Consider the following 71,553-nt stretch of genomic DNA (forward strand, 5'->3'; position numbering starts at 1 on the left):
TCCCTGTGGAATTGGCTGCAGCAAAAAAGCAATTTAAAAATGTTGATGACGTTGGACAGAAGCAGAGACAGTGTGTTTGTGTGTGTGTTGTATGTTGTGAGTGAGTGTGTGTGTGTGTGTGTGTTGTATGTTGTGAGTGTGTGTGTGTGTGTGTGTGTGCGTGTATGTTGTGTGTGTGTGTTTGTGTGTGTGTGTGTGTGTGTGTTGTATGTTGTGAGTGAGTGTGTGTATGTGTGTATGTTGTGTGTGTGTGTGTGTGTGTGTGTGCGTGTATGTTGTGTGTGTGTGTTTGTGTGTGTGTGTGTGTTGTATGTTGTGAGTGAGTGTGTGTGTGTGTGTGTGTGTGTATGTTGTGTGTGAGTGTGTCGTGTGTGAGTGTGTTGTGTGTGTGTGTTGTGTGTATTGTGTGTGTGCGTGTGTGCGTGTGTGCGTGTATGTTGTGTGTGAGTGTGTCGTGTGTGTGTGTTGTGTGTTGTGTGTATTGTGTCCTGACCTGCAGGTCCAGTTGGGCTCCTGCCTGGATCAGGACCTGGACCAGAGCCTCGTCTCCAGCTGCAGCAGCAAACATCAGAGCGCTCATGCCCTGGACACATGCAGGTGGTTCAGAACCTGCCTTTGTGGACAAGTCTCTCCTTCGCTCTTCCTCTCCATCGCTCTTCCTCTCCATCGCTCTTCCTCTCCTTCGCTCTTCCTCTCCATCGCTCTTCCTCTCCATCGCTCTTCCTCTCCATCTCTCTTCCTCTCCACCACTCTTCCTCTCCACCTCTCCATCTCTCTTCCTCTCCATCTCTCTTCCTCTCCACCACTCTTCCTCTCCACCTCTCCATCTCTCTTCCTCTCCATCTCTCTTCCTCTCCACCTCTCTTTCTCTCCATCGCTCTTCCTCTCCATCGCTCTTCCTCTCCATCGCTCTTCCTCTCCATCGCTCTTCCTCTCCATCTCTCTTCCTCTCCACCACTCTTCCTCTCCACCTCTCCATCTCTCTTCCTCTCCATCTCTCTTCCTCTCCACCACTCTTCCTCTCCACCTCTCCATCTCTCTTCCTCTCCATCGCTCTTCCTCTCCATCGCTCTTCCTCTCCATCGCTCTTCCTCTCCATCTCTCTTCCTCTCCACCACTCTTCCTCTCCACCTCTCCATCTCTCTTCCTCTCCATCTCTCTTCCTCTCCACCACTCTTCCTCTCCACCTCTCCATCTCTCTTCCTCTCCATCTCTCTTCCTCTCCACCTCTCTTTCTCTCCATCTCTCTCCCTCTCCATCACTCTTCCTCTCCATCGCTCTTCCTCTCCATCTCTCTCCCTCTCCATCTGTCTTCCTCTCCATCTCTCTCCCTCTCCCTCCCTCTCCTTCGCTCTTCCTCTCCATCTCTTTTCCTCTCCATCGCTCTTCCTCTCCATCTCTCTTCCCTCTTCCTCTCCATCGCTCTTCCTCTCCATCGCTCTTCCTCTCCATCTCTCTCCATCTCTCTTCCTCTCCATCTCTCTTCCTCTCCATCGCTCTTTCTCTCCATCTCTCTTCCCTCTTCCTCTCCATCGCTCTTCCTCTCCATCTCTCTTCATCTCCATCTCTCTTCCTCTCCTTCTCTCTCTCTGTCTCACCCGTTCATCCATGGTGTCCAGGCCTTTCTCCCCGAGCAGTGTTGAAGCCTCTTGCAGCAGATCGGCTCGACCGGAGCAGAGCATCCTGAAGCCCAAGTCGGACTTGAACCGTCCCAAAGCCGAGCCGGGGTCGAGCGAGCGCCACGACGGGACGCCGGAGTCGGACCTGAGTGAGGGAGACGAGTGAGGGAGAGGGAGACGAGTGAGGGAGAGGGAGACGAGTGAGGGAGATGTGAATTATTCCCTGTTCACTACACAAATTCAACAAACAATGGACAAAATGGGACTCTTACTTTATGCCATAGTATGCGTTTTTTGTATTTATTTATTTCCTTCTGTCCCTTTTTCTTTGCATAGGTCAGTGTGCTTAATGTATGTCTAAAAAAAATAGCAATATATATATAATTATTCACTTTAGCATATTGTTTTTGATGACTTAATTTCCACCCTTTTCTTGAACCACCTCAACTTTAAACTTTTCAAAAACAAAACAAAAACAGCTCAAACAAGACAGACTTAATCAGTCATTTAACACAAAAAAGCCAATTGTCTTTCTCCAAAGTCCAAACACTGCCAAAACAACAACAACAACAACAACAACAATCCCCACAATCGGCCTCAGATCTGCTTGTCCTGGAACAGAGGGGGACGTCCTGCTCCTGCTCTTGTTTTTTTAGGCCTCATTAGACAGGAGAGGACAGGGTGAAATGGGGAGCGAGAGAGAGGGGAGGACATGCAGTTAATCGTCAAGTCAGGATTCGAACTCATGACACTTGGAGCCTGGCATACGTGTGCTGTGACTTAACCACTAAACCACCAGGCAGCAGCAGATAACTCCATCGTGTGTGTTCTGTGTTGTTTAAGTTACATGTCGTTTACCTGAGCAGTCGGGGTTCACAGTCCTGGTGGAGCAGAACTCTGGAGGCTTGTCTCACATCGTCAGTGTCCACCACAGCACTACGTCTGTGCTCCGAGAACACCAGGGAGACGTGGAGCCAGGAGCCGAGGGGAGGGAGCAGAGGAGCAGGCCTGGAAGAGATGATGGAGATAACCACAGATAAGAGGAGCAGGGGAGCAGAGGAGCAGGGGAGGAGAGGAGCAGGGGAGGAGAGGAGGAGAGGAGGAAAGGAGCAGAGAAGGAGAGGAGCAGAGGAGCAGGCCTGGAAGAGATGATCGAGACAACCACACATCAGAGGAGCAGAGGAGGAGAGGAGGAGAGGAGGAGAGGAGCAGGCCTGGAAGAGATGATCGAGACAACCACACATGAGAGGAGCAGAGGAGGAGAGGAGGAGAGGAGCAGGGGAGGAGAGGAGCAGAGGAGAAGGCCTGGAAGAGATGATCGAGACAACCACACATGAGAGGAGGAGAGGAAGAGAAGAGGAGCAGAGAAGGAGAGGAGCAGAGGAGGGGAGGAGCAGAGGAGGAGAGGTGGAGAGGAGCAGAGGAGCAGAGAAGGAGAGGAGGAGAGGAGCAGAGAAGGAGATGAGGAGAGAAGGAGAGAAGGAGAGGAGCAGAGGAGCAGAGAAGGAGAGGAGGAGAGAAGGAGAGAAGGAGAGGAGCAGAGAAGGAGAGGAGGAGAGGAGGAGAGAAGGAGAGAAGGAGAGAAGGAGAGGAGCAGAGAAGGAGAGGAGGAGAGAAGGAGAGAAGGAGAGAAGGAGAGGAGCAGAGAAGGAGAGGAGGAGAGAAGGAGAGAAGGAGAGAAGGAGAGGAGCAGAGGAGCAGGCCTGGAAGAGATGATCCAGGTCCAGAAGATGAGAAAAAGAGAAGATGCAGATGCAGCAAACGCACTTCTCTCTTGTCAGCGTCATGTTTGGCGACTGTACATTCTCCGCGTGGTCCTTTTGAGGGGCGGAGATAAAGTAATACATCGTGTGCAGAGCGTCTGCGCTCCATGATACTGGCACGTGATTGGCAGAGGGAGCAGAGGGGGCGGGCTGTGGGCGGTACAGGAGGTGCATGGCCCGCGACACCAGGTCACCTACGGGACAGGAGACAGGAACGAGAAACGTGAACTTTATATTTATGGAGACAGTTCTTCAACACACTTTCTCAAACCACTGTCCATTTTGCAGCTCTTATTATTTTATTTAATCGACTTGCACCAAGAGATTTATGGAACAATGTAAATTAGAAATATATATATATTAACACATTAATTAACTATTATTTTGAGGAAACTAGTTCTGTGCAAAAGTCATTTCCCCGCAAACATAAATAAAGATCAGCCCTTTAAAGTTGCTATTCACACCAACCTTTACAATCTTGGACTTAATGAGGCTTAAGAGTATTTTATATTTATTAGGCCCGAGTGCCACAAGCTGGCGAGAGGCCTATTAATCTCGTAAGGCCATGCAAAGCACGGCTGCGAAAGTGCGCGCGTAGTGCGCATGAAATCGAGCGCGAAGCGCTCGCCCACTTCCAAACACTCACTAACGCACTCCTTCACTCATGAACGCCCCGTGCATACTAATTAGTAGTAGGAAAATGGAACATTACCGTTGTAAACGGGCGAAGCCCGTGCAAAAGTGCGCACTAAACGAGCACTTTACATTGGGAGTAAAGCACTCATTTGCGCAAAGTAGCTCACGAATACGTTCCCCATCTCTTGCATGTTCCGTGCATATAAGCATGTAATGCAAAAATTGAACATTATTACTGTATAGAGGGCCAAAAACACAAAGTGGGCGGAGCCCACTCAAAATTAACGAAAGTACCCGTCAGTGACCAGGGACCCACACCATGAGGTAGGAAAGCGCGAGCGCTTTCCGAAAAAGTATAGTTTATGATATTTGAAAAATGGGAAACATTGTTTTCGCATCGGAATATTATTCTTTCTTCTTTCTTCTTCTCGGGACCAACCCCCCTATTTTTCACCCAGTGAACATTGACGAAAAGTCACAAAAATGTTCACACTATTTCCCTTTTCTAAAACAAAAAAAATTGGCGCGTCAGCGCCCCCAAATGTACCAAAAATGCATTGAGAGATGGGAAATGACCCAAAAAAAATCTGATCGTAGAATCATGAAATTTGGCGCCGAGGTAGATGGTGACAAGAGAAGTAAAAAATATTATTACGGCAACGCCGTCCGCCCAACCAAATGTCGGCCATATTGCTTCAAAAATGGCTAAACATGACTTCGGAGTTTTTCCAAACGTCGTACTTTTACGAACTCCTCTCAGGGCGTTGGCCCTAAAAAGCTGAAATTTGGTGAAAATGCTACTGAGGAGTGGGACATCAAAAGTTATCCAAATTACATTGATACCTGTCACGGTCTCTGTGCGGCGAAGCCGCAAACTGTAGCTAGAATTTCAGAAATCTCCCATATTTAAAATTTCTGCCGTTTGCGCAGATAAAGTCCGAATTGCGTCAAATTAGAATCAGTTGTTAAACTCTTTGCCCTAAACCTACTTGAAGTGAAATAAATTCATTTGGCGCCACAGCGCCCCCTACAGATTTTATATGGAGGTTAAATGTTTAGTTTTGCGAAATTATATGAAATTTGACACACAACTCAATTTTGGCATCCCCATCAAAAAAGTCAATGAGACCCATGTCATAATTGTTATGGCGTTGCCGTAACGATGACCGAAACCTTTCATGTTATTCCAATGGGGAAATCGCCAGAACATGTTTACACTTTAGACTTTCACAAACTCCTCCCAGGGCGTTAGACATATTAACCTGAAATTTGGTGAGACTCATCTTCAGGACCATCAAAAGTTATCCACATTTTCATTCAAAGAGTCACGGTGTCTGTGCGGCAAAGCCGCACATTTTGCCAAGAATTCAAAATAAAATAGCTTTTTGATGGTAAAACAAAGGGGAGAAGATGTGACAGCGTCACAGATTCAGCAGTAGGCGTAATAAAAGGACAATTGGGGCGCGTTAGCGCCCCCTCCTCTTGCGGCGTGGCGAGGGCCGATCATTGCCGCTTGCGGCTATATTTATTATTATTTTAGTACTAGTCTAAAAGTCAGTGATTATTTTTTTCAATTAGACGACTAGTCCAATAATGAATGATCAATCAATCAATTATGATTTGATTATCGTTTGTAGATGGTTTATCACGATTAGCTGATTCATCGTTACTGTCCCACAAGAGCGATGAGGCCTGTCCCATGGACCTGTCCCATGGGCCTGTCCCATGAGGCCTGTCCCATGAGGCCTGTCCCATGAGGCCTGTCCCATGAGGCCTGTCCCATGGACCTGTCCCATGGGCCTGTCCCTGTCCCATGGGCCTGTCCCATGGACCTGTCCCCCTCCCAAAGCTCTGGTCACACTCACAGAGCTCAGGGAGACTGCCCACTGTGGCGCCCCCTAGTGCCTGCTCCAGAGACTGCAGCTCCATCTGAACGTACACGTCCTCCCTGCTCTCCGCTGAGTCCTGAGGAGCCCTGGAAGAGACCAGGACGGGGACACACAGCTCCCCTGCAAACACAAAGGATTATGGGTAAGGTCACGATGAGGCTGGACGGAGTCAGGGGGTTCGAAGGTTCTGTAGATCTCAAATCCCACAGTAAAATTAAATTTCATGGTGCGATTAAGGCTGTTTAGTTTATGTCCGCTGGAAGTAATGACACAAACCACTGACTTAAGTATTCACTCGCAACAAACCAGAACAGACTTTGATTTCTTCCCCATTAGCAGTGGCGTACCCCAGGGTAGTGTTACGGACCCAACCCTGTTTATTCTCGTTTTTAACAACTTATTGACTGCTTTGGGAAAACGTATCTTTGTCATTAGCTCAAAGTCTTTAAAGTGCCAAAGTCTTAAAAAAAAAACACTCAAAAACTCATCTAATGTCACCATTTTTTTTATTTGACGAATAAAAATAGATGAGAGCAACTTTATTTTGTTGAATTAAATCTTTGAATAGCTTTTCTCAGCGCTCCTCTGTTTTAAACTAAATGTCATGTTTATTTATGTTATTTCTTTGTGCAGTGGTTTAAATAATGAATGATTTTTTTTTTTTTTTTAAACTTCCTATAAGTTATCTGTCCTTTTCCTCTGTTTCTACCTGCATTGCAACAATGAAAATCCCCAAGTGTGGACAATAAATGATTATCTTCTCTTATCTTAATGCATCTTTTCTCATTCTGTGAAGCACTTTCACTTTCCAACTTTCCTCATCTTGACCGTCCATCAAGACGAGTGTCCTAAAAGAAATTACCCCGGGGAAGATCTAAGACGAGGTGTAATGTCTGAAGTGCTCGAGCAGAGGAACGTCTCAGCATCTTTGACTGATTCAAACCAACAAAACCCTCAAATGAGTCCTACTTCTCTCTGTTTACGCTGCATAACGCTGCAGACTCTCTCACACAGACACGCTTTGTGCTGGACAGACTGTGCTGACTCCGAGTTGGGACACAAAACCAGGATTTAGTCCCCGCACCAGCCCTGGGTCCTGCCCTCGGCCCCTGTGCGACGTTGACTGACTGAATGAAGTCATGTGGTCCGTAAACGTCCCCCCTGAGGACAAAGAGGTGCAGTTTCACAGGTTCGGGCTGAAACACGGAGCTTTGTGTGACACAGAGGTGAAATAATGAGCTCTGATTGGCTCCTGTGTTTACAAACTGAACAGGCTTCTATTCACAGCCCCGCACACTGGACCATAGTGGGGTTTAGTGCCCCCAAAACGCACCTATGACCCGCCCCCACCTCTGTGTCCCCGAAAATGAGCCCTGCTGCTCCAGAATAATGCAGTGATTGTGAGGGCCAGACTTTTGTGAGTCCATGGACAAAAACAAAATATTACTCCATTCCTTCTAGAGAAAATCTAATAAATAAAGTTATTAATAATAGGTGTAAAAGGAGGTATCAATAAGAACCTTCTCCAACATTTATCTGTAAATGTTGCAAAATGAAGCAAGACATTTCAGCTTTTAGATTTATACGTCCCAAATTTGGACAGATTTGGTCATTTTTCCACATAAGACGCCTTATTTAAAGATGAGAAATAGGGCTGCTATGATTAATAAACTAATCGTGACTAATCGACTATAATGTATGAAATAATTGTAATTGTATCTTTGATAATGGTTCTCGTTATCTGGACTGTACTAACTAAAATAACTCTTATAAAAAAGACAATGGAATCATTCAACCTAAACATCTAAAAAGAATAAACAATTTCTGATTTTCATCAAAAATACTTCAATTGTAAATATCCTCTATCTAGAAGCCACAATCACCATATTTCCACCTTTATTTAATTAAAATACTGGAAATAAAAAGGCAATGAATTAATTATTTAATTGATGTAGCATAATTAAATGCCATGACTTAATTCAAATAATTAAATATGCCAATCATTATCTACATACATTATGAAAGTATTAAATGTGTCAATAAAAAAGAACAGAAACACTTCAAGAATCATTTCAGAGATCTATGTATTGATTTCCTTCCGTTCAGACGGTTTTGGGATTTGCAGAGCGGCTCTTCTCAAAACAAAAGCTTCCCGCGCAGTTCCCACCGAGAGGCCCCGTCTAACACAACACTCTGGGGCCCAAACAGAGACCAGGGATGTGGAATAAGAATATCTGGGGCTGTAGTGATAGAAAAGAAAACGAAAACAGGGAATTTTTGTAAAAGGGAAGATTAAACTCATTAAACCCGAATCTTCAGCTCACTCCTCCTTCTCCTTGAAGCTGCTGCCTCGTCTAGATCCTTGTCATCCAAATAAAAGTACTATTTATATCTTTGATCTGAGCATAAATCTGACCCAAACTGTTCTCAAAAGACCAAAACTGCACAGGAGTTCATGCAAAAACAACTACTTCTACAGAAAAGTGTGAGGAAATGTGGAAAATGTGTAAAAAGGCAGATCAAACTCATGATTCACTAACAAGTCTTCAGCTCACTTCATGTCATTTTGTCATTTTAAATCCTTCAACTAAAAAGATAAACACATTTTAGTCGACATAGGTTAGTTAATCTTGCACGTCTGCACGAGGCGACCTGCAGGAGAGTGAGAGGTGTGAAACAGGGACCTCTGTGTCATCTGAAGGTCAAAGGTTAATTAAACATATGAAACGCTGAGAAACAAGAGGAACCATGAACCTACAGAGAAGAGTTCAGTCTCATTAGAACTAATTCAGTTCAATATAGTTTGACTTCAGCTGTTGTTGTTATTGTTTTATGGCAGTTGGCATCCAAGTGTTGCATTACCGCCAGACTTTATTCTTCAGACTTTGTTGTATTCTTTAGAAGTTCAGCTGAACTTTGACTCATGAGATCCATGACGTCATATAAGCTTCAAACTTATCAAAGGACAAACGTGCACGCGCACATGTACTGACCGTGCGCGTTCCTGCCGCTCAGCAGTGGCGCGTGCACCTGCAGGGGGGCCCACAGGTCCGGGTCCAGGTCCACGGTGTAGTCCAGGCGCGCGGCGCTCACGGGTCCGGGCTCGTGGTTCTCTCTGGCCCCGTGGAGCGCGCGCCCCACGACCTCCTCTGCGAGCCGCTCCGTGCACGCGCACAGGTACACGGCAGCAAACTCACGCACGCGCACAGACACGCGGGTGTCCACCATCCACCTGAAGAAGCGGCCCACGGAGAGCGCGAGCCCGCAGCAGGAGGACCTGCTCCGCGTGCGCGTGTCGCCTCTCATACAGTGGAGCGTCACCGCGCGCACCGCTGCCGCGACGCACCGCTCCGCGAGACCTCTGCCCAGAACGATCCGCATCGCGCTCTGCGCCTCCAGGCGCGTGCACCGCCGGTGGACCGCGCTCAGTCTCTGCGCTTCGCGCGCAATCCGCATCAGCGGGTTTCTGAGCATCACGGACAGCCGCCGCACCGCGTCTCCGGTAAACGCATCCCAGCCGCACACGCGCCGCACCACCTCACGCAGCTCGTTCGCGCTCCAGGGAAACTCCTCGAGCTCCGGCAGCCGCGGCAGAGACTGGAGCAGGTCCTCGTGGAACCAACTGCCGCTCCGCGCGTCCCAACTGCCGCCGCCGCTGCTGCTGACGGAGCCGCGGCTCGCGCTCCTGCGCACGTGGCCCGGCTCCAGGATGCTCATGGTCCAGATCTGGACTCCAGACTGAGCTCCAGGACCAGGTCCCATGGTCCACAGAGCAAAGCACGCCCCCCGGGGCCCCCGGAAGTCCCGCGCTGATGTCAGAGATCTAGAGTCACAACTAACTCACTGTTCATCAAATACACTACGAAACGTCTGAGGAATAAAGTCTGGCGGTAATGCAACACTCGGATGCCAACCGCCATAAAACAACAACAACAACAACAACAACAAATACACAAGTAATCACACTTTTACAACTTTGACAAGTTATTTATTTAAATGCTGTAACTATGAACAAGTGTAAACAGGAGTCACTTTTACAGATTCAAACTTTAATGAAGCTCAGATCAGAGACTGTAGAAAGTTTATTTATGCGCTTCACAGCCTGACCACTAGAGGTCAGCCTTACACTAATGTCCTAACAGACAGAATAACTCAAGTCTGTGCTCTAGTTATTAAATGAGTTAAATAAATAGCAGAGACATCAGCAGTGAGCCAGCTCACACAAACGGACTGTTACAAAAGATAAAAGCTGCTCCAGCGGGAAACGGTTTACAAAAGCTCAACTGCAGCTGTACAAAAACTGAGAGGAGCAGAACTCGACCTGAGCTGTCATTGTTCTGAGCACTGTCTATGAAACATTATTAACACCAAATAAAACGGACAATGTTCTACGTCAGTTGATGGTTCAAGTTTGTTCTCACATGGCACATTTGACAGGTCCATATTATGTATTATTTACAGCTTCTGAGCTACTTTGACACCTTATACACAACAACCTTATGTGATAATGCTGCATTATGTGATAATTAAACAAAATGTAATCAAATCGTCACTTCATTAAGTCATCAAACCCCATTTTGTAATAACCTGCCACATTATGCAATAAACCAGTCTTGTTTACATATTATTACCAGAACAATACCAACGATTGTTCCTGGAGCTTCACTGGGTTAGAGATAGTGAGTATTAATTATGAAGCCAGAAGATAACCCTGTTATTGATTAGCATGGGATTTCCATCCTATTAACATGTTATTACTGTAATGTCATTCATATCAGTCATTACAAAGTCTTCACTGATCAGGATCAAACTCTTTGTTACATTTATCAGATACAATTTTGGGGGAAAGCAATATATGACACACAGTTTGTAATAGTCTGTCTCAAAATGTAATTTTGTAATATTACATAATGTGGCTAATTAATACAAATGCGCTGTTATAACATGACATGGAACTATTACATTTCCGATAATTATTACATAATGTGGCATGTACATTGATATTTCACAATATAAACTATAAACTGACTGAGCCTTCCAGCAGAGGGCGCAAGACTGTGTTACAATGGAGTTTTAAAACACGTTGCCACCTAATGACATCACAGGGTGGATCCAAGCATTTTGAGCCCTCGCTCATGAACCAGATGATGATGTCACTGCATCGTAACATGGCCCAACATTCAAAAAGGGGAATTTAACACAATACAGGAGGTTAAGTGTTGCTTGTTGGTGAATGCACTGGCACACATGGCACACATGGCACTGGCACACATGGCACACATGGCACTGGCACACATGGCACACAGGGCACACAGGGCACACAGGGCACACATGGCACTGGCACACATGGCACTGGCACACATGGCACACAGGGCACACAGGGCACACAGGGCACACAGGGCACACAGGGCACACATGGCACACAGGGCACACAGGGCACACAGGGCACACATGGCACACAGGGCACACAGGGCACACAGGGCACACAGGGCACACATGGCACACATGGCACACATGGCACACATGGCACACAGGGCACACATGGCACTGGCACACATGGCACACAGGGCACACGCACACAGGGCACACAGGGCACACAGGGCACACATGGCACTGGCACACATGGCACACATGGCACACAGGGCACACATGGCACAGGCACAGGCACACATGGCACACAGGGCACACAGGGCACACAGGGCACACATGGCACACAGGGCACACAGGGCACACAGGGCACACATGGCACACATGGCACACAGGGCACACATGGCACAGGCGGCACACAGGGCACACAGGGCACACATGGCACACAGGGCACACAGGGCACACATGGCACACAGGGCACACAGGGCACACAGGGCACACATGGCACTGGCACACATGGCACACAGGGCACACGCACACAGGGCACACAGGGCACACAGGGCACACATGGCACTGGCACACATGGGACACATGGCACACATGGGACACATGGCACTGGCACACATGGCACACAGGGCACACATGGCACACATGGCACACAGGGCACACAGGGCACACATGGCACACAGGGCACACATGGCACACAGGGCACACATGGCACTGGTAGCTCACTGATACTCACAGCACTGTAGATTCTGAGTCCTGTTCATGGAAGTTTAACAGCTTTTGTGAAACAGAAATAACATGGATTGTGCTTTTTGAGAACCTGCAAATATTGTGAGCCTTAAAGATACTTTTACACTGACATTCTGTGGACACGTTTAACGATACATACTATTCATTATTTGTTTCAGGCGGCCTTTAACCACACATGACATTCCCTCATTAGGATTTGGTGCAAGTATTCCATCTACTGGCAGCAGAGGGAATTACCACAGGGGAGAAAAAAAAAAATCCATTTGCCCCTGACATGCTAATGTGAGCACGCAGTTGTAATGAAGGTGATTTGAGCCAGAAATGAACGAGTCTGTGAAAATTGATGGACTTAAAAACAGAGACCTCCAACAGAAACTATGTGTTTTATGAGGTTCAGAGGGAGACAACCTTACAAAGAATATTTATGAAACACATTTCACATTTTGCATAATATGTGTTATTTAAGATTGGGTCAAGCTAGCTTTTGTTTTCTTTGCTGCCAGTAGATGTCATGCTAACGCCAAACCTGATGAGGGAACACCTGACTGAGACAAAATCATGAGTGCTTTTCAACAAATACATCGTTTTAAGTTCTAAAACATGAGATGCCAAAGTAAAGGCCGAGAACAATAATGCGTAGCTTGTGTCCTTTAAGCCAGTACGGGCATCTGGCTTACAAAGTGTGTTTGTCTCGTTGGTGGTGATGTCAAGTTCATGTTTAAATGATCAAATATCGACCTGTAAATAACACAAACTTAAGCCTAGGTTTGCCTTCACGACGTCTCTGTGGCTGGACCGTCCTGGAGGTTGAAGGCGCCGGGGGCCAGACTCTCGGACTGACTGATCCCAGGACACGACGCCTGGGACTGGGCCACCGGAGCCGATATCGTCCTGGTCAGTCTGGAGTCCGGAGGAGACTGGTATGGAGGCGGTCCCGTGAGCGGCGAGTCTTCAGGCGAGGCCAGGGCGGTGCGGTGGATAATGATGGGGTCGGGGGACGGCAGAGGGTCCAGGGCGCGTGGGTCTTTAGAGGGGCTCTGGTCTGGAGACTGAGGCGGAGGAGGGCAGGCCAGCGCTGGTCTGTGACTGAGGGGCAGAGCTGGAGGGTCCTGACCCAGAGGGCGAAGGGGCAACTCCTCTGCTTTTCCTGGAAGATGAACAGAAGCATGTTATTTCTATGGAACTAGGCCTGTCACGATAACAAATGTTGATATATTTCTACAGAAAATATTACAAAAAACGATAATATTAAAGCTACTTCATGCCACCGACAGCAAGGAATGGGCCTTCCAGCGCGACCGTGTTTTGATCGCGATTGCCCCGACACTGCATTCTCTTAGACTTTATTCTTTAGACCAGTGGTCCCCAAACTACGGCCCGCGGGCCACATTCGGCCCGTTGGGCCTTTCAATCCAGCCCGCCAAGCTTGTCCAAGTTATATATAAAAAAGAAAGAAAAAAAATTAAATATAAAAAAAATATATATATATATTTTTTTGCTTTATTAGACAGTAGATGGAATGAGAACGAAAGGAAGGGGAATGATGAGAGAGAAAGGAGGACATGAAGCAAATGTCGGAGTCGGGATTCAAACTCACGATACTGTGGCTGGCCGTTCATTTTACCTTTCGCCTGTAATGCCCACATTTCCCCAAGAGATGGCCACTGTTCCCTCTAAGCTGCGCGCCTGCGCAGCTGCGCACTGCTCGCACATAGTGCACTGCTCGCACTTAGTGCACTGCTCGCACTTAGTGCACTCCTCGCACTTATTGCACTCCTCGCACTTATTGCACTCCTCGCACTTATTGCACTCCTCGCACTTATTGCACTCCTCGCACTTAGTTGCGCGCACAAGAAAATCTATGGCGCGCAGAAAATAAAATTCACCACAAACGGCCTCCGGGGCCAATCAAGCAGGAAGCGCAAGTGTTTGACACTGAAGAAGACTCTTGTGGACAGTAGAAGACTCTTGTGGACAGTAGAATACTCTTGTGGACAGTAGAAGACTCTTGTGGACAGTAGAATACTCTTGTGGACAGTAGAATACTCTTGTGGACAGTAGAATACTCTTGTGGACAGTAGAAGACTCTTGTGGACAGTAGAAGACTCTTGTGGACAGTAGAAGACTCTTGTGGACAGTAGAATACTCTTGTGGACAGTAGAATACTCTTGTGGACAGTAGAAGACTCTTGTGGACAGTAGAAGATAGTAAATAATTGATCATTATTTAATGCATTTGGAAAACAATTTGTACATTGAGCCTTGCATTTGTTGCTTTGTTACAAGTTACAGGTCAAATCTTGCGTGTAATTTATAGTAATTCATTCGTTCACACAAACACAAAATATTTTCTTGGCCCGGGCCCTCGGCCAAATTTTAGAACCCAATGTGGCCCTCCAGTCAAAAAGTTTGGGGACCACTGCTTTAGACTTTATTCTCTAGACTTTATTCTTTAGACTTTACTCTTTGACTTTCCTCTTTAGACTTTATTTCTTTGGACTTTATTCTTTAGACTTTATTCTTTAAACCCCCTCCTCCCTGTACCTCCGTCACCTAGCAACAGAGACCCGCCGCTAATGCTGACGCTAACGCTAATGCTAAGACCACGGCACAAGAGGAAATGTTCCATCAAATTAAAAGAGGAAGTGAAGGAATTCATTGCGCCCCTGCTGGCCAGTTATGAAAATACAAAATATCTGTGATGCACTTTGCACTTTTTTCATGGCGTCTCGAGGAGAATATAATCCATGAGTTTCAAACAAATCAGACAATGTTGAGTTTTTCACACAATAGGTAGGGGGCGCTATAGAGTAAATTTGTTACATGGGTATTTATTTCCAATCAGACATAAAAACACATTAGTGAGTGAAATATGAGCTCCGGAGATCAATTCCAATAGGCGTGACTTGTCCTTGAAAACACTGAAAATTAAGCCTTCTCTAAGGGCGTGTTACGCAGAGACCGTAGGGAATATACATTTTTAAAAAAATATTTATTCAATTTCAATGTCTTTAGATGCAAAAGGTGTTGTTTTGAGCTCGATCGGACGAAAAACCTAGGACAAGTACGATTTTGGAAAAAAAAATTCAAACGTGGCCACGAGGCTCCTGATGCAGTGTTTGGGGGAATGAGGAGCGATGAACTAACCCTGGTGTGCACTGAGAACACTGCAGGGGGCGCTCTAACATGTGTGACAACAAGTGGTAACACAGTGTTTGTTTTCACCTGGAGGAGGCAGGTCCAGCTTCCTCTTCCTCAGCTCGGACATGGCTCGCTGCAGCTGCTCGATGATGATGTCATCACTGTGGGACAGAGACACAGAAATCCGCTCCTGTAGGAAGTCCCTCAGCTCCTCCAGAGACATACGCATCAGATGCTCTGGAAACACAACACAGACCTCACTGAGAGGACCCTCACAGGACCCACACAGGACCCACACAGGACCCTCACAGACCCTCACAGGACCCACACAGGACCCCCACAGGACCCTCACAGACCCTCACAGACCCTCACAGGACCCACACAGGACCCTCACAGACCCTCACAGGACCCACACAGGACCCTCACAGGACCCACACAGGACCCCCACAGGACCCCCACAGGATCCACACAGGATCCACACAGGACCCACACAGGACCCTCACAGACCCTCACAGACCCTCACAGGACCCTCACAGACCCTCACAGACCCTCACAGGACCCACACAGGACCCTCAAAGGACCCCCACAGGATCCACACAGGACCCCCACAGGACCCACACAGGACCCTCACAGACCCTCACAGACCCTCACAGACCCTCACAGGACCCCCACAGGATCCACACAGGACCCCCACAGGACCCACACAGGACCCTCACAGGACCCCCACAGGACCCACACAGGACCCTCACAGGACCCTCACAGGACCCCCACAGGACCCACACAGGACCCTCACAGACCCTCACAGACCCTCACAGGACCCCCACAGGATCCACACAGGACCCCCACAGGACCCACACAGGACCCTCACAGGACCCCCACAGGACCCACACAGGACCCTCACAGGACCCTCACAGACCCACACAGGACCCACACAGGACCCACACAGGACCCCCACAGGACCCCCACAGGACCCCCACAGGACCCACACAGGACCCCCACAGGACCCCCACAGGACCCACACAGGACCCACACAGGATCCACACAGGACCCACACAGGACCCACACAGGACCCACACAGACCCACACAGGACCCTCACAGGACCCTCACAGGACCCACACAGGACCCACACAGGACCCCCACAGGACCCACACAGGATCCACACAGGACCCACACAGGACCCACACAGGACCCACACAGACCCACACAGGACCCACACAGGACCCTCACAGGACCCACACAGGACCCCCACAGGACCCACACAGGACCCCCACAGGACCCACACAGGACCCCCACAGGACCCCCACAGGATCCACACAGGACCCACACAGACCCACACAGGACCCTCACAGTGTGCTAAGAGTGTCACTCACTGCGGTGCACTTTGAGGAGGGCGTAGGACATGGCGGTCAGCAGCCTCTCTCCCTCCAGGATGAAGATGTCCCACAGACGCAGGGTCAGGCTGAACGGGGTCTGAGGTCAAAGGTCAACAGTTCAAATCAAGTGTGTGGAGAAAGTAGTAAAAGACCTGTAGTAAAATACGTGCATGATATATATATATATGTATTTTCTGTCCAAAGATGAACATGTTCAAATAAAGTGTCAAGTGTAAAGTCGAGCCTGAACACGAACTGAGAAGGAGCTGAACACGAGCCTGAACACAAACTGAGAAGGAGCTGAACACGAGCCTGAACACAAACTGAGAAGGAGCTGAACACGAGCCTGAACACAAACTGAAGGAGCTGAACACGAGCCTGAACACAAACTGAGAAGGAGCTGAACACGAGCCTGAACACAAACTGAAGGAGCTGAACACGAGCCTGAACACAAACTGAGAAGGAGCTGAACACGACTCTTTTGCTCATCATGCTGGGGAACATCTCACCCTCTCGATGAAGCACTGCATGAACCACTTGGTGCTGTAGATGCCGGTGGACATCTGCTCCCGGTCCTGGGGCGCAGCACACAGAGGGTCAGAGAGGGTTAGAACTCGGGGGTTTACACGGAGACAAAGAGACACAAACGCACCGTACCATGTGCCTCTTGAGTTTGGGCAGCAGCTTGGACAGAACCTGGTCGTGGTGACTCTGGAAACGCTGCAGTTTGGGAAATCCAGGCACGAAGAAACCTGCAAACAGAGACAGTTCGACGTGTTTCAAGAGGCCGCACAATGCAAATGTGTTGTAAAAGCGTCTAATTATCAGGAAAAACTCTGAACGTTGTGGAAAGCGCTTATAAACTCATCACGGTGAGTCTTTAAAAGGCTAAGAATGCGTTAGGAAAGTGAGGAATAACTTTGGACCACTGCAAATCAGGAAGGGTGAAATAGGGACAGTCGAGTTTGGTCCTTTGTATTTCAAAAGCCACGCACTTCCGTAACTTACAATTAATAACGGAGAGTAAACAAAAAGACTTCGCACTTTTTTGCTCAAATTTTACAATGAATCTTCAACCAAACCATAAATACAGTTGTTGCTTTTACGGTTTTTAGTGTTTTCACAACAAGAAATTAACCTATTTTTATTGTCCCACTTTACCAATACTTTGAGAAGGAAAACCAGCTGTGCTACTGACCACGTGGTACTGACCGCATGGTACTGACCGTGCATGGCGTGGTGGTACTGACCGCTGTACTGACCGTGCATGGCGTGGTGGTACTGACCGCTGTACTGACCGTGCATGGTGTGGCAGTACTGACCGTGCATGGCGTGGCAGTACTGACCGTGCATGGCGTGGCGTACTGACTGTGCATGGCGTGGTGGTACTGACCGTGCATGGCGTGGCAGTACTGACCGTGCATGGCGTGATGGTACTGACCGTGCATGGCGTGGCAGTACTGACCGTGCATGGCGTGATGGTACTGACCGTGCATGGCGTGATGGTACTGACCGTGCATGGCGTGGCGGTACTGACCGTGCATGGCGTGGCGGTACTGACCGTGCATGGCGTGGCGGTACTGACCGTGCATGGCGTGGCGGTACTGACCGTGCATGGCGTGGCAGTACTGACCGTGCATGGCGTGGCGGTACTGACCGTGCATGGCGTGATGGTACTGACCGTGCATGGCGTGATGGTACTGACCGTGCATGGCGTGGCAGTACTGACCGTGCATGGCGTGATGGTACTGACCGTGCATGGCGTGGCAGTACTGACCGTGCATGGCGTGATGGTACTGACCGTGCATGGCGTGATGGTACTGACCGTGCATGGCGTGATGGTACTGACCGTGCATGGCGTGGCAGTACTGACCGTGCATGGCGTGATGGTACTGACCGTGCATGGCGTGGCAGTACTGACCGTGCATGGCGTGATGGTACTGACCGTGCATGGCGTGGCAGTACTGACCGTGCATGGCGTGGCAGTACTGACCGTGCATGGCGTGATGGTACTGACCGTGCATGGCGTGGCAGTACTGACCGTGCATGGCGTGGCAGTACTGACCGTGCATGGCGTGATGGTACTGACCGTGCATGGCGTGGCAGTACTGACCGTGCATGGCGTGATGGTACTGACCGTGCATGGCGTGGCAGTACTGACCGTGCATGGCGTGATGGTACTGACCGTGCATGGCGTGATGGTACTGACCGTGCATGGCGTGGCAGTACTGACCGTGCATGGCGTGGCAGTACTGACCGTGCATGGCGTGATGGTACTGACCGTGCATGGCGTGGCAGTACTGACCGTGCATGGCGTGATGGTACTGACCGTGCATGGCGTGGCAGTACTGACCGTGCATGGCGTGGCAGTACTGACCGTGCAGGGCGTGGCAGTACTGACCGTGCATGGCGTGGCAGTACTGACCGTGCATGGCGTGGCAGTACTGACCGTGCATGGCGTGGCAGTACTGACCGTGCAGGGCGTGGCAGTACTGACCGTGCATGGCGTGATGGTACTGACCGTGCATGGCGTGGCAGTACTGACCGTGCATGGCGTGATGGTACTGACCGTGCATGGCGTGGCAGTACTGACCGTGCATGGCGTGATGGTACTGACCGTGCATGGCGTGATGGTACTGACCGTGCATGGCGTGGCAGTACTGACCGTGCATGGCGTGATGGTACTGACCGTGCATGGCGTGGCAGTACTGACCGTGCATGGCGTGATGGTACTGACCGTGCATGGCGTGATGGTACTGACCGTGCATGGCGTGGCAGTACTGACCGTGCATGGCGTGATGGTACTGACCGTGCATGGCGTGGCAGTACTGACCGTGCATGGCGTGATGGTACTGACCGTGCATGGCGTGATGGTACTGACCGTGCATGGCGTGGCAGTACTGACCGTGCATGGCGTGATGGTACTGACCGTGCATGGCGTGGCAGTACTGACCGTGCATGGCGTGATGGTACTGACCGTGCATGGCGTGATGGTACTGACCGTGCATGGCGTGGCAGTACTGACCGTGCATGGCGTGATGGTACTGACCGTGCATGGCGTGGCAGTACTGACCGTGCATGGCGTGATGGTACTGACCGTGCATGGCGTGATGGTACTGACCGTGCATGGCGTGGCAGTACTGACCGTGCATGGCGTGATGGTACTGACCGTGCATGGCGTGCTTGTGGTCGGTCAGGAGCTGAGTCAGGGCCCAGAAGGCGTCCTCTTCGTTCATGAACATCAGCAGAAGAGCGGCGATTTGGCTCATGCCCTGACAGTAACTGACCTCCTGCAGCACAGACACAGGCTCAGGACCCACAAAGTACAGCGGTCAAAGTACTTAAGTATTCTGTACCATGGATACTCTTTACTTTTACTCTCGACAACGTCACAATTCTTTATCAACGTCACTACATTTAAAACTGCACAAGTTCTAAAAATCTGTGTCAAATAAAGTACATTAATAAACTTCAACTTTTACTTTAGTAGATTTTTAATGTGCACATATAAACCAAAGTCAGAAACCAATGGAGCAGAAGACACGTTTTATGCAATACTGTGGAATATTACTGCTGAAGAAACAACATTACTATGGAAACTCGAGTACAAGTCAGGTTTGTGGAGATGCAGCTCGCTCACAGGATGGACACAGTAGTTTATATATTTTAGTGCAATAAAAGCATCCATCATTTTGTTTAAGTCTTGTTTTTTGGCTTCAAACTTACGTATTGTGCCTTTGAGTAGATTTCATATCATACTACTTTTACTGTAATATTATCTATTTGTACTTTTACTCAAGTAACAAAACCTCTTCCACCACTGATTTAGGTTCCGATTTATGGTCCGATTGTGGACATGTGTACTAGTGTTGAGTTCTTTTCTATCTTTTTTACACTGCGCTGGTCAGGTGGAGCAGAGGGTCAGGTGGAGCAGAGGGTCCGGTGGAGCAGAGGGTCAGATGGAGCAGAGGGTCAGGTGGGGCAGAGGGTCAGATGGAGCAGAGAGAGCAGTTGGTCAGGTGGAGCAGAGAGAGCAGAGGGTCAGGTGGAGCAGAGGGCCAGGTGGAGCAGAGAGAGCAGATGGTCAGGTGGAGCAGAGAGAGCAGAGGGTCAGGTGGAGCAGAGAGAGCAGTGGGTCAGGTGGAGCAGAGGGCCAGGTGGAGCAGAGAGAGCAGAGGGTCAGGTGGAGCAGAGGGCCAGGTGGAGCAGAGAGAGCAGAGGGTCAGGTGGAGCAGAGAGAGCAGTGGGTCAGGTGGAGCAGAGGGCCAGGTGGAGCAGAGAGAGCAGAGGGTCAGGTGGAGCAGAGGGCCAGGTGGAGCAGAGAGAGCAGAGGGTCAGGTGGAGCAGCGAGAGCAGTGGGTCAGGTGGAGCAGAGGGCCAGGTGGAGCAGAGAGAGCAGATGATCAGGTGGAGCAGAGAGAACAGATGGTCAGATGGAGCAGAGAGAGCAGAGGGTCAGGTGGAGCAGAGAGAGCAGAGGGTCAGGTGGAGCAGAGTGAGCAGAGGGTCAGATGTTTCTCACTGTGTTGTAGACGGAGTAGGCGGCGAGGACGTAGAAGAGCGACTGCTGCCTGGAACAGAAGAGTGTCTGAGTGAAGCAGTGATATTTACGTGGGTAATATTGTTTTGTGGTCCAGAGTTTCCAGTGCTCCGCCTCTGGTCATGCTGTGGTCAAGCTGTGGTCAGGCTGTGGTCAGGCTGTGGTCAGGCTGTGGTCATGCTGTGGTCATGCTGTGGTCAGGCTGTGGTCATGCTGTGGTCATGCTGTGGTCATGCTGTGGTCAGGCTGTGGTCAGGCTGTGGTCAAGCTGTGGTCAAGCTGTGGTCAGGCTATGGTCATGCTGTGGTCAGGCTGTGGTCATGCTGTGGTCAAGCTGTGGTCAGGCTATGGTCATGCTGTGGTCAGGCTGTGGTCAGGCTATGGTCATGCTGTGGTCAGGCTGTGGTCATGCTGTGGTCAGGCTGTGGTCAAGCTGTGGTCAGGCTATGGTCATGCTGTGGTCAGGCTGTGGTCATGCTGTGGTCAGGCTGTGGTCAGGCTGTGGTCATGCTGTGGTCAGGCTGTGGTCAGGCTGTGGTCATGCTGTGGTCAGGCTGTGGTATATAACTGAATAATTGTGTTTTATTGTTAATTTCATTGTTTGTGAGTCACTGTTTTTGGGTCGGTGCATTTATCCAAAACTGACTACGTTGGTGTGAATGATCCATCATCTCATTTGTGTTTGTGAGAAGCTGAACTCACTTGACTCCGAATCGCTCCATGAACATGACGTGTTTCCTGAAGGTGCGGTTGATGTCCAGGTCGATCTGCTTAATCTCAGACGAGTAAACCAGCGCCTGCTCCTTCATCCTCTGATGGGACGACAGAGAAGAGGATGATGGGAAACAGGAGAGAAGGAAGAGTGAAGGTCTGGAGCAGCAGGACAGAGGTTCACGGTAGAAAGCAGTATATCATTGTACTTCCTGGTTGGACATGAACACAAATATGACATAGGTAGAGGTAATTCCACAGCTGTTACCTAGCAACCATATAAATGACACAACAGCTCTGATTTGACACACAATAATACAATATAACACCTTTACTTTGTCGAACGATGGTTCGAACTGTCAGAAAATTGTCTGTGTTTTCAAAGGCATGTCGCACATTGATGACATCACAGCGGGATTCAGCTTTGCTTCCATAATTATAAACTCTTATGTTTGTTTGTTTTTACCACCAAACTAAGTCAGAATTAGAGAAACGGGAGAATGTTCAGAGGGACTTTAAATAAAACCTCGTGATCACAATTAGCTTAGCAGTTTTAATTTTAATTGTAAGATTTTGTTTAAAGGTGCCATAACATGCTTTTTTTCACGTTTCATAGTCTATCTTAAGTGTATAATTGATAATAATAAGGGTTGTGCAACGCCCTTAACATAATAGTTTAGAAATATCACCCAGACCTTGGACCCCTCACCAACCCGGAAATGCAAACGGCTTGGTTTGATATTCGCCCCCACCCTTGCTAAGAGTGATCTGGCTCCCCCGCCCAACCCGTGACGTAGTCTCAGAGCGCGTGTGTGCCCCGCCCACCCGTGACGTAGTCTCAGAGAGCGTGTGTGCCCCGCCCACCCGTGACGTAGCTCCACAGCTGTGTGCTCCGCAGTCGCGCCGCTCCTGCCGCGCGACTGAGTGAGAAACGATAGAACTTCAGATCAACACTACTTTGAGACTAAATAAATCTGGTGTTTATTCTACAGCGTGCGCAGAACAGATATATATATATATATATAGATCTATATCTAATATATATATATATATTATATATATATATATATATATATATAGATCTATATATATATAGATCTATATATATATATATATATATATCTAATATATATATATATATTATATATATATATATATATATATATATATATATATATATATATATATATATATATATATATATATATATATATATATATATATATATAGATAGATAGATAGATAGATAGATAGATAGATAGATGTATAAATATATAAAAGTCTTATGTTCATCGAGCTCTTATTTCCTGGTTTTTCGGTATCGGATAGAACTTCTCTTCGTTTATTTTCCCGGTTGCTGCATTAACTGCCACATAAACCTTCACCATTGTGATATTAGTAAAGAGTGCGATATCATTAATGACGTTTTGGGCCTCTTTGAGCCGTGTTTCCTCGTAAATCGAAGCAGGAAAACTCCGGGCTTGTAGGGAGACACGAGCAGCGCGGAGCCGGGGGGAAGGGGGCGGGAGGCGGCAGGCGGGAGGCGGGTGGAGAGGGGGGAGGGGGGATGGTGACGGGTGCTTGCCCTTATGACGCAGTCTTGCCTCCACCGCCCGTCAGTTTGGAGATTGGAGGAAAGGAGATAAGGAGTCTGTAATATAGCTAAAAACTGCGGGAATCAATCAAAAAAACACTCTGGGTACATATATGAAGCACAAATAGCAATGTAAGAAGGTTAAAAGCTCTGAAAAGTCGATTTTGCATGTTATGGGACCTTTAAAGTTTCCATTCAAAACACGTCCGTTGACCATTGAGAGAAGATGAAAATATGAACTGCTGAACATTACAAGAAAAACAAACATTTCAGAACATTTGTAGAGGTCTAAGCCGCAGAGTTTGAATGTTTTAGACAGAATAACATGGATATTCAATATTGAATAATATTAATAATAAATAAAGTTACTTAAAAATCATTAATGAATAAATAAAACACCAACATTTTAATTTTCTTTTCTTTTCTTGAATTTTATTATTTTTCTTGTTAATTTTTTTAGAGAAAAACATAAAACACCAAAGAGAGAGAAGACAAAAATAAAAAAATAAAAACAGAGCCAACATAACTGTGGTAAAACAAAATTAAGGCAATTTAATTAAATTAAATAAATCTTCAATTTAGTTCAAAGTCTTTAAATTTCTCCATTTTCAATTTTGATCAGAATGTGATTGGTTTTCCTTTCCAAAGCAGTACATTTTAGTCACAGATTTGATTGCATGCGATATCGATACTTCAGATAAACACATGTACTTTACCTGGTACTTTCCCGGGTTTTCCCTGCGGATCTTCTCCACCTCCAGCATCAGAGCCCAGGCCTGGCCCCGGAGCTGAGCGGGAACGCCTTTGTACACTCGCTTCACCAGCTGAGCGGACACCAGCACGAGAAAACAAACATCTGACATCAACGGGAATAAATCCAGAGGGAAACCAGGAATTCTAGTGTCACCGTTAGAACAGAACGGCACTAATTCACCTGGTTACAACATAATGTGAGCGGCCTGAAAATAAAGAGACAAAAGTACATTCTGACCTTCTCACTGCGCTTGTACTTGTCCCACTTCTTGACCATCTTGAGCCATTTCTCTGCCCGGTCCAGCTCCTGCTGCTTCAGCTGTGGACCACACAACTGCACTTATGCACTTTTACACTGGAAAAGGAAATGTTATACTTTTACTGAGCAGCTGTACTTTTACTTTGGGTTTCAGCTGTACTTTTAGCCTTGTGACTGTACTTTTACTTTTGAGTTTCAGCTGTACTTTTGCTTTGAGTTTCAGCTGTACTTTTGCTTTGAGTTTCAGCTGTACTTTTGCTTTGAGTTTCAGCTGTACTTTTGCTTTGAGTTTCAGCTGTACTTTTGCCAGCTGTACTTTTGCTTTGAGTTTCAGCTGTACTTTTGCTTTGAGTTTCAGCTGTACTTTTGCTTTGAGTTTCAGCTGTACTTTTGCTTTGAGTTTCAGCTGTACTTTTGCTTTGAGTTTCAGCTGTACTTTTGCCAGCTGTACTTTTGCTTTGAGTTTCAGCTGTACTTTTGCTTTGAGTTTCAGCTGTACTTTTGCCAGCTGTACTTTTGCTTTGAGTTTCAGCTGTACTTGTATTTGAGTTTCAGCTGTACTTTTGCTTTGAGTTTCAGCTGTACTTGTATTTGAGTTTCAGCTGTACTTTTGCTTTGAGTTTCAGCGCTGTGAACTGTGTGGTACCTTCTCCTCGTGAGCGCTGGGCAGAGGGAGCTCCTTCTCGCTGAAAAACAACAAGATTTCATTTAGCACCTCGTGATTCATAAATATCAATAACACGTGTACATTTTGTGAAAGTGATCAGCTGCAGCATCAGTCTGCGTTTTAATGACGACATGGAATATCATCGCTATATAAATGTTAAAGGTCAAATACTGTGCATTATTGGCTCGAGCCTTCCATGGAATGGAATGTGACGAGACATTGTTCTTGCCATGGTTTGTTATTGTAGTTTTTCATGGTAAAATGTTGCCACAACTTGGGCATTTTTGACCCTCTAACATTGATGAATGTCACACATGGGGTCATAGGTCACACATGGGGCAGAGACGTGATCGGCTCGGCCCGAACTCCAATAAAATGGAGGTTGTGAGAACGCCCGTCGCAACAGCGCCGACTAGTTCAAAAAAGAAAAAACATGAAACGCTTCATCTTTGGCCTAGGCACGTGAGACTTGGGACAGTGAGAGCTACATTTGACCTCTGACCTTTGAGGAGTAAAACGCACCTGGCAGCATCGCTCTATGATAAACAGGAAGTCAACCATGTCGAATCAAAGTGGCACCGCCACGCTTGACTTTTTTTTTTTCAAAATCGTACTTGTCCCAGGTTTTTTGTCCAATCGAGCTCAAAACAACACCTTTTGCATCTAAAGACATTGAAATGTAATAAATATCCAAAAGAATGTTGATATTCTTTGCGGTCTCTGCTAGGGATGCGTACCGCTACGATGGACCGGATCTGGACTTGTAAAAACGTTTCGGTTCAGGTCCAAAAAAACCGAAACCCCGGTGATTCGGTTCTGGACTCATAGAAAATATAGCACTCAAATACCATATCCTCTTTGTTCAAGAATCTAGACCATCTTAAACCTTCCATTGATCGCGAAATTCGCGCTGGAAACATGGAGTTGTAGACAGAACTGCGCTGGAAACGACGTAAACACTGCCATGCGCCGCCGTCAATAGCGCACACGGACCCTAATTAGTGACGCACGCGTCTTCCGGGCATAAGTTGAAGCCGGCGCAATGAGTTTAAAGACGGGAGCGCCTCGTACGTGTCGAGCTGCAGAACCGTGTGTCCACATGTGAACATTGAAGTGAAGCCGGTAAGATCGCTGGCTTTATTTGAACTGTTTTAAGCTGTGGCCGCGTGCGATGTTGTGATTGTAGCGCGTGCTTCGCTGCGTGTTAAAGGGGCGGGGTCAGCGTGTTAAAGGGACGGGGTCAGCGTGTTAAAGGGACGGGGTCAGCGTGTTAAAGGGGCGGGGTCAGCATGTTAAAGGGACGGGGTCAGCGTGTTAAAGGGGCGGGGTCAGCATGTTAAAGGGACGGGGTCAGCGTGTTAAAGGGACGGGGTCAGCGTGGGTTCTTGTCTGGGTTGTGCTTTGGTCTGGGTGTAAATATGAATGAAATAACTTAAGTGTTATGTTGTGGTGTGATGTATTTGGCATTAAGTAAATACAAAGTAAGGTCAAAGTAATATTGCTTAATTGCTGAATTCATTAATTGGAGTTTATATTTTGTAACAGTATTTTGTGTTTGTATTCTACAGTTGTTAAATATGGTCTGGGTGTTTAATGCTGCTAATATGATGTATTATTTTGATTTGTTGTGTAAAATATTTTCATATTCTACTTTTGATACTGCTAAGTTGATTGCTTTATAGTGATTCAAGTTGACTTTTATGCTAGTTTTTGTAACTCTGTTATTTTACACTGACTTAATTATTTACACTGGTGTTTTGTCTGTTTGAAGGTTTTTACCTGACTTTTGATGCCAATGGATCTGAACATTAAAGAGTGGAAATGTGTCTAAAGGCAAAACATTGTATCAGATGAAACAGCTGCTTTGACCCTTGACCCAGACTGACTCTGTCAACAATACTCAACATGCTCTTGTTGTTGAGTTTAGTCTTAGCTCGTAGCTTGTGATTTGTAAGTTGTAACTTCTGTTAAAAAACAGTGAATAAAGCAGACAAGTTGAGTTTATTTCAATCTGCAGTTAAGCCTTGTTCAAGTGTCTTCAACTTAATTTAGCGAAGTAGCTTGTGTTACGCTCTTGTAACATTATGCAAAAATGGCATGAGTTCAGCTGGACTCATTAGGTCCGGACCTGAACCTAAACCTCTGGATTCGAATCCGGACTTGAACCTGAACGTGGGTTTAGGTCTGCATCCCTAGTCTCCGCGTAACACGCCCTCAAAAAAGGCTTAATTTTCAGTGTTTTCAAGGACAAGTCACGCCTATTGGAATTGATCTGCGGAGCTCATATTTCACTCTCTGATTGGAAATAAATACCCATGTAACAATTTTACTCTATAGCGCCCCCTACCTATTGTGTGAAAAACTCAACATTGTCTGATTTGTTTGAAACTCATGGTTTATATTTTCCTTGAGACGCCATGAAAAAAGTGCATTGCAGATATTGTGTATTTTCACAATTGGCCAGCAGAGGCGCAATGAATGCCTTCACTTCCTCTTCCGCTTTTATTTTGATGGGACATTTCCTCTTGTGCCGCGTTAGAATTATTATTCTTTAGACTTTATTCTTTTGACTTTATTCTTTAGACTTTATTCTTTAGACTTTATTCTTACTGCCACAACTCGAGAGGGAGAGGGAGAGAGAGAGGGAGGGAGATTGTAGGATCGTTGACGCGTTTCCACGCTGTAGCCCGGGTCATTTTGTAGTCTCACTCCATTTTTGTAGTTCCTCGGTTCCTTGTAGGCGGTCGCGCGGGAGGCGAGAGCCATCATCGCCGCTGCCGCGGCTTTAATTTATGTTGTTCTTGTCCTTTAAACTGTCTCTTGTTCTTTTGCTTTGGCGTCTCATGTTTTAGAACTGAAAATAAACACACATGACTTTTCTCAGTCATCAGGATTTGTGTTAGCGCTCCATCTACTGACAACAGAGGGAAATGTCACGGAATTGACACTAATGTCACGCAGTCGAATGTGGTTTGAGTCAGAAATGTGCGGGCTCCTGATTTGAATTTGAAACTGAGTGTTTTCTGAGGCTCAAAGGGTTTAATAGATTAATGAAACCGACATGAATGAAACAAAAAAAACTACTCCAGGTCTGTTTTTGATGAGATAGCAACAATATTACACGGTTAAAAGCTACAAAACAGAATACGTGTGGTTTAAATGAGCGGACACTGACTGCATGAAGCCCAGGCGGTCGACCACTTTGTAGATGCTGAAGTCCCCGTCCTCCCAGGGGTGAACCTGCACCCCGCCCTGCCTGCCCTGGAGGAACATAGAACGGGTCATTTCACATGTCCCATAACGTGCATCAAACCTGGATAAACACTAAAGTCTTCAGGAGCAGCTTCTTGGACATGAAAAGAGCCTAAACTCACCGTGGCATATTTGAGGATGATGTCGGCTCGTTCCTCTGCGATCAGCGTCTCCACGTCCTTCTTCATGTCACTGTCTGCGCGCACAACACAACACACACAACACATACAACACAAAACAACACACACAACACAACACACACAACACATACAACACAAAACAACACACACAACACAACACATACAACACAAAACAACACACAACACATACAACACAAAACAACACACACAACACACGGAACATTAATGATGAGATTTCTTAAGCTTGGATGTTCGTTTATTACATTTTTGTGCGCTGAGATCGAGAAAAAAAAACAGATTTAGACATATTTTCAAATTAGTAATTGCACGGTCTTGTTCATAATTGTGGCCTCGCAATTTTTGGTTTATTTAGATTTTGAAGTACTTTTGTTATGGCGGTGCAATTAATCACGTTTTGATTCAAGGGTCTTGAGTTCAGACTTTGGAGGTTGACTCTGTTATTTATGTTTAGGTTAACTAATATTGACAGACATTTTGATTGTTTTAAATAAGATGGCATAAAATAAAAGAATTGCAATCAGTGAAAACAAAATCTCACAATCTGGTATATTTGTATTATAATATGGTGTAGGTGTATTCCTTCCTGTAACAAGTCTGTATTTATTGGTAAAAGTGAAGGTGAAAATCATATTATATGCCATGAGTAGAGGTGGATGACATTAACAAAAATAAACATCTCAATATTGTTTTGGAGTAACTTGATAATGATGTTCAGATTATGTTTTAACAAAGCATCAGGAATGTGCTCAAATGTGTCCATAAATGTCTTGGTTGAGGTTCAAGTTGAGCACAAAACGTGAATTGACCAATAAATTAGCCACAAAAGAGCAGAAATGTCACAAAACCTGTTTGGCTCGACAAGACTAGAACACATTTTTCATTTACAGGGGATATTCTTGATTCTCCAAAACAAAAGTTGTGATATTATCCATGTTTCCACCTCTAGTCGTGAGCTGGAAGTCCATCAGTGCCATAAACCAGGCCATCCATCCATTTTCTACCGCTTGTTCCCTTTCGGGGTCGCGGGTGACTGGAGCCTATCCCAGTGACTTCGGGCCTTAGGCGGGGTACACCCTGGACAGTGGCCAACTTGTCGCAGGGCCAACACAGAGACATAGACATTACAGACACTCTCACATTCAACGGATCTGAAAACCGTCTGACATGTCTACAGCTGAAGTTTGAGTTTAAACTGAGCTGAAACAAGTCAGAATGATGTGGTTGATTTCACTGTTTAACTGTGAAACTGCAGATGAGTTAATGGTTCATATCTCTTACTGGGCCGACTCACATGGAACAAAAACTGGCACAAAGTTCAACATCTTTGTCAACACAAATACACAAAAGTGAAAGCATCTTTTCACAACAGCTTCAGAAACAGTAAATCTCCCAGAGTTCCACGGGCCCTGCCTTATGTCTGAGATCATCTATGACATCATCAAATTCAAGATCATGAACGCATCATATAATTAGCTGTATGTGGGAAAAGCTGAAGGAAAGAAGAAAGCTGAACCCCGTGAAGAGGCTCTGCTGTAGTGAAGATGCCGTGCTCGTTATTCACGGATCTTAAACGCGTTGGAGAGGCACAAACCCGCGCGTTGTGACCGCACACCGTGAGACTGGAGGTACTCGTCTGTGTGCTCGATGGTTTGAGGGTGTGCATCCTCTGCCTGGGCCTCACACCGGAGCGCGCATCGCCCTAACCCCCGGTGTGAGGACAAGGATGCTGGCGCGGTCTGAGCGCACACTCCCGCTGCGTTTGTCCCGTCTATAAGCACGTAAACGCGGCAGAGAGGAGCGTGAATACGGGTGCGTGAATACGGGTGCGTGCGTGTGCGTGCGTTACCGGGCTCCTCCGCTCCTGGACGCGGCTCCTGGGCTCATCCTCCCCCGCTGCAGCTGAGCGCGGAGCCGGCGACGACAATGACAACAAAACAAAAGGCCCACAGACGCTCCGGGACCAGCGGCGACGCACGGAGCACGCACTGAGCACGCGCCACGGAGAGCGTGACGAGCGGGGGAAGGGCGACACCTGCAGGGCGGGACAGGAAGTGTGAGTCAGAAGGTGCGACTGCAGTAGAATGGCGCAAGAGGGCGCTAAGAGATCACGTAAACTCAATATGACGTGTTTGTGCGGAAGATGATTTGTTTTAATCATAGTGTGTTAAATACAGGAACCAGTCCCGGTTCAATCCCTATTCATTCTTTATTTATTCAAGCCGTGTGTAGTCCTGGTGTATTTGTTATTCATACTGGTTTAGTCTTGGTTGAGTCCTGGTTTGGTTCCGATTTATATCATATTTATTCTGGTTTATTTCCAATTCGACTCTGGTTTAGTCCTGGTTTATTTCCTCAGGCTTTTTTTTGGTCTGCCTGATTAATCCCCGATGTATCCTTGGTTTAATTCTGGTGTAGTGTTGGTTTGGTCCTGGATTTAGTCCTGATTAGGTCTCGATTCAGACATGGTTTGTCCTGGTTTATTAGTTATTTAATCCTGCTTAAGACCTGCTATAGACCTGCTTTAGTCCTGTTTTAGACCTGCTATAGATCTGCTATAGTCCTAATAATAGTAATACTAATAACAATAATACTAATAACAATAATAAATAATACAACTACTATTAATTAAAAAAAATACAATAATAAACACAAATGGATGAAGTCATAAGTAATTTAATAAGAGCTTAAAACAAATCACAAATCAGGGTTTGATTAAAGTGCATTGCTTTATTGTTATTTAGTGAATCAGTGCAAACGAAAACCAGCTCGGCCAATCAAAAGCCATTCAAAAATAAAATGAAGGTTACACTAAGTGCATGGATTGTTACAAATTGAAATTGATGTTATTGAATGAAAAATGTTATTGAAGTAGTCAAAGTAGGCAAGGCAAGTTTATTTGTAGAGCACATTTCATACACAAGGCAATTCAAAGTGCTTCACACAGCAGGAAAAATGCATTCAAATCACAAAGAAATTACAGAAATACAATAAAATTAACTAAATTAAAAATTATCAATCCAACTGATTTTCTAAACTAATAAAATCACAAACAAAAGAGAAGAGTGCAAAGAAAAAATCCTTTCAGTCATATGCGCAGCTAAACAAAACTGTTTTTAGCTTAGATTTGAACATTGTCAGAGTAGAAGCCTGTCTCACATCTTCAGGAAGACTGTTCCAGATTTTAGCCCCGTAGTTTGATTTCATTTTTCAAATGCCGTCAGAAAAACAACAAAATCCCCGATACTTTGATATTTAGCTTACGTTTGGTTATTGAGAATTCTGGGGGGAGAAAAAAAAGGCATTAAACATTAAAAACACACTTTTTTTCAATTTGTGAGCAAAAACCTGAAAACTGCCAAAACACACACAAAAGTGTGAAGAATATTAACATTAAATTGACACAGATTTGACATAAGAGCTACTCCCACCAATTTCCCATGAGCGTGAACGTCATCATAAACATGCAAAAATAACCCTTTGGCGTCTCGTTTAAATAATGTTTGCACTGAAAACCACACGACTTTCTCTCAGCCGGGCGTTTCCTCATCAGGATTTGTGTTAGTGCTCCATCCACTGGCAGCAGAGGGAATTACCATGGGGAAATAAACAAAAGCTAGCTTGCCCCGACATGCTAATGAAGGTGATTTGAGTAGATGATTGCGAAATGCTGGATTTTAAAAACAGACTTCCAGATATCTGCATTTGTGTTTTAGTGAGGCTCAGAGAAGGAGCAGAGAAGAGGAGCTCGTAAACAGGACTCACGAAACAAAGTGAATGAAGATAGAAAACAAGTGCAGCTGTGAACAGGGTCAAGAGCTCGACTGAAACATCATCAAAATCATATTCAGACTAAATTTGAAACATTTGACACACTTTGGACCAATTTGGACATTTACACCGGACCACATGATTAGGACTGTGTTAAAGGCGTAATGGACGATTTTTCGCCGTTTTGAGAACTCAAGCGGAAGTGCGCATGTGCACCCCCACCGTGCGGACTTACACAACAGAGACGTGCCTTTGTTTATTAGCGCGACGGATCGCATATCTCGTCTCCCGTGGATTTGTCCCGTACACTGAGGGAACTATATTATGATAGATCCATGCGCTTGGACACGGGGAAACATGCTGCTCTCGGGGGACGAGCCACACGCAGCTGCAGGTGAGCGGTAGGTGCTTTCTATGATTGATACGTGGCAGTCCACGCCACGAGGAAATGACTCAGTTTTGGGACAAAAAATCGTCCATTACGCCTTTAAATGTTTGTATTTGCAACTCTGTATCAAGTTCTGTGTTCTATCTATGTGGTTTTTTTAATTTATTTTTTATTGAAAAAATATATTTAGAATCTTTCGTTATATCTCTGGGCAATCCCAAACGGTCAGAGCTTTTCCCTGAAGTCAAAGTGACACGACGGACAACGCTGGGGTCAGTTGGTCCAGGCGTAGTCCAGCAGACCGCGCTCCACAGACGCTGGGGTCAGTTGGTCCAGGCGTAGTCCAGCAGACCGCGCTCCACAGACGCTGGGGTCAGTTGGTCCAGGCGTAGTCCAGCAGACCGCTCTCCACAGACGCTGGGGTCAGTTGGTCCAGGCGTAGTCCAGCAGACCGCTCTCCACAGACGCTGGGGTCAGTTGGTCCAGGCGTAGTCCAGCAGACCGCTCTCCACAGACGCTGGGGTCAGTTGGTCCAGGCGTAGTCCAGCAGACCGCGCTCCACAGACGCTGGGGTCAGTTGGTCCAGGCGTAGTCCAGCAGACCGCGCTCCACAGACGCTGGGGTCAGTTGGTCCAGGCGTAGTCCAGCAGACCGCGCTCCACAGACGCTGGGGTCAGTTGGTCCAGGCGTAGTCCAGCAGACCGCGCTCCACAGACGCTGGGGTCAGTTGGTCCAGGCGTAGTCCAGCAGACCGCGCTCCACAGACGCTGGGGTCAGTTGGTCCAGGCGTAGTCCAGCAGACCGCGCTCCACAGACGCTGGGGTCAGTTGGTCCAGGCGTAGTCCAGCAGACCGCGCTCCACAGACGCTGGGGTCAGTTGGTCCAGGCGTAGTCCAGCAGACCGCGCTCCACAGACGCTGGGGTCAGTTGGTCCAGGCGTAGTCCAGCAGACCGCGCTCCACAGACGCTGGGGTCAGTTGGTCCAGGCGTAGTCCAGCAGACCGCGCTCCACAGACGCTGGGGTCAGTTGGTCCAGGCGTAGTCCAGCAGACCGCGCTCCACAGACGCTGGGGTCAGTTGGTCCAGGCGTAGTCCAGCAGACCGCGCTCCACAGACGCTGGGGTCAGTTGGTCCAGGCGTAGTCCAGCAGACCGCTCTCCACAGACGCTGGGGTCAGTTGGTCCAGGCGTAGTCCAGCAGACCGCTCTCCACAGACGCTGGGGTCAGTTGGTCCAGGCGTAGTCCAGCAGACCGCGCTCCACAGACGCTGGGGTCAGTTGGTCCAGGCGTAGTCCAGCAGACCGCGCTCCACAGACGCTGGGGTCAGTTGGTCCAGGCGTAGTCCAGCAGACCGCGCTCCACAGACGCTGGGGTCAGTTGGTCCAGGCGTAGTCCAGCAGACCGCGCTCCACAGACGCTGGGGTCAGTTGGTCCAGGCGTAGTCCAGCAGACCGCTCTCCACAGACGCTGGGGTCAGTTGGTCCAGGCGTAGTCCAGCAGACCGCTCTCTTCCCACAGACGACAGCGGGAGACGATGGACGAGTTACTTTGGACCACAGTGAGGTTCTTTGAGAGCAGAGCCAGAGCGGACGGGAACTCGGGCCAGGACATTTGACCTAAAGCAGACAAAACCACACACTTTATGTTGAACTTTATTTACCGTAACCAGAAAAGTCATGCTGAGATTTCGAATCACATTGAAACCTAAATGTGCTTTTTTTTAACAGCTCAAATTGCACACACAAAAATACTATCTAAAAAAGTGAACTGATAACATAATATCCATTTATGTCACTTTTCCATGTTATATAATATATAATATGGATATATATACATGAACATTCAGGATTTCTTTGACAAACTTAATTGATCTTTGATTGACACACAATTCACATTTTCTTTCTTCATAACAAAGACATTCTTTTTTTTTTTTTTTTATAAAATGCTAAATAAGAAAAGCAAAACATATCAAAAAGAAATTGCACCAAATGAAGTACAACTATACAGATTTGAAGTTAGCCAAAATGTTTTAATGTTAGCACATGTCCAAACTGTTAAAAATGTCAGTTTCTCCAAATATTTTACAATGGATTCACTCTTACTCTAGTACTTAATTGGGTTATTCTTTGCTCTACGCTTCGTCGTTCAATATTTTATACATTTCTCAAATAAGTGATGAACAAACACCGGCTCCAAATAAAGATTTTGTAATAAAAAACATCTTCACCTTGCTTGACAAAGTGGATTAAATGGTGTGTGATGAGATCCTGGAAGAGCTGGTCCTGGAGTGGGAGCGGCGAGCCCAGCAAAGGCTCCAGGCCCCCAAAGAAGGCCACAGAGTCCAGAGTGTGGAAGGCGAAGCGGCTGGGGAAGGACAGCAGCACGGGCGAGGGCGAGATGGCTCGGGACGGAGTGTGCGTCACCACGTAGCGGTAAACCGGGCTGGTCAGGGCAGCTACGACCACATTGAGACCACACAGAGAAGAAAGAGACATTTAAACACATCGCAAATCTAATCTCAGACGGAGGACGAGGGTCAATGTGATTCTGCGGGAGATTCGCAGTAATATCCACAGTACAAACCCTCAAATGTTGAATTTTGTCATTATTAGTTTGGGATCGGCTCCACAAACTAGTGATATTAACTTTTCGACTGACAACCATCAGGTGTTTGGAGTTGAAGGGTGAAGATCAGACTTTGTGAGGCTCTTGCTTAGGTTTCAGATGACATCACAACATTCTCCAGGCCAATAATACTTAATACAGACGGAGGGAAGCTAAAATTAATGTTCAAATACAGGAGCATGAACCGGGTCAACAAATCTGCAAGAGATTTCTGGCCCGTCTCCAGCTGATTCTAATCGATTTCTTTTTAGTGACGTGACACAGTTGTTGAGGACAGAAGCTGCTTGTTGCTTTGTGGCCAACAACAAGTCTGAAAAGAAAGTATTATTCTTCTATAACATCCCCAAAAGACCCCGTGTGTCACCAGAACATGGATTACCGTCGTCAGGAGGAACCAGTGACCTTAAAGTGCCTATGACAGGTTTTTACAATTTTCTAATTTGGACTTTATTTAGTGTATTTATACCTGTTGTACATACAGATTATAATTTTAAACCAATATAAGCAGGTATTTGTGGAGAAAAGTTTTTTTAAAAAATTGAAAATGGTAGAAAATGACAAGAAGTGATATCACAATACAGAATTTAAAAGACGTTTTTTGACCTTCTTAAACATTAATTCAACAAAATAAAGCTGCTCTCGTATGTTTATTTTTTGTCAAATAAAAAAAATGGTGACATTAGATGAGTTTTTGCCAAGTGGTTGCTGGGTAATTTCCTAGTGTGATGTCATCAATTACAAATAGGAAGTGAAATTATAAAACTAAAAAAATTGCTATTCTGTGATAAAAAATGTTTTTATAATTTTTTAGCAAAATTCAAAATATCTTTATCTTAATTGCATTATGTTTGGACATAAATGTGCGTAAAAGTCAGATGTGGCAAGTTTTTGTGGCGTTTAAAGCTGTGTCAACGGCTCGGACCAAAACTCTTGAAGGATCTTTTCATTGTCAGTGTTTTTCAGGACGTAAAGAGCGACAAGAACAAATGAGCCCGTCATTGGAACCCACAAATAAGCTTTTGAGAATGTTGTGATGTCACGTGAATGCTTTAGATATTTGGCCAAAAAACTTTCAAACCCCAACACATTTTGGCTCCGTGCACATCAGTTTGCTCCGTGTCGTACCGGCGGCTCTCCTGGCCAGGTCGTGGTTGGGGCAGGTGGCTCGGATGTCGGAGGCCATGGTGGTGTACGCCCGCTCGGGACAGCGGTCGGAGGTGGGGCAGGGGGCCGAGTCCGGGTACAGCTCCAGAGCCTGTTTGGGCAGAGTCTCATTGAACGTGGAGAGCTTTTCTGAGGAGAGAAAGGAAAACGTACGGTCACTCGTGCTGCGACTTCTCCATCCCGCACAGACGAGAAGCTGTGCTCGTCTCCATGGAGATGTTATGGCTTTGCTTGGAAAGATCCCTGGCCTTTAACAAGCAAAAAACAAGCACGAATTCACACCTTTTTCAATGTAGTCCTTTTTTCTAGCAATAAAAAAACACATAAGAAAAGCACATAATGTTTTTTTCTGTTTGTACAAAATGAAAGAACCTCTTTGGACACTTCATCATACTGTATTGATCTGGCGGCACACTCAAGTACTTAGAATGAAGACTCGGGCGGCAACTAATGATCACAATAAGTCGATTAATCGTTGCAGCTTTAATTAAGACTAAAAATAAGAGTTGACATTGATGAGCTGAAGCGTCAAAAATTATCAAAATGAAATGAGGAAACAACACAATAAAGTTCTGCATAATATTGAACCTTATTATATTTGAGTCTTGGCGTTTTTGAAAATTTTTATCAAAAAAAATAAATAATTTGGAATTGTTTACTTTGACAAAAGTGTCACTTACTTATTGGAGTTCTAAAGTGTAATACCAAGTAATTCATCCAAATGCGTTGAACATTTACAATGCCATTATCATCTTTGCTCCACCCAAGCTTGAGCTGATTTAAATATATGTCCAGATGAATTAAAAAAAAAAAAAAAACGATGCCAAATAAAAATGTACTACAATTTCATCAAAACAAAGCAATTTTTGTAGAAATTTTCAGTATCAATATTTTAGCAGGAGAATAGATACTTTTAGATACTTCAGTCAGTATCGATATAATTATATTTCGTTAAGTTTCGCCGCAAGTTAACCATTCATTTTGTGTGTGTAAATCATTATGAATGTATTATCCCTTAGGTGATTTTCGTAGTTAATAGTTTTGCTCCTTACCGGTAACAAACCAGCGATAGTCTTGCCAGGTCCAGTCGGAGATGTTTGGGAAGGACGGGGCGAAGTCGACCTCCTGCTCTGTGGTCCCAATCACAAACGGGACGTCGTTGTAGCCTTGGCCCCGCGCCCACAGAGAGAAGGGGGCATCGGGCAGCACAAACCCGTCCACTACAGCCACGGCTCCGGTCAGCAGGCCTCTTGTCGGCAGGTCGCACCCGTCATCGAAGGCCCAGCTCGGGTACTCCTGCCACGGGACCGCCTGAAAGAGGGGCGCTTTTATTATGGAGGATACATAAGGATACTTATTAACTTTAGCAGCTTAGAGCGACTGTAGAGCGGCTCTAGAGCAGCTTTAGAACAGCTCTAGAGCAGCTTTAGAGAGGCGGCTCTAGAGCAGCTTTAGAGCGGCTTTAGAGAGGCGGCTCTAGAGCAGCTTTAGAACAGCTCTAGAGCAGCTTTAGAGAGGCGGCTCTAGAGCAGCTTTAGAGCGGCTTTGGAGAGGCGGCTCTAGAGCAGCTTTAGAACAGCTCTAGAGCAGCTTTTGAGAGGCGGCTCTAGAGCAGCTTTAGAACAGCTCTAGAGCAGCTTTAGAGAGGCGGCTCTAGAGCAGCTCTAGAGCGGCTTTAGAGAGGCGGCTCTAGAGCAGCTTTAGAACAGCTCTAGAGCAGCTTTTGAGAGGCGGCTCTAGAGCAGCTTTAGAACAGCTCTAGAGCAGCTTTTGAGAGGCGGCTCTAGAGCAGCTTTAGAACAGCTCTAGAGCAGCTTTAGAGAGGTGGCTCTAGAGCAGCTTTAGAGAGGCGGCTCTAGAGCAGCTTTAGAACCGCTCTAGAGCGGCTTTAGAGAGGCGGCTCTAGAGCAGCTTTAGAACAGCTCTAGAGCAGCTTTTGAGAGGCGGCTCTAGAGCAGCTTTAGAACGGCTTTAGAGCAGCTTTAGAACGGCTTTAGAGCAGCTTTAGAACGGCTTTAGAGCAGCTTTAGAACGGCTTTAGAGCAGCTTTAGAGCGGCTTTAGAACAGCTTTAGAGCGGCTTTTTCAGATGGGACAGTGAAGCAGGGTGAACCACCCTTGTACAGTTAATTAGCTCTCATCCCAAAGCTTCCTGTGGTGTTTTTCAAGTTTGCAATAGATAAAATGTTTTCTAATTAGATTAACGTAATGTGCAGCATGTAGTCTAATGTTTGTCACAAAGTTTTGCAATAACATTTTCTGAGGGGAAAACGGAATCTAGTTTTGTCCTCTGTCTCAGTTCAGGCTCTTGGACCAGTCTGCAGATCTTCAGCTTGTCAGGAGCTGGAGGTTTTTTCCATTGTGCATGTTTTGGGTTGACGGGGGAAACTGGAGGAAATCAGACCCAGACCCAAGCAAAAACATGTAAACTCTGCTCACAAAAACCCGGGAGTTAAACCTGGAACCTGCTTGCTGTGATGCACTTTGTGAAATCCCAATATGGGTGGCTGTTCAGCATTTTACAGATTGAAATATTGTACATACAATAAAAAACAATGCATACATATGTTTCGGAACATAACATTTTTTGTAATTATTAGGGATGGCAAAAATAAAATGTTTGATGCAGACAATCTAATAATCGTTTAAGTTTGAGTCCATTTCTTTCCCCGTCTCGCCCTCGTGTCCAGCCTCATCCTCTGACTCAGAGGAAGAACCTGTCGACTCCTGAGCCTGAAAATGCTGTGGGACAGATAACTTCCCTTAATGATTGTGCGAAAAAGCTGCAAACTTTTCAATTTTATCAAGGTGTAGTCGAAATGATCAAAATTTTGGTGGATGGTGCGAGTCAACTTTAAAAACACAGAGGAGCACTTTCTTGGTTACACATAATGACACAATGTGAAACTCAAACCAGGACTCTAATTTGACTACACTTCAAATGAGTCTTAACCAGATCGGCTCAAATCTTACAGATTTAATATGAAGTATTTAAAGATAAAGTAACATACAATGTGAAATCCAAAAGTAAACCTGTATAAAATATAAATAAATAAAACTTGATAAGTAGCAGCTCCAGAAAGTAAAGTAAGTTTAACAGTCGAACAATGTCTATAAAGCCTCTTTAGTCAGGCAATCCTCTGCAGAACATTTTGTCTCCTTTTATGGCATTAATTATTAAAATACATTTCCAACTTACAATCCTGACTCTCTTTTACGACCGGGCCCAGTTAAACTGCGGCTGAAGCCCTCATACGTTTGATTATTTATTACCGTTCACAGTCGCATAATATAAAACCAAAGTGTGGCATAAATCTGAACAAAAGCCACGATAATGAACTTTTATGAGCATTCGTTTTAGAGCGGATTTTACAGAGAAGCAGCAGAAAGTGTCAGAAGAGAACCTGGACAGAGCTGTGGAGCAGGAGAGCACCCCAGGAGAGCACCCCAGGAGACATGAGCACCCCAGGAGACATGAACACCCCAGGAGAGCACCCCAGGAGACAAGAACACCCCAGGAGACATGAGCACCCCAGGAGAGCACCCCAGGAGAGCACCCCAGGAGAGCACCCCAGGAGACAAGAACACCCCAGGAGACATGAGCACCCCAGGAGGGCACCCCAGGAGACATGAGCACCCCAGGAGACATGAGCACACCAGGAGAGCACCCCAGAAGACATGAGCACCCCAGGAGACATGAGCACCCCAGGAGACATGAGCACCCCAGGAGACATGAGCACCCCAGGAGACAAGAGCACCCCAGGAGACAAGAGCACCCCAGGAGACAAGAGCACCCCAGGATATATGAACACCCCAGAATATATGAACACCCCAGAATATATGAACACCCCAGGATATATGGACACCCCAGGAGATGAGAGCACCCCAGGAGAGCACCCCAGGTGTGGTCAGGAGTCAGGTCTGTGGAGTGGAGTTGTTTTGAGTGCAAGAACAACCATAAAGAAATTAAAGCTTTTATTTTATTATTTTTTCCTTAAAGTACCAGAATCCAAGAGCGTACATTGTTTCAAAAAGTTGGAAAAATATAGAATTACAAGTGTTAGTAAAAGCATGCAATAAATCAAACAAATGTCACATTAATCATGAATTAGCAAAACATAAACGCACACCTGTTAAGTTTAAACCCGTGGGGAGCAGAACTAATCAAAGATGTTGCAGAGAAGTCTATATTTCATCTGTAGTCCCATTACAGATGTAAATAAATGTTTGTGTTACCTGCAGCACCTGCTGCACTGACAGCCGCCGCAGACAGGGGGCGTCCTTGCAGCCCGTCTTGTTGAGGAAGACCAGGTTGTCCCTCTCAGCTTCCCGTAGGGTGGCTTTGTAAACGTACGAGCCGCTCATGTCCACAGCAGCTCGGAACAGGCCTTTAGCCAGCGGAGACATCATCAGAGTCCACACAGATGTTCCTCCTGAAACCAAGACACACCAAGATACATTTACACCATTTACACCATTTACCAACCAAAACTCAGAGGCAAGGCAAGTCTCTTCTCTGAGCCTGAAGCCAGTGCAGAGACCTGAGAACAGGACTAATGTGCTCTTACTTCCTGGTTCTAGTCAGGACCCGAGCAGCAGTGTTCTGGATGAACTGCAGCTGTTTTACAGCTCGTTTGGAGAGGCCAGTGAGCAGGTAACAGTAGTCTAATCTACTGGAGACAAACACATGGATAAGTCTCTCCAAATCTGGTTTAGACACTATATTTTTGATTATGGCAATGTTTATGGGCTTTTCTAACTTAAAGGCACTCCAAGCACTTTACATCAAGGAACCAGTCACCCATTCTCTCACATTCACATTCATACACCAGTCGTTCTTCAGGGTAAAGTGTCCAAGGACACAACGGCAATATTCACCTGAGATCACCACGGCAACCTGTGGGCCAGTGGATCTGACCGCTCTACCAGGATGTTAATGCAGTGAAACATAGGCCTGAGTGTCGTCTGCATAATTGTGATACGCAGAGAAAATCTGTCCTAACTGCAGCATGTAGAGTCATGTGGTCTGAGACAGTTACCAATGTCAACAAAGTACTTCCTGTCTTCCAGGTAGGATTTTAACCAGTTTAGGGCAGTGCCAGTGATGCCCACCCAGTCCTCTAGTCTCTGTAAGATGATCCCATGATCGACAGTGTCAAAAGCAGCTCAGATCTAACAGAATTAAGACTGAGGCTTTGCCCGTGTCAGTGAAATTACCAGAAATTACTCAGTACTGCGGCATCAAGACTGCTCTTCTTTAGGAGAGGCTTTATGACCGCAGTTTTCAAAGACATTGGGAATGTTCCAGATTGAAGCGAGATGTTAACTATGTGAGTGAATGGTAAACAAACTGTTCAGCACAGACTTTAGAAATCCGGTGGGTAACACATCAAGGCAGCATGTAGATGAACTCTGGTGATGATCTCAAATCAAAATTATTTATAAAGCACAATTCATACAAACTGCAATTCAAAGTGCTTTACAGTGTTTAAAACACAATTAAACAAATTAAATAAAAACACAATGCAATTTATACAAATGTAAAACAATGTACGTCAGAGTAAAATAAAGAATAGAAATAATGTAGTATTTTAAAATATTAAAAACCAGGTAAAATTACGTCAGTCATAGGCGCGGCTAAACAAAACATCTCCTGGACAGATTTGTCAGTTACAGGCGCAAAGTGAGTTAGCTCTAAGTGTCTAGGTGGTTTTAGGGTTATTATCTGCGTTGAGGACTTTATAGCATTCTTAATGCCTTGAACTTTGTCATTAAAGAATAATGCAAAGTCATTACACTTGGATGTGGAAATGAGTTCTAACGGCAGCTGAGCTGGAGGCTTTGTTCATCTGTTACTGTGGCAAACAGGACACGCGAGTTGTTACTGCAGCTTCAATTCAGAAAAATATCCTTTCCTAGTTCTACATAAAATTAGGTTGTACATGTGCAACTTCTCTTTGTAAATCTCCTTCTGAACCTGGAGCTTTGACTTGTACCATTTACCATTTACTCCACGGCGCCTTCTGCTTATTTTTTAACCATTTTAGCCTTCATAGGGGCAATGGCGTCCAGAACATTCAAAACAGTAGATGTAAAAGAGTTCAACAAATCATTTACATTGGAATGAAACATGTTCAAAGTGTTTCATTTCCGTAAACAGTTCATGTATGCGTCTCCTCTGAACAACTGCAGGACCAGCTGGTGGTTTGGGAAAAACAGACAGAAATGATCAGACAGAGCGGCATCACACCACTCTGCTGTGGGTGGGGCCACTATGCTGTGGGCGGGGCCAATTAAGTGCTTGCAAGACCAAAGCTTTCATACTGAGGAGCCAGAGCATCGCTGAAGAAGCAAAGGGAATATTATCAATAAATCAGCATAACTTTATTAGTGCCCGAGGGGAAATTAAAGCACTTTGAGCATATAAAATACAAAATGTGCATGAGCCAGGTCAGAGTTTTCCTCTTGTGTCTCAGAGTTTACTCCTGGACGTCGGCTGTGATGTTGCAGGACACAGAGGCTTTGTCCCCCTGAACCCGAGGAATCCTCTTTTCGAGCAGCACTGAGACCTTCGTTAAGCAATTTTGTTGTTATTATTGTCTTGAACCGTCCCTTGATGGCTCCATGCTGTGTTGGCATGGATACAGCAAAACAAACAGCTCAAATCACACAATGCAACAGACTCAGTGCGTCAAGAGCCATCACCCACGACCACGACTACCACTGAAGACTTCTAGGTAAAACGATGGATGTAGTGAAAGAGGACAAGAAGATGCCAAGGGCCAGAGGAAGGAGAGGGTCAGAACCAGATGAACTCAATCAACAAAGACTTTTAAAGGTTGAATGGACGATTTTTTTGGCCCAAATTTTAGTCTTATTTCCTCGTGGCGTGGACTGCCGATTAGTCCTGCCACGTATCAATCATAAAACACACCTACCACTCACCTGCAGCCGCGTGCGGCTCGTCCCCCGAGAGCAGCACGGTTCCGCGTGTCTAAGCGCATTGATCTATCATAATATAGTTCCCTCAGTGTACGGGACAAAATGAAAACGGAGAAAGACTGTTCGAGTTGACTCATAAAAGACTGAAATCTACGGGAGACGAGAGATGCGATGCGCTCCGTTGCGCTAATAAACAAACGCACGTGTGTGTTGTATCAGTCCACACGGGGGAGTGCGCATGTGCACTTCCGCCTGCGTTCTCAAATTGCCGAAAAAAATCGTCCATTGCGCCTTTAAGTAAATTGAAAAAATAAATACAAAAATAATTCGACAAAAAAACTAAAACATTATAAACCAAACATTGCTTCATTGAATTGGCATGAGATATTCCACTATTTTCGATACCATTGGAGGTAAAGCCATGTATTATTCACGTCGCTTGAAATTCACAGTTATTTTTCACTCATAAATCCTGTCATATCAATCCCTCTTCTCTTAAATTGTGTCCCGTCGTGCCGTTCCGCGGGGTTCAAACGTGTCACATGTGTCACAAACAGCTCATGACTTATTCAGATCCCTCCATGCTGCGCGGTTTCAATCCCATCCCAGATCATTTGTGTTTCGGTCCATTTTCCTTTCACAAAATAGACGCCGGCGGAGTCGACGTAGCGTGTTCTGATATCCGCGCTCGAGCAGCTCGTCTGCGGAGCGTGCCGGAGCTCCCCTGGACGAATGCATCACTCTGTCATTCAAAGCCAGTCTAAATCAGGTTCGGTGACACTTACAGTCTTATAAAACGCTCAACGTGACAGCCGCTTCAGTGTCATCTGAGATTTATCCATCCAAGGGTCTCAGCTTCTTGTTATAAAGGCATAATATTTGGTCTTAAACTGTTAAACTCTACAGCTAAGGTTTCTCAAAGGGTGGGGTGAGGAATCTTGGTGTTAAAGGAGACTTATTAATTGTTTTTCCAGGCACTTTGTTTAGCACTATAGCAAAAGTAGATCACAATTTTACACTTTTGTAAACAGCAATATTGATTAAAAAAATTGCTTACAAATACAGTAGAAAGGGGTCCATTTACTTCAAAACTGCAGAACTGATAAGCCCCACCTCTTCATTCATAGTGACGTTTAAGTTACATGTTTCTTGGTTTTAAAAAATGATTATGTGAAATTTTTTGACTCCACGTGCATCACTCAAGAGCCCACATAGTCACAGTGAGTACAGGGATGTGGGCGGGGATAGGGGGCAGGTGAAAACAGGTATTTTCTGAGCACTTGAGCCTCAGTTACGGGAAAATACGATTAACTCAAACATTCAGGAATCAATCAAAACACAACTTCACAATCATGATGAAACACTGTTGTAACAAAGTGAAAAGTTCATTAAAGTTGATTTATCATAAGGCTACCCCAAATAAATTGTCTGTTTGCTGTATCCCGAGTCAACATTTTTCAAGTGAGTCGGTCGGTAGGCAAATATTTATTTTTTTTACTTTGAAGGCAAAAAAAAGCCAGGGGTCAGGCTTCAACAGTCAATGACGGAAAACATCTCTCTCAACCCGATCAGGAGACTAAATCTCACGATTTTAAGATATTTCAATCGACCTTTTGTACGCCGCTATCCTTTATTTTGGGGGGGGGAACATGCGGGGGACACGGGCGCCCCCATGTTTCATGTGATGACGCTGCTGGGCGTGTTTCAATCCCAGAATGCATTGCGTAAGTCAAATTTCAGAAGCAAACCATCTTGTAAAAGGCTATATAACGTCTCTTACATGCGTTCTGTTTTGTTTCAGACGTATGTGGAGGACTGAATATGAAGACGTACATGTGTTGCGCAGTGCGTTATCAGTCCTTTGGGATGAAAGATAGATTTACCAACGTGATAAAAATATTTGACACGGCGGTTTAGGAAAGACTGGTAGGTGAGTCTGCGAAATAATTGAAAAATAAAAGATTTTGGCGTTTTTTCAACAAAATGCAGATTTTTTTTTCTTCAGACTGCTAGTTTCATACCGGGTCGGTTGGGTTACGGCAAACAGACATATTATTTTGCTCAGCCTAATGTTAATGCATCTAAAACTAATATATATATATATATATATATATATATATATATATATATATATATATATATATATATATATATATATATATATATATATATACAAATAAATTAATACTTCTTATGGCATAAACGCTACATTGTACAATGTGATTTTGTACAATTTTAAGACATTTGTTGTAGCCATGACATCATCGCACTTCGACATCTCCATGGAGACTTCACCAAACCAAGAATTTACACCGCACTGTCGCCATGATACTTAAATATAAAGTTCTGCAGAGTGACTTACAGGATCATAGAACTACTAATACTTTTAGGGACATTCTCGATGACAGATTTCTTTCTACCTCATACGTAACATCATGTAGTAAACGATGTACTTCTAAACACACGTCTCGGATCGTACCTGAGCTTTGGCCCATGATGGTTACTTTTGAGGCGTCTCCTCCAAACAGGTGGATGTTCTTCTGGACCCACTGCAGTGCCAAGATCTGGTCCATGAAGCCGTAGTTCCCTGTGGACGGAACAGAGACAGTCAAACAGAGAAATACAAATATAACGGCGGACAAACAGCGCCACCCTCAGGTCTGGAAGCTAAAACACTCTCTCTGGTTACTACAGAGGCTATGTTCCCGTTTTCTTGTGTGCAGTGATTTTAAAATGAATGTGGATTGAAATAGTAACTAGTGAATATTTACATTATTTACAATTTTCATTAAAACCACAGTAAAGATCATATTTAATTTAACATTCGTGACAAGGGGCCAAAGCTAGACTAAATCTACGCAGTCCATGAGTTTCAGAATGAGCCCTTTTAGTTGTAAAGGTCAACTTAAAATAGCTTTTGATTCAATGCGAGTAGGAATTCCGAGACTGAAGTTGTAACTAAAAATCTGACCTCCGAGGACAAATGTAATGCAGCGTGATTGTTGGACAAACAGAAATACACAGCGACACATTTATTTTGCTCTGTGACTGTTTAAAATGTTACGTTTTCGCACGTAAATCTCATCCAAAGTGCGTCTCTAGAATTTCCTCGGCTCTAATCCCTTTAATTCTCAATTTTTCTTAAAAAACTGCCACTTTTGGTGTAAAAGTTTGACAAATATCCACCAGACATTAAAAAAGTATTATTTATAAAACACAAGGATAAAACGTGGAATTACATGTGCAAACAGCCACAAATGCATAATAAATAATCTATGGAAGGAATTTGACTGGAAAACAAACAAAATCTTTATAAAACTAGTTATAATTTCAATTTCTACTGTTAGTTCTGTGTGAAGACAGAATTGTTCTAGTGACAATGGACCCCTATGACCATGTATCTAAATAACTGTTAATATTGTTCTGAAAGACAATTTAATAAACTCAAATCCAACAAAACCTGTCACAATCTCGCGCACTTTTTAAATGTGGGTTTGGGACGGCTCGGTTTGCCCTGTCCCATTTCCAGTCTATTTTTAACTCTTTCGGAGGAGCAGAAGTGGGACAAACCAACCGGGGATTCAGATTTAGAGAAGAAGTGAAGATGAAACGTGATTGACATGCGAGTGAACGGGTCAGCGAGCAGCATTATGTAACAACGCCGCCCCCTGGGGAGAGTGTCAAGACATTACACTTTCAGACACTGCTTTTTTTAAATTATTTTTTGGTCGGTTTGATCTCTCAATAGATAGATTTTGACCTAGAAACTTTTTTTTAGATTTTGACAGATCGTTGTGAAAGCATTTGTTTATATCCAATTCTGTATTTATTTGTTTTATCTCCAAAAAATTAGACGCAATTTTAATATTTATGTACATTTTCCATTAGATCTAGATTATAGTGTTTTATTTTTTATATCTAACGTGTCAACAAAACAAAGCATGTAATGTCTCTATCCATTTTTCAGATTTAAATGTCCAAAATATGTAAAATTATGCCCATTTGTACAACTAAAAATCCTTAGTTACAATTTAAAAAGGCAAGGCAAGTTTATTTGTAGAGCACATTTCATACACAAGGCGATTCAAAGTGCTTCACACAGCAGGAAAAATGCATTAAAATCACAAATAAATTACAGAAACAGAAATACAATAAAATTAACTAAATTAAAAATTATCAATCCAACTGATTGTCTAAACTAATAAAATCACAAACAAAAGAGAAGAGTGCAAAGAAAAAAATCCTTTCAGTCATATGCGCAGCTAAACAAAACTGTTTTTAGCTTAGATTTGAACATTGTCAGAGTAGAAGCCTGTCTCACATCTTCAGGAAGACTGTTCCAGATTTTAGCTGCATAAAACTGAAACACAGATTCCCCATGTTTTGTCCTGACTCTGGGCACCAGCAGGAGGCCGGTCCCTGAGGTCCTCAGAGTCCGAGATGGTTCATATGGCACTAACATATCCAAGATGTACTTTGGTGCTAGGCCATGGAGAGACTTGTACACAAGCAGAGCTGCTTTAAAGTCTCTTCTCTGAGCCACAGGGGGCAGTGCAGAGACCTGAGAACAGGACTAATGTGATCATACTTCTTGGTTCTAGTTAGGACCCGAGCAGCAGCGTTCTGGATGGATGGTGACGCGTGCTTGCCCTTATGACGCGGTCTTGCCCCACCGCCCGTCAGTTTGGAGATTCGAGGAAAGGAGATAGTCTGTACTATAGCTAAAAACTGCGGGAATCAATCAAAAAAACACTCTGGGTACATATATGAAGCACAAATAGCAATGCAAGAAGGTTAAAAGCTCTGAAAAGTCGATTTTGCATGTTATGGGACCTTTAAGAGGAAATCTGTGAGCTGTTGGTAAACAACCTTTTCAAGGACTTTGCCCCAAAATGGTAGATTAGAGATGGGCCGGTAATGACTCAGTACTGCGGCATCAAGACTGCTCTTCTTTAGGAGAGGCTTTATGACCGCAGTTTTCAAAGACATTGGGAATGTTCCAGATTGAAGCGACATGTTAACTATGTGAGTGAATGGTGCTAATAAACGGTTCAGCACAGACTTTAGAAATCTGGTGGGTAACACATCGAGGCAGCATGTAGATGAACTCAGACTGGTGATGATCTCATGGACAGTTTTGTCAGTTACTGGTGCAAAGTGAGTCAGCTCTAAGTGTCTTGGTGGTTTTAGGGTAATTTTTTGCATTGTGGGATTTATAGCATTTTTAATGCCCTGAACTTTGTCATTAAAGAATAACGCAAACTCATTACACTTGGATGTGGAAATGAGTTCTAACGGCAGCTGAGCTGGAGGGTTTGTTAATCTGTTTACTGTGGCAAACAGGACACGCGAGTTGTTACTGCAGCTTCCAATTATTTCAGAGAAATATCTTTCCCTAGTTCTATATAAGATTAGGTTGTACATGTTCAGCTTCTCTTTGTAAATCTCTTTTTGAACCTGGAGCTTTGACTTGTGCCATTTCCGTTCGGCCCTGCGGCACTCCCTTTTCTGTGCTCTGACCGAATCATCATTTCGCCTTGGCACCTTCTGCTTATTTTTAACCATTTTAGCCTTCATAGGGGCGATGGTGTCCAGAACATTCAAAACACTAGATGCAACAGAGTTCAACAAATCATTTACATTAGACATTTTCCATAAACAGTGCACCTGTGCCATCACTTATGTGTCTCCTCAGAACAACTGCAGGACCAACCGGTGGTTTGGGAGAAACAGACAGGTCAAAGAAGACACAGAAATGATCAGACAGAGCAACATCGATCACATTAACATTTGAAATATTTACCCCCTTTGTAATTATGAGATCTAGAGTGTGTCCTTTGCTGTGGGTGGGGCCTCTCACATGCTGAGTAAGACTGAAGGTTTCAAGGACAGCATCAAGCTCTTTAGCGTTTCTGTCACAAATATTATCAACATGCACATTGAAATCACTTGTAATGACCAAACCATCAAAGTCTGTGCATACAACTGAAAGCATCTCAGTAAAATCATCAATAAAACTTTGGCAGTGCTGGGGAGGCTTGTATAAAACAATGAAGAAAATGGATGGAGACCGTTTTAGCTCCATTTTAAAGGATACATACTCAAATGATGAAAACACCCCAAAAGACAACCTGCAGGTAATTATTTCATCTCTAAAGATAGCACAGACTCCACCCCCTTTTTTGTTTTCTCGTGTTTCAGATTCAAACATAAAGTTAGGTGGAGCAGATTCTATCAGAACTACATTTCCTGCGTTTTTGTCAAGCCATGTTTCAGTTAAAAACATAAAATCAAGATTATAAGAAGAAATAAAATTATTAATTAAGAGTGATTTGTTACATAAGGATCTGACATTTAGCACAGCAAGTTTCAGACTAGTTTCAGTGGGACTGCAAATGCATATCTTCTTACATTTATGCAATTCAACTACAGAAAATTTCAAATTGATAGCTATAAATGTAAGCTTTCTTCTCGTTCATCGATACAAGAGGAGGAAAAGGCGTTTTAAACAAATCTTCACACGAGGAGGATTCTTAATTGGACTCGCAGGGAAAAAAAGGCCCAGACATAATTTAAGATCGGGATAAAATTTCAAACAAAAACTTTAATATCTGCTCTACATTTGAATCCGTGTTCGCTCGGCAGAGTCAAGTACGAGAGGCAATTTAGACCCTGAAACAATCCGAGGACTTAGGGCACTTTGGATGGACTGCTGCACATGCACTTTTCTGCTAATAAAAGGAAAAATGTTGAATACAATTGTGGAGCGACGAAAGGGCAGAAGCAACAGGTTTTTAGAGCAATGAAGTTAAAGCCGTTGACAGAAAATCAAGGGGAGTTTTCACGCTGCTGCTTCTGGCTGTCGCAGAAGGGCTTTCGATCCCGGGCCAGTGAAAGTGTGAACTCGGCAGCTTCTCGAGCGCGTAGAGATGTTAAAACAGTCCAAACTCAGACACTCATCTTGACTGAGGCTATGATCGAAGCGAGATATTAATTGGAAGTGTGGATACTAATAAACAGGTTAAATGTGTCCAATTTGAGAATGAGCTTCTTCAGAACTTTCCCGTTAAAAGAGAAGAAACACAAACAAAACCTGATCAATGCTTAAAGCGCCCCCTACAGGTCGGACAACTCATTGAACTAAAATACAGTTAACATAAATACATGTTTTATAATGTTTTAGCAAAATTCAAAATATATCACAGATTAGCACATTTTTTACATTTATAATTTCACTTCCTGTTTGTAATTGTTGACAACACACAAGGATTTTGGTAAAAAGAACGGTTTAAAGATTAAATTAATATAATAAGCAACATTTAATGTTGAGATTTAACCCACAACAGTCTAAAATATGGGAAACACTGACTAAAAGACCATATTTAAGAAGAAGATAGTAGCTTTATCATTATTTTGAGTTGAAAAGGGCATTTTGTGTCATCACTGTGTTATCGATGGTATCTGGAGCCTTTTCCTTAGACTCAAACTAAAAGCGGGGGGAGTGTGCAGCGAAAGAGGCTGACCTCGGGACGACCCACTTTCACTGCTTCTCCAATCGGACCAAAAAGGCGCCTTATCAGTGACAGGAGTGGCAGAACCGGCCCATCGGAACGGTAAAATGGATCATCTTCATGCCTCTGCAGAGGAAGAAAGCCAGACGCTCCAGTTTCACACCGTCTGCCCAACAGCCGATTATGAATTATTAAATTATGAAAGCTACAAACAAACTCAAATCATTTATGTAACCTGAGCCATATGCAGCAGATTTCAGGTGCAGTTTATTCAATTGTAGTCTCTAAATACACTGGAAAAAGAAACGGTGTATGCTCCCTGCTTCAGGCGACAGTGTCACAAAAAGGTGAATTTACTAGTGCACTTTGCACTCAAAATGCAGAACTTCTGGTGGTCCCAAGACTCTCTAAAAGCAAGTAGGAGGTAGAGCGTTGACCTACCAAGCTCCTGCACATGTTAAAGAGGCCGACAATTCATTTAAGACAAGGCTTAAAATGTTCCTCTTTGAAATCGCTTATGGTCAGGCCAGTTAGGAACAGAAATAAAAACCTAGTTTCAGCTACACTTCCCAAGGAGACACAATATAGGAGGTATGGCAGCTTCAGCACAATTCTCAGCTAAAAAGGTCCTGGCCTGGGGGCCTCATTTATCAAAGAGTGCGTACCGGAACGCAAAGATGTTACGACAAAAATGGCAATTTATAAAAACCTGCGCAGCACACCTGTACGCACTTCACTCTTCCACACAGCAATTCCTTATGAGTTTCTGCCCTGATATACCATATATGGCTATGCAAATCACCAAATTAACATATTCATAAGGCCGCAGTTATTTTATTACTTGGTTTACGGATTTTTAAAAATGAAATATACTGGCGCGCAAAATATAAATATAATTTCAATTTCAAAAGACGTTTTCTTCCGGGTTTGCCCAAAACGCACCACTTTGTAAATTTTTGTTAATAAAATAACTAAGGCCTAAGGGAGAAACACGGTGCTGCAGACGGGCGAGAAAAGGCAGAAAAAGAGGAAATTCTCTGAGATGGAGGTGGAGACACTAGTCAGCGTCTTTAAACAGAAACCTTCACAAGGCACTGCTCTGTTGCTCATCTGAAGGTCGTGGCAACGCAGCCTGTAGCAGCGCATTAAAATCAATTCACAAAAACTCTGGACACATTTGATGGTCAATGGAAACAAGACTTCTCTCCTCTATCAGTAATCAGTCATAATATGAGCCTGATTGTGGCGAATGTGATCAGACTGTATCTGTATGTACACTGCCCTGCGTAATAATCCCCTAAGGCCTCAAACGTAATAATTTAACTGCAGAACCGCCAGACTGAACAAGATATCTTAAGGAGAATAAATTAAATCCTTTGACATGAGATGTTAGACGAAGAGCGCCGAGCTCGAGAGCCCTGTGCTTCAGGTAAGAGAGCGGGTGAAAGCGGGTGAAAGCGGGGGAGAGGTTCAGAGAGCACTAAGGATCTGTGACACTGAGGGAGGGCATCCGAACAGAGGAGCAATGAAGGAAAACTGTCAAATGCGTGACTGGTCTGCGTGCATGAAGCAAGTGCGAGTTGTATCCACACAAAGTTGTAAAGCACATTTGACTGTTGGTTTTACTTGATTAACTTTTTGTTTTTTGACCATCCTGCCATGTGTGTCACTATTTCACCTTTGCTGTCCTCTTCCCAAAATGTTTCACTATCTATTATTATCTATTATCTATTTTCTTATAGATCACACTCCTTGCATGACAAAAAGCGTACGCACATTTTGGGCTTTGTTTTGTGCCGACCGGGCTTTATAAATGAGGCCCCTGAGCTGTTGGTGGGTTCAGTCGTGGTCCTGGTCCTGGTCCTGACCTGAGCTGTTGGTGGGTTCAGTCGTGGTCCTGGTCCTGACCTGAGCTGTTGGTGGGTTCAGTCGTGGTCCTGGTCCTGACCTGAGCTGTTGGTGGGTTCAGTCGTGGTCCTGGTCCTGGTCCTGACCTGAGCTGTTGGTGGGTTCAGTCGTGGTCCTGGTCCTGACCTGAGCTGTTGGTGGGTTCAGTCGTGGTCCTGGTCCTGGTCCTGACCTGAGCTGTTGGTGGGTTCAGTCGTGGTCCTGGTCCTGACCTGAGCTGTTGGTGGGTTCAGTCGTGGTCCTGGTCCTGACCTGAGCTGTTGGTGAGTTCAGTCGTGGTCCTGGTCCTGACCTGAGCTGTTGGTGGGTTCAGTCGTGGTCCTGGTCCTGGTCCTGACCTGAGCTGTTGGTGAGTTCAGTCGTGGTCCTGGTCCTGACCTGAGCTGTTGGTGGGGGACTTATCCCGCAGAAGCTCCAGGGCCATGAAGCCAAAAGCGTTGAGTCTGTAGTTGAAGCTGACGTAGACCACCTCGGACTCTGCCGCGAGTCGCTCTGAGGGTGAGTAGCCGGACTCTGCTCCGCTCAGCATGTGCAGGAAGCCGCCGTGAATCCACACCACCACGGGCAGAGGGAACGGCGGGGCGAGGCTGGGGGTCCACACGTTCACAAACAGACAGTCCTCGTGTCCCAGGACAGAGCCAGAGCTGGACATGGGCCGGATCTAACATGGGCCAACAACAGACGACTTTAGTGAGGTCAAGAACAGACCAGAACGGACCAGAACTGACCAGAACTGACCAGAAGAACAGACTAGAACAGACACCAGACCAAAAGATAACATAAAATATTCTTGAACCGCCCTGACGGATTATATACTTATTACAAAACTTGCATTATATTTTTAGTGTAAAGACACAACATGGGATTAAAAATTAGAATGTGTGTTTTCTGTTTTTCTCTTACTAATGACAGTTTGAAACCCTAAATTATGTGATCAAATTCAACTAAACCCGACTGTGGTAAAGTAACTGAGGTCGACTGAAATGAACGAATACCTGAGCCAGAGCAAGTCACAGTCAGTGACACAACGGTCTGTAAACACACGTGGAAGTGAGACTGACCTGAGCGCACACGCGACCGAAGCGTGTGGCGTCGTGCTCCGTGTCGCTGTTACACGCCGCGGCCACAGGGGGCGCCCACCGTAGAGGGCCGACAGGGGGCGCGGCGTACCTCAGGCCTTTGAAGGAGAACGCTCCGTCTCTCTGAAAAGAACAGGGAACCACAGTGAAGCTTCTGAGTTTGCATGTTATCCTAGTGTCTGCTCGGGTTTGTTTACAGCGAGTGGTCGTCTAGGGAACCACAGTGAAGCTTCTGAGTTTGCATGTTATCCTAGTGTCTGCTCGGGTTTGTTTACAGCGAGTGGTCGTCTAGGGAACTACAGTGAAGCTTCTGAGTTTGCATGTTCTCCTAGTGTCTGCTCGGGTTTGTTTACAGCGAGTAGTCGTCTAGGGAACTACAGTGAAGCTTCTGAGTTTGCATGTTATCCTAGTGTCTGCTCGGGTTTGTTTACAGCGAGTGGTCGTCTAGGGAACTACAGTGAAGCTTCTGAGTTTGCATGTTCTCCTCGTGTCTGCTCGGGTTTGTTTACAGCGAGTGGTCGTCTAGGGAACTACAGTGAAGCTTCTGAGTTTGCATGTTCTCCTAGTGTCTGCTCGGGTTTGTTTACAGCGAGTAGTCGTCTAGGGAACTACAGTGAAGCTTCTGAGTTTGCATGTTCTCCTAGTGTCTGCTCGGGTTTGTTTACAGCGAGTGGTCGTCTAGGGAACTACAGTGAAGCTTCTGAGTTTGCATGTTCTCCTCGTGTCTGCTCGGGTTTGTTTACAGCGAGTGGTCGTCTAGGGAACTACAGTGAAGCTTCTGAGTTTGCATGTTCTCCTCGTGTCTGCTCGGGTTTGTTTACAGCGAGTGGTCGTCTAGGGAACTACAGTGAAGCTTCTGAGTTTGCATGTTCTCCTCGTGTCTGCTCGGGTTTGTTTACAGCGAGTGGTCGTCTAGGGAACTACAGTGAAGCTTCTGAGTTTGCATGTTCTCCTAGTGTCTGCTCGGGTTTGTTTACAGCGAGTAGTCGTCTAGGGAACTACAGTGAAGCTTCTGAGTTTGCATGTTCTCCTAGTGTCTGCTCGGGTTTGTTTACAGCGAGTGGTCGTCTAGGGAACTACAGTGAAGCTTCTGAGTTTGCATGTTCTCCTAGTGTCTGCTCGGGTTTGTTTACAGCGAGTAGTCGTCTAGGGAACTACAGTGAAGCTTCTGAGTTTGCATGTTCTCCTAGTGTCTGCTCGGGTTTGTTTACAGCGAGTGGTCGTCTAGGGAACTACAGTGAAGCTTCTGAGTTTGCATGTTCTCCTCGTGTCTGCTCGGGTTTGTTTACAGCGAGTGGTCGTCTAGGGAACTACAGTGAAGCTTCTGAGTTTGCATGTTCTCCTCGTGTCTGCTCGGGTTTGTTTACAGCGAGTGGTCGTCTAGGGAACTACAGTGAAGCTTCTGAGTTTGCATGTTCTCCTCGTGTCTGCTCGGGTTTGTTTACAGCGAGTGGTCGTCTAGGGAACTACAGTGAAGCTTCTGAGTTTGCATGTTCTCCTAGTGTCTGCTCGGGTTTGTTTACAGCGAGTAGTCGTCTAGGGAACTACAGTGAAGCTTCTGAGTTTGCATGTTCTCCTAGTGTCTGCTCGGGTTTGTTTACAGCGAGTGGTCGTCTAGGGAACTACAGTGAAGCTTCTGAGTTTGCATGTTCTCCTAGTGTCTGCTCGGGTTTGTTTACAGCGAGTAGTCGTCTAGGGAACTACAGTGAAGCTTCTGAGTTTGCATGTTCTCCTCGTGTCTGCTCGGGTTTGTTTACAGCGAGTGGTCGTCTATGGAACTACAGTGAAGCTTCTGAGTTTGCATGTTCTCCTAGTGTCTGCTCGTGTTTGTTTACAGCGAGTGGTCGTCTAGGGAACCACAGTGAAGCTTCAGAGTTTGCATGTCTATTGAAAGTCTGCGGAAATGGTTGATTTAGAAATAAACAGAACAGAAACTTGCAGTGTAATCTTACAAAAAGGACATAAAGTGATAGTTCTGCAGTACATTTTTAAAGTAGGGCTGAAACTAAAGATTGTTTTAGTAGTCGCCTGGACAAACTATTATGAAATATGCAGAGTAAAGGCTTCAAGACCAAGATTTGTTTATGATTCAAGTGTATCATTGATGAAAATGTGAAAGAATTTACACCCACACAACATTTACAGGCACATTTAGAAGTACTTCTGTAATACTGTCATCACGAATAAATATATATAATAAACATAGAGAGGTTTTTGTCACTATCTCCTGTCCCAAACTGAAATCTTTAAACCACATTTATCTTGATCTTCTTCAGAGTGAGTTCAGCCCCGTGTGCACAGGACGAGCAGAAGTAAAACATTCCACTGCACACGGGACCCAACATTTTTATTTGACATATTTATGACAGATGCCATTCCTTTCCCCGTCCGTTAAATACAGACCATTGACGGTCTTTGCCTGGACCTCTGACTCTCTGGTTGGAGGTTGAACACTTCACCACAGCCGCTTGATTGATTAAAAGTGGAGATATTCTGCATTCTTATGGCTTTAATTGGTTTTAAAACATGCTTTGGGTTAAGTTTAGCGCGGCCCAATGCAGCAGCTGACGGAGCCCCGCCCCCTGTGGAGCTGGGCGGAGCGGAGTTTGTGCACGCTGTGAGAGACTTGTGTTTTAACCTTAAATAACAGAACTTTTAGTCACGTCATGTCAAAAGCCACAAACAGTTTACAATATTTGAGCTGTAGATTCAGTGACTGGAACGTCTAACCATAATGAGGCATTTAAAACATTTACATCAAAATATTCTAGTCCTTTCACAAACTGTGAATTGGCTTGTCATATCGGCAGGAGAAAGTACACAACCGTGGCAACAATAATGAACTTAATAATGGACGTTTTCATTCAGTCTTTGCAGTATGACTGTGGCTAAACTGAAAATGTAAATCATACATTTACAACACAAAAGCCGTTATTGCCGTAAGTGTTCTGAATGAGGAAAAACCCCACACCTGCGATTATGTTTAAAATAATACAAACTCCCAAACTTTCTGTACTAATTCTCTTATTGTTGCGCCCTCTGATTAAAGACAAAATAAAACATGTAACAGCCAAATATAGTCTCAGAATACTTTACTCTCTGTGGTAAAAGTAGGGGCTTATAAGACCGTAGAGAATGTTAGAATTGCCCACTCGAGATCAGTGGGTAAGAACCAGGCTTGCTTTACAAACTACACCTCCGTTTCCAATGAGGCATTCAGGTTTTGTGCCTGGGGGAAATTAAGCCCTTAAGTCATCTGACTGCCTTTCTTAACGAGCCATGCCTTTGTCAAACAGGTTATTTATACAGAAAAACTGCAAGTGAAGTCTGGACTTGTCCGTATTACACAACAATTCGGGTAAAATTAAACAAGACATTTGTGAGGCTCAGAGAAGACAAGCTCGTAAACAGTCTGAATGAAGATAATCACAACTCTCATCAGTGTTTTTGATGAGAGAGAACAATATAACATGGTAAAGTTAAAATAGCTTCCACTCACATGCAGTCCCTTGTACGTCCCACAGGGGGTGCTGACTCGGGCGAGTCCGGGGGGCAGGGTTTTGGCCACATATGCCAGGTATGTGGCAAAAACGAGTAAAGCCACGACTCCCACCACTATCAGAGCGATGCAGCGACGTGACAGCACCACCACGGGGACGATGTACTGCCGGTGCCTGGCGTACCGCACCTCATCGTCCTCGTCCTGGACCAGGTACCGGTACTCGTTCCTCCCGGTGACCTCAAACGCCTCCTCGCTCATCTTTGACCTGGGGAACCAAACGCAGCGCTGTCGGGAAGATTGGCAGAAGAACGAGGAGGAAATAGGTTAATACGGCAGGAAAAAAGATCAGCAGAAGAACGTGTAGGAAACGGGTTAAATACAGAGATCACTAATGTTTACGGCATAAATTTAAGGGAAATTACATGTTTTCCCATCATCGTCCTCTGTGACTGGCTCTGGATCAGCAGAGGAAAAGGAATGGATGTGTAAAAATAAGAAAATGTTATATGTAAAAATAACCAAACTTGCCCATATTTGAGACATATAAATGGATTGTCCAGTAAGTATTGAAAATCAGATACAAATCGATACTAAAACTAGTATCAAAACTAGATACTAATTTCAGCAAATATTTATACTAATAAAAATGACAGAAACTGGACAATTCTTTAGCAGAACTTGTTAAGGAAGTTGGCCGTTTAGAGTGTAACAAAAAACTAAGGGAAACACACATTAACCATGTGAAATGACACAAGGAAAACCATGGATTTACTCAATGAACTGTGAACACAATACAATAATGTCACACACACATTAAATCTGCTCATTAAATTAATTATTATGAAGCTGCGCAGCACATTAAGACCCACCTTCCCCCACCTTCATTTCACTAACACGCTTTTTTTTTTTTTTTGAATAAAGTCTACTTCTTGAAGTGCGACAGGAAGGTGTCTATTGTATAACCGGAAGTTGCGCCTGTATTTTCTATCGCTTTAGCCTACAATGTTGTTGTTACGGTAGGCTTATATTCAGATCTAAATCAAATAACTTTAGGGAAGTTGTCAACTTCCGGTTACACAATAGACACTTTCCTTTTTTTTATATATATAAATATGTGTTTGTGAAATGTTGAAGGTGGGGTCTTAATGTATGGGTCTCACACTATTTGTGCTGCGCAGCTCCAACGTGTTGTTACAGGTTTATTAATGAACAGATTTAATGTGCGAGTTATTCTTGTTGTTATTGCACGTGTTAAAGTTCATTGAGTAAATCCATGGTTTTCCTTGTGTCATTTCACATTGTGAATCCGTGTTTTCACATGGTCGATGTGAGTTTGCCTCAGTTCCTTGTGTTACTCCCTAAAGGCCTCTCATGCAGCTCTGGTCAGAGGAAAAGACCACAATGAGCGGACATTCTGCAGCTTTGTCCGGACTTTCTGGGTCTTTCACATGAATGCACTTAAGATCGAAGAGTTTTGCACAAAATCCATTATTATATTCACGAGTCACACGTGCTTCAAACTACAAACAATCACTTAAAACTTGTATTTGTCGGAGAGTGTGCAGAATGTTTCACTCACCAGCACCAAACACTTCGCCTCGAGGAGAGAAAGACACGCGTGAAACTTACCACTGAACTTCACGTGTAGAAAGTGTTCATTTCCACAGACGTTCTGCAGCTGCTGTCGCGTGCGAGGCCAAATGGGGTTTGTTTGGGTTGTTTTGGCACTTTGGTCACGCCCTCCCCCGCGCGCCTCCCTGTCACGTAGGCTGAAGCAGAGGCGTGAGTAAAACCGACAGGTCCCAGTGGCTCAGGGGGGCGGGCTTGAGGGGGCCCAATACATAATAGACTTGTTATTATAATCAAACACGCAAATAAAACCACAGAAATGAGGCGTGGGAGATAATAGGTTGTACTGACCAGCTAGTCAAGATTTGACCCCCCCCTCCTTCCCCCACAGTGGACACTGCCAATCCAATCCCAGACCTCCCACATCCCCCACCGCTCTCTCAGTTCAGAGACAGGATGTGAACAGACTGTTTCGCTGTTTCGGAAAAGCTGCTGGGCAGACAGTGTCTCTCCCGCCTGACACCGTGCAGGAGTCCTTTCCCCTGTGTTCACTGACATTTTTAACACCTCCCTGGAGTCATGCCATGTCCCAGCCTGCTTCAAGTCTAATGACTACAGGCCTGTGGCTCTGACGTCTGTAGTCATGAAGTCATTTGAGCGCCTGGTCTTGCCCCACCTCAAGTCCTTCACCTCCCCCCTGCTGGACCCCCTGCAGTTCCCCTACAGAGCCCACAGGTCTGTGGGCTCAACCTGGCACTCCACTTCATCTTGCAGCATCTGGACTCCCGTCCCAATCCTGTTTGTGGACTTCAGCTCTGCATTCAACACCATCCTCCCTGCTCTGCTCCAGGACAAGCTCTTCCAGCTCATCGTGCCTGACTCCACCTGCAGGTGGAGCACTGACTTCGGAGGCAGTGCGTGCGGCTTGGGAAGAATGTCTCAGACACAGGGACTATCAGCACAGAACTCCACAGGGCTGTGTACTTTCTCCTCTGCTCTTCTCCCTGTACACATGTGTCCAACCAGAAGTACAATTATAACCTTTACCTTCCAAAATTGTCAAAGTGGAATTTTTTTTTAATAAAATCTCAAATAATCTAATGCTTAATTAAATGTCCAATGTATTTCTGTGGCATCAGATAATTTTCCATCTTTTTTTAATGTTTGTATTCAGGCAACTCCCTCTCTTTTTCTCCCCCACTTAATTCCCTCTCTCCTTCTCTCACCCTTTTCTCCCAATTACTCTCTCTTCTCTGTCTCTCCCTTTCCCTCTTCCACTTCTCACTCTCTCCCCCCTCTCTCCTCACACTGTCTCACTTAAGCCCTGAGCACAAAGCTTCATTGAGTGCTCCTCCACACTCCTCGCTCTCCATCTTTCCATCTCCCCCTCTCCCCCTCTCTCCCTCCTTCCCCCTCTCTCCCCCCTCTCCCTCTCTCAAAGCTTCAGTGAGTGCTCCTCCACACTCCTCGCCCCCCCTCTCCCTCTCTCCCTCCTTCCCCCTCTCTCCCCCCTCTCCCTCCCTCTCTCAAAGCTTCATTGGGTGCTCCTCCACACTCCTCGCCCTCCCTCTCCCTCTCTCCCTCCTTCCCCCTCTCTCCCCCCTCTCCCTCCCTCTCTCAAAGCTTCATTGGGTGCTCCTCCACACTCCTCGCCCCCCCTCTCCCTCTCTCCCTCCTTCCCCCTCTCTCCCCCCTCTCCCTCCCTCTCTCAAAGCTTCATTGGGTGCTCCTCCACACTTCTCGCCCCCCCTCTCCCTCTCTCCCTCCTTCCCCCTCTCTCCCCCCTCTCCCTCCCTCTCTCAAAGCTTCATTGGGTGCTCCTCCACACTTCTCGCCCCCCCTCTCCCTCTCTCCCTCCTTCCCCCTCTCTCCCCCCTCTCCCTCCCTCTCTCAAAGCTTCATTGGGTGCTCCTCCACACTCCTCGCCCCCCCTCTCCCTCTCTCCCTCCTTCCCCCTCTCTCCCCCCTCTCCCTCCCTCTCTCAAAGCTTCATTGGGTGCTCCTCCACACTTCTCGCCCCCCCTCTCCCTCTCTCCCTCCTTCCCCCTCTCTCCCCCCTCTCCCTCCCTCTCTCAAAGCTTCATTGGGTGCTCCTCCACACTCCTCGCCCTCCCTCTCCCTCTCTCCCTCCTTCCCCCTCTCTCCCCCCTCTCCCTCTCTCAAAGCTTCAGTGAGTGCTCCTCCACACTCCTCGCCCTCCCTCTCCCTCTCTCCCTCCTTCCCCCTCTCTCCCCCCTCTCCCTCCCTCTCTCAAAGCTTCATTGGGTGCTCCTCCACACTCCTCGCCCTCCCTCTTCCTCTCTCCCTCCTTCCCCCTCTCTCCCCCCTCTCCCTCCCTCTCTCAAAGCTTCATTGGGTGCTCCTCCACACTCCTCGCCCTCCCTCTCCCTCTCTCCCTCCTTCCCCCTCTCTCCCCCCTCTCCCTCCCTCTCTCAAAGCTTCATTGAGTGCTCCTCCACACCCCTCGAGCTCGATCGATGCCTCTCGGCGGCTCCGGCTGCAGCTCCGCACACAAATCAATGCGAGCGACGCAGGCAAATGTTCCTGTAATTATGCCATCAGGAGAATTGACAGACGAATCTAACGATGAGGAGATAAAACACGCAACGGACGACTGTTAACCCAAACGCACAAACGGGTTATGTCTTAATCGTTTATCCGTTCCAGTCCACGTAAAAAGGGGCCCGTGCTTTTGTCGAAAGAAGTTAATGTTGAGCAATAATAATAAAAGCTGGAGGTATTGATTCAGTATGTGATGTTAATGCAATTTTCATTATTACAGACATTACAGACACTTCATTATGGTCTTTTTATTGTGTTTCCCGCCTCTTTGGGTGGTTTCTGCACAAAATCCTCTAAACCGAGCTCAGAATCTGGAGGATCAAAATGTCAAATGCAGGAGACACATTTCGCTATAATGATAATAAAATCTAAAACAATACAGAAAATTAGGATATAGGTTGTAGTAGTTTTACAAAAAATAATAATCAGAAGTCGGCTTTATTCATTTATTTGAACATTCTTCACACAAGATTTAGTTTTTCTCATTTTTGTTTGAAAATACCAGATTTTTTGCGTTATTTTAATGTTTTTTCCCTCCAATTCAATTAAAGGCGCAATGGACGATTTTTCGGTGATTTGAGAAAGCAGGCGGAAGTGCGCATGCGCACTCCCCCGTGTGGACTGATACAACACTCACGTGCGTTTGTTTATTAGCGCGACGGAGCGCATCGCATCTCTCGTCTCCCGTAGATTTCCGTCTTCTTATGAGACAGCTCAAACTCTCTTTCTCTGTCATTTTGTCCCGTACACTGAGGGAACTATATTATGATAGATCCATCCGCTTAGACACGCGGAACTGTGCTGCTTGTGGGGACGAGCCACACGCGGCTGCAGGTGAGCGGTAGGTACGTTTTATGATTGATACGTGACAGGACTAATCGACAGTCCACGCCACGAGGAAATAAGACTCAGATTTTGGTCAAAAAATGGTCCATTCAACCTTTAACTTCAAATTATAAATCAGATATTACACTGGTGATACTGTTCTAAAGTGCCTTTGTCTCGTTTTGGTGACGACAGACTTGACTGTGTGATGAAAAACGACAGGAGTAAATAAGCTCTTTGTGCGCTGAGTGACATGTCAAAATAAATAGTTAAATAACAAATAAATCAAGGAATAGAACCGATAACCAGCGCACACAGGACTGACGCAAAGAGCTGAAATCTGATGGTGAATATAATATAATACAAAGAGAAACAAAGATCTGTCAGAGCCATATTTCACATCAAGCAAATAATTTATTGTGCAGAATAAACAGTCATTTGCTGAATATTTAGGACTTTGCAAAGAACTGGGTTTAGATTGTGTCCAGGTCGGATTTGGACCTGGTTTAGACCTGATTTAGACCTAGATTTAGATTTGATTTTACAAAATAAAAACACTTGTGGTCAGGTGGTCAATCTGTGACACTTAGCAACAGAACAAATTATTTAGTCCTGGTTTAGTCCTGGTTTTGACTTGGTTTAATCCTGGTTTAGTCCTGGTTTAGTCCTGGTTTAGACCTGGTTTAATCCTGGTTTAGTCCTGGTTTAGTCCTGGTTAAGACCTGGTTTAGTCCTGGTTTAGTCCTGGTTAAGACCTGGTTTAGTCCTGGTTAAGACCTGGTTTAGTCCTGGTTTAGTCCTGGTTAAGACCTGGTTTAGTCCTGGTTAAGACCTGGTTTAGACCTAGTTTAGTCCTAGTTAAGACCTGGTTTAGACGTGGTTTAGTCCTGGTTTAGTCCTGGTTAAGACCTGGTTTAGACCAAGTTTAGTCCTGGTTAAGACCTGGTTTAGACGTGGTTTAGTCCTGGTTTAGTCCTGGTTAAGACCTGGTTCAGGCCTGGTTTGGCCCTGGTTTAGACCTGGTTTAGATCTGGCTGGTTTAGCTCTGGTTTAGACCACACATTTCACTAAAATAATGATTACATTCAACATTTTACATAGTTCATTTTACATTAGTTCTGGCGAGTTTTATATTTCTAATAGTGATTCAACACAAATCTTCTGTGTAAACACAGGTGGGTTTCTCTTAAAAACAATGGAAGAGAATGTTTTGTTGCCCTATAAATATGCCATTACAAATAAAACTGTGCACAGATACTCCCCAGTCACGGATTATATTTGTGGTCTTCCAAATGTATCACACCAGTGCTCATTTTGTCAGTGCGATGGTCAATGTCTGGTTTGATTTACAATATTATCTGAATGATTTCAAAGCTTCAAATGTTACTCATATTTAATAACCCCGTGTTTTACTCAAATTAGATTTATATCATAAGTACAACACAAATAAAATGTGAAAGAGAGTGAAACATGACACACCTTTTTAAAATGACAGATTAAAATCTATCTATTAATTATAATCTATTGGAAAATAAAAGCAGAACCAAGTGATAGAGCTCCCCCATCAGCTCTCTTGTGAAAATAATTTTTTTTCCACTTTCTTTCTCATAATAAAACAGTAGAATCACACACATAAACATTTAATTTTGCCAAATATTAGAAAAAGAACCAGGGTTTCTCAGGAGAGTTTGCAAATGTTACAAGGTTGGTTTTCCACCCAGAGACAGCAGGAGACAACAATGGACACTTCAAACAAACAAAAATACATATCTGACCATCACAGGGACTTACAAGGACATTCATAAGGGTGACAATTTTACCAATCTCTGCTTTAAAGGTGCCATAACATGCTTTTTTTCACGTTTTGTAGTCTAACCTAAGTGTATAATTGATAATAATAAGGGTTGTGCAACACCCTTAACATAATAGTTTAGAAATATTACCCAGACCTTGGACCCCCTCACCAACCCGGAAATGCAAACGGCTTGGTTTGATATTTGCCCCCACCCTTGCGAAGAGCGATCTGGCTCCCCCGTCCAACCTGTGACGTAGTCTCAGAGAGCGTGTGTGCCCCGCCCACCCGTGACGTAGTGTTTGCCCCACAGCTGTCTTCTCCGCAGTGCGCCGCTCCTGCCGCGCGACTGAGTGAGAAACGAAAGAACTTCAGATCAACACTACTTTGAGCCGAAATAAATCTGGTGTTTATTCTACAGTGTGCGCAGAACAGATATATCTATAGATCTATATATCTATAGATCTATATATATATATATATACGCGTGCTTGCCCTTATGACGCGGTCTTGCCTCCACCGCCCGTCAGTTTGGAGATTCGAGGAAAGGAGATAGTCTGTACTATAGCTAAAAACTGCGGGAATCAATCAAAAAACCCTCTGGGTACATATATGAAGCACAAATAACAATGTAAGAAGGTTAAAAGCTCTGAAAAGTCGATTTTGCATGTTATGGGACCTTTAAAACTAAATAACAAATAATCAACAAAAAACAATGACACGAGTTGAAACATTTCCAACTCAGCAGACTGTATGGATGTGTTTGTTTGTTTTTATGTATATTTAACAGTCTCTGAACTGCTGAAGAAAATACATTAAAAATACAGGTCGAACTGTTAGCAACCATTGTGTAAACAAGGGAACTCCTTAAACAATAGATTTTACAAATGATAATAATAATAATACCTGATAACATGTTTATTTAGTTAAATTATGTTTTTAAATGTCCGAAAACTTTGCTTGTTGTGTGTAAACCGTTGCTTTATTTCTTGTAATTTTCATCTTTTATTTTGGACACATACTGCCTCTCAACCAGACCTGTCAACTCTCACGCATTTATGACCTGCCTCACGTTCTCACACGATGGCCTTTCTCACGCAATTTTTTTAATTTCAAAATAAATTTCAAATTGGTAATTAAAAAAAAAAAAAGCCCTTCCCGATCGCATCAAGCACTGTCACCGTAGATCTAACTGCTAACATGAAAAAATTGGCCAATTCTTCCTATGTACACAGTGCTTAAAAATACGTAGCGGGGGGAATCTCACTCATAGTCCGTCTTAATTTAGTAAAATCTCACGCATATCCTGCTTGATAAGTTGACAGCTCTCTCTCAACTGATGTAAAATTATGATAAATATTTATGAAAAATGCACTACACTTTATCCACTGTATTTAAATAGCACCTCTAATAAAGATGGATTTACGTCCAGTCAAGCTTAAAAAACAAACAATAAAATATTAAAATCCCCTGTAAGACTAACAGGCTGAATTGTCAACACATGCTCTGGTGTTTTGTGTTTTCTGTCAAAAGTCGGAGGAGCGCGTTTCGAGAAGTCCGCACGACCTTCAGATGACCTCTAAATGTTGACGGGCCAAACGAAAGGCCGAACGTGACCAGTCAAACCGGATTGATTCGAGAGGCCGAGCAGGTCAATAAACAATGTCATTTTTCCATTTAAATTCACTGTGTTTTTTCCCCGAAATTCCAAAAGATTAGGTGAAAGCCTGGTGCGTTTCTAAAAGCTCATCTTAGGTTTAATCTGTCCGTCGGCGCTCGGCTCTGTTCACTCATGGAATATTCATACGTATCTGATGGGCTTCTGAGTAAGGAGATTTGAATATGGAATAAAGAGTGAAGTTTGCGGGATTAGGAGGGCAGCTGTAGACTCAATACTTTTTATGTTTTTCCACAAAATCAACTGCTTGTTTAGACTCATGGTTTACAGGAACCAGCCGACGTGTGGTGTTTGTAAAGCAGGCGACTGGGCATTTAGTTTCACAGGTTTCGAGGGAAGTGAAATTAGGTCTGTTGCCATGGAAACAATTTGAATTGAGAAAATATCCTTTAAATGGTCCTTAAAATGCACTAATATGGGATAGAGACACAGAGGTTTTCAGGGTAGATAAACTGTCTACATTGAATATAAAACGTTAAACAGAATCGTAAAAAAGAATAAACAATACATGGAATATTTATTAAAATGTAAAAACTTCAGCTGCTTTGTTTTGTTGAATACACTTTTTTGACCTTTTAAAGTTAGATGCTGCAGATAAACAGGAACAAAACTTTAATGTAGTGTTATGAATATGAAAATTCCACTGTATTTTACTGCATAAATATGAGGCTTGTGATAAAAATGTATTACACGTTTTTCATGTTTTCAAATATTCATGTTATTTTGTGTGTTAAAATGGCCAAAAAGGCTCTGATTTGGGAAATATAAATCTTACATTTTGTTCATTCATTTTGTGAAGTTACAAAAGAATTTACAGAGGGAATGTTTGACAAGTTGAATAGAAATTTAGAAAAGCAGGCAACAATTCGTACATTAAAGCGATTCAAAGTGCTTTACAGAAGATAAAAATACAGCACAACTGACTGAAAATTAGAAATAGCGTAACAAATCCTTCTGTCCCTTCTGTCAGAATCCTTTTGAGTCCAAGATTGTAAAGTTTGGGTTACATTCAATTAAAGCATGTAAATATGAAAAAAATATCCATACAACTCAAGTAGGAGGAAAAGTATTCTGTCTGATAATTAATACAACTTCATTATTTATTATGTTATTATTATGTTACTTATTATTCATGTTAAAGTGCCGGTCGAAGGACTCACGGAACTAAAATGCAGTTAAACTTTATATATTTCAAATGTTGCTAAAAATTATAAAAACGTTATCCTGGAATAACTCTTTTTTTAATCATCTTCTACCGCTTCCCGTTATGGGTCGCGGGTGACTGGAGACTATCCCAGCGACTTTGGGCCTTAGGCGGGGCACACCTTGGACAGGGTCCTGCTCGTCGCAGGGTGAACGCAGAGACATAGACACACAGACAAACCAAACAATTTAGAGTTGCCGATTTTGCCTAACCCATGTGTTTGGACGGTGGGAGGGAGGAAGCCAGAGAACCGGGAAAGAACCCACGGTAACGCTGGGAGAACATGCAGACTCCACCCAGAGAGATCTTGTGATGTTGGTCTGGCCCGGGGATCTCCTTCTTGGGTGGGGAGAGCGCTAACCACTCTGCCACCATGCAGAGGTTTATAATTTAATTTCCTGTTCGTAGTTGATGAAATCACAGTAGGAAATTACCCAGCAAAGACTGGGCCAAAAATCATCTAATGTGACAATTATTTTTTATTTGACAAATAAAAATATATGAGAGTGACTTTATTTTGTTGAAATATGTTTAGCAAGTCAACAGTTTTTTTATTTTGTGCAATTTATGGATAAACTTTGACTGGAATGAGTGTCCCTGGTGTGATGTCACGTCCTGTCTACATATTTTTTCACTTTACTCCACAAATACCTACTCAATTGGTGTAAAAGAGGAATAAATACACTGTATTAAGTCAAAATTAGACAATCATAAAAGCCTGTCATTTAAACTAATAACCTCAAATATCTCTGGCAAAAGCTGGTGGCATTTGCATTTGCATTTGTTTCACCACATTTGTGCCAGTTATCGTTTTGCCGCTCAGTGAGAGGAGCATGTTTAGTATTCTGCAGCGAGCGCCTCAGACCTTTCTGTGAGTACAGTGGTCCCATTAGAGATGGACCTGTGGGGCAGCAGCAGGAGTGCGGCGCTTCTACACAAAACCTGGAGAAAGCTGTACAAAAAACGCTCCCAAACTGGCTGGCTCTGCACTTTTTAAACTCCCCCTTTACCACAACAGAGCGAGGAGTAAAAGGGGGATCATTAGTGGCCCGTTAGTGATTTTAAATGCTGAGAAAGAAACGGGAAAATGCCTGGACACGTCGTTAATGATTTTGATTAATTATTGTGCTGGTGAAGCGTGCAAATGAATACATGCACGATTAGGACGAGCCCTCAAGATCAATTTCTAATACTTAATTAAGAATGTTGTACAACTGCAACACACAAGGGGGTGGTAAAACAGCAATGAGTAGTGTTATTACATGCCAGGTGAGTGATCCTCATGGCGTTTGGAGCAACACCAAGTAACTCTCTGGTATATGACATAAAGCCACCCCATGGAATATTCACTGAGATGGACACGTTTCATGCCTTTCATGTAAAAGCAAAAGGAACAGTATGTCCACAGAGACAGAGATTTCCAGGATGAGTACGCGTCAGGTTTGTGAGTAAGGACGCATGTTTTCTATGTTTTTGCACATATGTGACTGACCGTGGCCAATCCAGTTACATGTCTACCTGGAGACATTTTGAGTTATTCACAGATTCTGAAAGTGTGAATTCAAAGCTTTCCAATGATGTCTCACTGATGTAGATCTGATAATATTTAAGTAAGTTGTGGTCATTTGAATGTATACAACTCTCAAACCCATTCACTGAGAAAACGGCTTCCAAAGTTTCTCACCTGAGAGAGCCCAGAGTCACAGGGGGGCTCATTTGCATCTCATTGAGATAAGCCCTCCCCCCTGTCACACGGACACCACCTCCGCCTACAGCTGTCACTGAAGACTCAAGAGGAGTGTTGTTATTGATGGTAACTGGACTTGAATCAGAATTAGAAGTTACTATATTAAAATGGAAATACTTGGATTACAAAAGGCCCTGAATAGAATCAAAGAATCAGAATGAGAATAGGGTTCATTGCATTTGTCGATAAACATAATTCACAGGTGATTCAGTGCAACACAAACAACAAAAGATAAGATAAGATAAGATAGCCTTTAATATTACAACGCAGTAGATACAGGGGGAAAGGACAGTAACTTATAGGAAGTTTAAAAAACACTCTTAATAGAAGAACTCTTATAAACAGATGCCAGGGCCAGGTATACGAACTGCAACGGGTCCATGGCTTTGAATATATGAGATATGAGATATGAGATAATAGATATGATATGTACACCACCAGAGTCCAATTACATCAGAGATCACATCCTCATCCTCTTCTTCCTCTGTGCACTCTTCTGTGCTGTGACTCTCGGCTCTTGGCATCAAAGCTGTAAACAAATAACAGGACATTTAAGAAATGGCTAACTATTTCACATAAAACACTCATTAACTATTTATTTTTTTTAACACAATGTGAGAGTTTCAATATAAATACCTGAAGTGCTGATAACTCTTGATCTTTGGAAGCCGTCTGAAGAATGGACTCAGATGCTTCTGCCAGTCCAAGTTCTTGACAAACACTTTGCCATCCGCCGTTCCAACAAGCTGTGGGATACTGAGGTGAGACTCAGGAGAGCTGTTTTCCACTACCTGATGACAAGGGCGACAATGTAAAAAAATGAGAACAGAAGAAACATATCTTAAGCAGAGAGCAGCACTGAAGTTTTGCCAGGCTAATGTTTACACATTACAGTAGTCAAATAATATAAACTAACCTCAGCGATGTCTTCCAAAGTGTCAACCCTGGTCTTCATGTATGCTCGCTTGATAATCTGATGATCTGTGCGTGGCCTGCAGCTTCTGATGTGTTGGAGAAGCTGTTTCCACAGTGATCTGAAGCTTGATGTACAAACTGCAGGCTCACCTGAAAAACAGATGTTGCTTATGGTTAATTATACTCTAATCATTAAAACACGAAAATCACCAAAATAATGTTTTACACTTACCACGCTCCTTAGCAGACTTCACGTAGAGACAGGTCATGTCAGTCAGGGTGTCTTTGCCAATTCTGAAAAGGGGAAAAAAAGGATTAGGGTTAACAGTAATATGGGAATAACATGCTTCACAGATAACAGTTCACATTGTGACGTTAACGGTGTATTTAAGATGCAAAACGCGGTGATATTGGGACATCTGCCCTCGGCTAGCGATGCTAGCTAGCTCACTTGAGATAACACGGCTCGTAAAAGCAAAACACTTGCAGAACAGCACACCAAAACATAAACATACACTCGAGTTTAAAACCGGCACACATTAAAGTGATTAAAAGCGGGTGTTTTAGTCGCAAAGCTTACCTGGTTCAGCCGTCCTGTTGTCTCTCCCAACACCGTGCACAGAGAGACACACAGGAAGCTGATAATGGCCAGGCAAGCGTGTGATTGGTTTGAGTGACGCAGTGCGTGCGTGACGTGCGACGTACGTAAGCCACGTGGCCAGAAGTGGTATCGGGAGTTGTAGTTTTTTTCTCTTCCCTCGCCGAAAAATAACCCGATAACATAGCAAAGTTTAGCTTACAACTTAGCTCCGAATAGCTGCGTTTAGCTCCGGGCTGTGGCGCAAACAGCCGGTTTAGCACCATAAAACACACACAAAGCACGACCCACACAACCCACGGTCCAACCCACGCCGAAAAATAACCTGATAACATGGTGATAACAGCAAGTAGTCACATTAAGCCCGTATTGCAGAGTACACTGAAGCAACATGTTAGCTTAGCATTAGCTCCACCGGAGCAGACAAGTAAGTAAGTCTAAAGTGATCACGAGACCGCCTTAAAACACAGCGTTAAAGCAATAATTTAGTAGTAAAGTAAAAGTGTACCTGAGTAAACAGTTCCGTTGCAATGTAGTCCAGGAAATGTAAGCTCTGAAGACTGTGCTCTGCGGACGGTCTGGAGTAATGAGAGGATCACGCAGAGCACGCAGCTGTAGCCATGCGGATCACAGCTGATTGGTGGAAAATGTAAACAACACGTTGGCTAGAAAAAGGTGACGCCCCCCAGGAGAGCAGGAAAAAGACCCGAAAACTCCACATTTTTAACAGCTTAATGTATACGTTTAAGACAACCAATAGTGTTATCTGAAGCACACAGGGGCTTATTCATAACTTCAACTAGCACATTCTGCAAAAAAATGAAAATCACAAATTTGGGGAAAAAAAAGTAAAATGCTGTTTTTCTCAGTTTCACCGAGGCCGACATGGTCCGACAATTGCCGTGGCGAGTCACATATGTCTAGTCACTTCACTGAAACATACCGTGATTATATTCAAATTGATTCCCCAGTTTTACAAATGTAAATTCTACTGTTGTCAACATGAGCAGCAGATGTAACATAGATAGAGGTAATTCCATAACTGTTGCCTAGCAATCATAGTGTAAACCAGGGCCAAAGCTCACCTACACAAATGTATATGACGCCTTTACTCTGAAAACAGTCAGAATGTGAATGTCCACTGATCTCCAGATCACCAGGTAGTCGTTGCAGAACACCACTGACCACACTCACAGTGTAGAACATGTCCCAGGGCAGCTGTGGCTACAATAGCGGCTTACCTCCTCCAGGTGAAAGTGAAGGAATAATGCACTGTAAAGCACTTTGGCACCAAAT

At 44.7% G+C, this 71,553-nt stretch overlaps 3 protein-coding genes across 3 annotated transcripts in view; all 3 read right to left on the minus strand.

The window, feature by feature from the left end:
- The window catches only part of LOC140380743 (ankyrin repeat and BTB/POZ domain-containing protein 2-like), a 41,434-nt gene extending 31,729 nt beyond the window's left edge, over positions 1-9,705 (minus strand). The window contains exons 1-6 of the mRNA XM_072464648.1: positions 8,901-9,705; positions 5,884-6,027; positions 3,387-3,576; positions 2,478-2,627; positions 1,599-1,764; positions 494-583 (exon numbers count right to left, since the gene is read on the minus strand). Coding sequence (XP_072320749.1) covers positions 494-583; positions 1,599-1,764; positions 2,478-2,627; positions 3,387-3,576; positions 5,884-6,027; positions 8,901-9,669 — 1,509 coding nt within the window. The 5' untranslated portion in view covers positions 9,670-9,705. The remainder of the gene's footprint in view (positions 1-493; positions 584-1,598; positions 1,765-2,477; positions 2,628-3,386; positions 3,577-5,883; positions 6,028-8,900) is intronic.
- Positions 9,706-12,474: 2,769 nt separating this feature from the next.
- Positions 12,475-30,481, minus strand: LOC140381146 (USP6 N-terminal-like protein). The gene is made up of 14 exons (XM_072465167.1): positions 30,328-30,481; positions 28,443-28,516; positions 28,244-28,329; positions 25,048-25,087; positions 24,381-24,461; positions 24,106-24,213; positions 21,787-21,896; positions 21,067-21,115; positions 19,714-19,834; positions 17,202-17,296; positions 17,054-17,119; positions 16,542-16,641; positions 15,255-15,407; positions 12,475-13,177 (listed from the first exon to the last, which is right to left on the minus strand). The coding sequence occupies exons 2-14, from the start codon at positions 28,506-28,508 to the stop codon at positions 12,804-12,806; spliced, it is 1,449 nt and encodes a 482-aa protein (XP_072321268.1). The 5' UTR covers positions 28,509-28,516; positions 30,328-30,481; the 3' UTR covers positions 12,475-12,803.
- Positions 30,482-34,008: 3,527 nt separating this feature from the next.
- On the minus strand, positions 34,009-59,016 carry LOC140381386 (para-nitrobenzyl esterase). Its single transcript, XM_072465434.1, has 10 exons — positions 58,997-59,016; positions 57,365-57,652; positions 53,848-53,988; positions 53,165-53,447; positions 45,847-45,954; positions 40,662-40,858; positions 37,479-37,737; positions 36,388-36,555; positions 34,865-35,092; positions 34,009-34,253 (listed from the first exon to the last, which is right to left on the minus strand). The coding sequence occupies exons 2-10, from the start codon at positions 57,623-57,625 to the stop codon at positions 34,111-34,113; spliced, it is 1,788 nt and encodes a 595-aa protein (XP_072321535.1). The 5' UTR covers positions 57,626-57,652; positions 58,997-59,016; the 3' UTR covers positions 34,009-34,110.
- Positions 59,017-71,553: the final 12,537 nt, after the last annotated feature.

The sequence above is a fragment of the Eucyclogobius newberryi genome, unplaced genomic scaffold (genome assembly GCF_026437365.1).
Source record: "Eucyclogobius newberryi isolate DKJ021-1_F unplaced genomic scaffold, fEucNew1.0.hap1 SCAF_5, whole genome shotgun sequence".
NCBI lineage: Eukaryota > Metazoa > Chordata > Actinopteri > Gobiiformes > Gobiidae > Eucyclogobius > Eucyclogobius newberryi.

What these genes read in the sequence shown, in the direction of transcription:
- LOC140381146 (XM_072465167.1), bottom strand. Translation starts at nt 28,508, where the DNA reads ATGAAGAAGGACGTGGAGACGCTGATCGCAGAGGAACGAGCCGACATC. An exon ending in AGTACAAGCGCAGTGAGAAG is followed by an intron (nt 24,214 to 24,380) that starts GTCAGAATGTAC and finishes GTGTCCGCTCAG; the next exon opens with CTGGTGAAGCGAGTGTACAA. An exon ending in CCTACTCCGTCTACAACACA is followed by an intron (nt 19,835 to 21,066) that starts GTGAGAAACATC and finishes TCTGTGCTGCAG; the next exon opens with GAGGTCAGTTACTGTCAGGG.
- LOC140381386 (XM_072465434.1), bottom strand. Translation starts at nt 57,625, where the DNA reads ATGAGCGAGGAGGCGTTTGAGGTCACCGGGAGGAACGAGTACCGGTAC. An exon ending in TCGGTCGCGTGTGCGCTCAG is followed by an intron (nt 53,448 to 53,847) that starts GTCAGTCTCACT and finishes GGCCCATGTTAG; the next exon opens with ATCCGGCCCATGTCCAGCTC. An exon ending in CTATCGCTGGTTTGTTACCG is followed by an intron (nt 36,556 to 37,478) that starts GTAAGGAGCAAA and finishes TTCTCTCCTCAG; the next exon opens with AAAAGCTCTCCACGTTCAAT.